Source organism: Eschrichtius robustus, chromosome 4 (genome assembly GCF_028021215.1).
Source record: "Eschrichtius robustus isolate mEscRob2 chromosome 4, mEscRob2.pri, whole genome shotgun sequence".
Classification (NCBI taxonomy): domain Eukaryota; kingdom Metazoa; phylum Chordata; class Mammalia; order Artiodactyla; family Eschrichtiidae; genus Eschrichtius; species Eschrichtius robustus.
Window position 1 is genome coordinate 1,889,761 of NC_090827.1, and position 72,089 is coordinate 1,961,849.

Here is a 72,089-nt window from a genome sequence, read left to right on the forward strand (position 1 = left end):
ACCCATCTGCAGGCTGCCGGTCATTAATGTGCTGTCAGTTGCTCTACACTGGATTTTATTTTCTAGAATGTTATATAGTAAAAGTCATATTGTATGCCTTCTTTTTTAACTTAACATCTTTAGCTCAGTGTAATAATTCTGAGGCTCATTCATATTACTGTATATATCTGTAGTTCATTTCTGCTTATTTTTGAGTAATATTCCATTATGTGAATGTCACAATTTGTTTATCTTTTCCCATAAGATGGACAGTTGGGTTGTTTACAGTTTGTTGCTACTATCAATAAAGGTGCTAAGAACATTTATATACAAGGCTTTCTGGAGATACGCTTTCATTTGTCTTAGGTAAATACTTAGGAATTGAAGCGCTGAATCACTTGATTTATGTATGTTTCACTTTTTAAGAAAATTCCAAACTGCTTTTCCAGGTGATGTACCATTTTAAGTTCACTCCAGTGAATGTTTCAGTTGCAAAATAGTCTCGATAACACTTGATTTGACCACTCTTATTTTTAGTCCACCTATTCATTGTTTATTGCTGTCTCAGTCTGTGGTTTAAATTTGAAGTTCCATGATAACTAATTTTTGAAAGATTGAGTCACAAAACTATTCATATATTCTGGATACAAGTCTGTTGTCTGATATGTATACATATCATGAATATTATTTTCTAGCGGCTTGCCTTTTATTTAAATATGGTATCTTTTAAAGAGCAATCTATTTTAATTTAAATAAAGTCAAATATCAATTTTCCTTTCATGTTTTGTGTTTTTTAAGTTCTACATAAGAAACTTTCCCACCTCAAGATCATGGTGACTTTCTAGTTTCATTTAGACTTTCTATAAATTAAAGTATGACATTTAGGTCTATGGTTCATTTGAAGTTAAGTTTTCTTTATAGTGTTAAATAAAGGATGATGCTCTTTATTTTTTTCCCCAAATGGAAATCCAGTTGACCCAGCGTCATCTGTTGAAAAGGCTCTCCTTACCCTGGTGATCTGTCTTGGCATCTTTGCTTAAAACCAATTAACCACATATGGGTGGGTCTATTTCCAGACTCTCTATACCTGTCATTGATTTATATATTTATCGTCTTCACAAAATCAAACTGTCTTGATTCCTGTAAATTTATAGAAAGTCTTGAAATTAGGTCAGGTAAGTCCAACAATTCTGTTCATTTTTAAATACATACACTTTTATTATATGTATTATATATATTTATTACATATAGAACATATATAATTGCTTTGGTTATTTGGTTTTATATATTTGGTTATATATAAGTCCTTTGCATTTCCATAGAAATTTTATTTTTTATTTTTTTAAAATTTTATTTATTTATTTATTTATTTATTTATTTATTTATTTATTTATGGCTGTGTTGGGTCTTCGTTTCTGTGCGAGGGCTTTTCTCTAGTTGTGGCAAGCGGGGGCCACTCTTCATCGCGGTGCGCGGGCCTCTCATTATCGCGGCCTCTCTTGTTGCGGAGCACAGGCTCCAGACGCGCAGGTTCAGTAATTGTGGCTCATGGACCCAGTTGTTCCGTGGCATGTGGGATCTTCCCAGACCAGGGCTTGAACCCGTGTCCCCTGCATTGGCAGGCAGATTCTCAACCACTGCGCCACCAGGGAAGCCCCTCCATATAAATTTTAGAATCAGCTTTCAACTTCTTCAAAAAAACTGCTGGAATTTCTTGCTCCATTTTAGCATAATTGCCTTCTTAATAGTATTAATTCTTTTAATCTATGAATTTAATCTCCCCATTTATTTAGGTCTTCTTGGCTACCTCTTACCAATTATTTTTAGTTCTGTTTAGAAGCATTAGACATTTTTTTTAAGAAATATTCCTAAGTATTTGGGGTTCTTTTGGTACTACTGTAAATTGATTTTTTCTAAATTTTATTTTCCAATTTTTTTGCCAAAATATAATAATATAATTTTTCCAGTACCATGCTGAATAGAATGGTAAAAGGGGCATCCTTACTTTCTCCCACTCCTTGGGGAAAACAGTTTAATTCAATTTTTCAAATTTTTCATTCTTTCTAAAGTGTTGAATGTGTGGACATTTAGATGTTAAAAGTATTATCTTATTGTTTTGATATTGAGCTGCATGAGCTGTTTGTATATTTTGAGATTAATCCTTTGGCCATTGCTTCATCTGCAAACATTTTCTCCCATTCTGAGAGTTGTCTTTTTGTCTTGTTTATGGTTTCCTTTGCTATGCAAAAGAAACCGTAAGTTTAATTAGGTCTCATTTGTTTACTTTTGTTTTTATATTCATTACTCTAGGAGGTGGGTCAAAAAAGATCTTGCTGTGATTTATGTCAAAGCATGTTTTTCCTATGCTTTCCTCTAAGAGTTTTATAGTGTCCACTCTTACATTTAGGTCTTTAATCCATTTTGAGTTTATTTTTGTGTATGGTGTTAGGGAGTGTTCTAATTTCATTCTTTTACATGTAGCTGTCCTGTTTTCCCAGCACCACTTATTGAAGAGACTGTCTTTTCTCCATTGTGTATTCTTGCCACTTTTGTCATAGTTTAGGTGACCATAGGTGCCTGGGTTTACCTCTAAGGCTTTCTATCCTGTTCCATTGATCTATATTTCTGTTTTTGTACCAGTACCATACTGTCTTGATTACTGTAGCTTTGTAGTATTGGCTGAAGTCAGGGAGCCTGATTCCTCCAGCTCCGTTTTTCTTTCTCAAAATTGCTTTGGCTATTCAGGGTCTTTTGTGTTTCCATACAAATTGTAAAATTTTTTGTTATAATTCTGTGAAAAATACCATTGGTAATTTGATAGGGATTACATTGAATCTGTAGATTGCTTTGGGTAGTATAGTGATTTTCACAATATTGATTCTTCCAATCCAAGAACATGGTATATCTCTCCATCTTTTTGTGTCATCTCTGATTTCTTTCATCAGTGTTTTATAGTTTTCTGAGTACAGGTCTTTTGCCTTCTTAGGTAGGTTTATTCCTAGGTATTTTATATGGGCAAAAGACCTAAATAAACATTTCTCCAAAGAAGACACACAGATGGCCAAGAGGAACATGAAAAGATGCTCAACATTACTAATTAGTAGAGAAATGAAAATCAAAACTACAATGAGGTATCATCTCACACTGGTCAGAATGGCCATCATAAAAAATCTGCAAGCAATAAATGCTGGAGAAGGTGTAGAGAAAAGGGAACCCTCCTGCACTGCACTGCTGGTGGGAATGTAAATTGATACAGCCACTATTGAGAACAGTATGGAGGTTCCTTAAAAAACTAAAAATAGAACTACCATATGATGCAGCAATCCCACTACTGGGCATATACCCTAAGAAAACCATAATTCAAAATGACACATGTACCCCAATGTTCATTGCAGCACTATTTCCAATAGCCAGGACATGGAAACTACCTAAATGTCCACTGATAGATGAATGGATAAAGAAGATGTGGTACATTTATACAATGGAATATTACTCAGCCATAAAAAGGAATGAAATTAGGTCATTTGTAGACGTGGATGGACCTAGAGTCTGTCATTCAGAGTGAAGTAAGTCAGAAAGAGAAAAACAAGTATTGTGTATTAATGCATATATATATGGAATCTAAAAAAATGATACAGATGAACCTATTTGTAGGGCAGGAATAGAGACATAGATGTAGAGAATGGGCATGTGGACACAGAGGCGGAAGGGGAGTGTGGGATGAATTGGGAGATTAGGATTGGCATAAATACACTACCATGTGAAAAATAGATAGCTAGTGGGAACCTGCTGTATAGCACAGGGAGCTCAGCTTGGTGCTCTGTGATGACCTAGATGGGTGGGATGGGGGGTGGGAGGGAGGTCCAAGAGGGAGGGGATATACGTATACGTATAACTGATTCACTTCATTGTACAGCAGACACTAATACAACATTGTAAAGTAATTATACTCCAGTAAAAGGAAACAAAAAGAAAAAAATTATCTTATCTGTTTAACTGTAATTATCTTATCTGTTTAATAACTGTATAATATGTCATAATAATTTCCTTTCCATTCCTGATATTGATGATTTATTATAAAATAGCTAGGGGTTTGTCAATTTTGGTAATCTTTTAAAGGAATCAACTAATCTTCTTTATTAATTTTCTCCACTGCTGCTTACTAATTTCTGGATTTCTCCTTTTTTTAAAATAATTTCCTTCCCTCTACTTACTTTGGCTTTGCATTGTTCATTTTTATCTGGTTCTTAAAGTAAAACCTAGGTTATGTTGTTGATTTTTTTATTCCTTCCTATTTCTAATATAAGCATTTAACAATATAAGCTCCCTGTTAAGCACTGCTATAGCTACATCCCACAAATTTTGATATGTTGTATTTGAATTATGACTGCAATTTTTCTTGTGATTTCATATTTGACCTCTGAATTACTTAGCAGTATGTTGTTTATATCACAGATATTTTGTGTTTTCCTCTAAATATTTTCTAATTTTTTATTCTTATTTTTGCTTTCATTTTTATTAATTCCTAATGTAACTTTATTGCAGGAAGAGAATCCTTAAATTAAAAAAACTTGTTTTGTTTCTTAGCATATGGTTTGCCTTAGTGAAGGCACACGTGCCCTTGAGAAGAATAGACATTGTGAAGTTGTTGGCTATAGATCAAGGTGGTTAATGTGCTGATCAGATCTTTTATGATTTTACAGATGTTTTTGGCAAGTTGTTCTATCAATTACTGAGAGAGAATCATTAAAACCTACTGTGATTGTGCAATTGTCTGTTTTTCCCTTTAATTCTATTTTTGCTAAACATAGAGGAGAGCTTTGGTCTCAAAAATCTATGGTATTAGATAATAAAGCAGGTGCTCTGGCCTCCTGGGGCTTCCTCTTGGAGTTGTACATCTATTTCTGTCCAATGATTTTCAACTCTTATAGACATCTTATAGTAAGCTCTTCATTTCTCAAAAAGACATTTGTCATGGTTTGCCTTTTATTGAGGTGTTTAGGTCCTTACCATTTAATAGAGGGTTTGCTATATTTGGATTTGTGTCTAACACATTTATCTATGTTGCTTCTCTTCTCTGTTTTTATTTCTCTACTCCCAACTTTCTGCCTTCTTTTGTACTGTATAAATATATTTTAATGCTTCATTTTAACCTGTTGGCTTTTATGCTATATTCCACCAAACTTTTTTTCGTAGTTGCTCTATGAATTACTAAATGAATACCTAAAATTTCACAGTCTAATAGATGTAAAATACAGAAACTTGCAAACATATAGGTCAACACTTTGCTGGCTTTTTGGTTTTTTGATACTAAATTACTTTGTTCTTATTAGGAATGACTGAAGTTTTATGAAATACTTTTTTGTCATTCAAGATTATAATCATATGGTTTATCTTTCACTCTGTTGATGTAATTGATGGGATACATTTCCTTTTTTTCTTAAGAATATATATATTTTTTTGGCTGTGCCGCACAGCTTACAGGATCTCAGTTCCCCAACCAGGGATAAACCCAGGCCACAGCAATGAAAGCCCTGGATCTTAACCACTAGACCACCAAGGAGCTCCCACTTTACTGGCTTTTACGTTATAATTGTTATGTGTTGAGTCTGTACATAATGGTAACCACATGAGGCCATTTCGCTTTAATAGTCAACATATTTTTAATTTATAAGAAATAATGTCTTTTATTCTGATACTTAGATTTCTGTTGTTCATCCTTCATTTCTGAAGAACAAAGTTCCTTTTGGTATCGTTTCCCTTCAGACTGGAAAACGTCCTTTAGTATTTCTTGTAATAACAGATCTACTGGGGACAAATTCTCTATACTTTTTTTTTCATCTGGAAAAGTAGTTACTTTTCTTTTTTTCTGAAGGACATGCTTGCTGATTTTTCTTTTGAAAAAGAAGTTTTCTTTCACTGTTTTAAACATGCTCTTCCTCATTCTTCTGGCCTCCGTGGTTTCTGATGAGAAACACGTGGTCATTTGAATAAATGTTCCTCTGTATGTAACATGCAATTTTCTTTAGCTGCTTTCAAGACTTTTTGCATTTGTTTTTTAGCAGTTTGATTGTGAGGCATCTAAAAGCCATGGCTTTTCTTTAAGTTTATTCTGTTTCGATTTCCTGAGTTTTTTCAATCTGTAAATTTCTGTCTTCCTCCAGTTTGGGACATTTGTGGCCATTATATATTCACAAAACTTCTGTGCTTCAGTTTCTTAATCCTCTCTTCTGGGACTCTAATTAAACAGATGTTTGAGATTTATTTCTTTCCATTGTTATTTACATTCTGGTGTTAAGCCCGTTCATCGAGTTTTTATTTAAGGCATTGCCTTTTTCAGTTTTAAAATTTTCACTTGGTTCCTTTTTATAGTTTCAAACACCCGGCTGAAATTTCCTATATTTCATACATTTCAAGTGTGTTTTCCTTTACCCCATGAAGCATGGTTATAGAACTGATTTAAAGTCTCTGTCTGATTAGCTCCAACATCATGGTCATCTCCAGGTTAGCATCTATGGATCATATTTTTCCATGAGGATTTGTTTCATTTTCCTAGTTCTTTGTACCTTGAATAATTTTGAATTGTATCTGGATATTGTGAATGTTATTTGGTGTATTCTCTGTTGTGCTCTCCTGGAGAATGTTGGTGTTTTGTATTAAAAGAAAATCTAACTGGTTATGTTGAGATCATAGATTCTGACTTGCCTTCTATGTTTGGTTGTGTAAGTCTCAGGTCAGTTTTCTAAGCTTTTGCTATGTTGATTTGGGTCTGTCCTTGGTGTGAAGAGTTTGGGGTTAGGCTGAGATTTCTGTGGGTGCATACATAGAATTAGGGGATCCTCCTTCACTGGCTCTTTCCTCTAAAGGAATCCACCTGCATTCTGCACCCTGCAGGGGGCCTTTTATCTCCTTTTTCTGAAAAAGAGCATGGGTTTCTCTTGAAGTTTTTTTGCCCATGTATCCATGCTGCTCTGCAACTAGTCTCACAAACACACAGGCACGTGTGTGCAGGCACACGTTGCAGGCATGCATGTGCACACACACACACTCACGCACACACACACACATACACCATCTCCCACTGCACTTGGGGCAAAGTCCTGAAAGGTGAGAGAAAAGTGGAAAGCTCACCTGCGTGCAGGCTGTTTCTCAAGATTTTACAGCTTTGCATAATCTGCTTGCTTTTGTTTTCTTTTAGTGTCTCCAGGTAGCTGTTTTTGCATTTTTTTCAATGTTTTTAGGAATATTAGCCGAAGTAGTGGGTTTATGGATAGCATGTAGTGGAACCAAAACTCAGGAACTCATATTTAATAGATGTTAATTGTGTGATATTCCAGCAGATTAGGTATAGTGAATGTGTTAACCAATAAAGTGAGGAAGTGCTGTGAAGCACTTTAGAATAACTTAAAGGAGTCTTTTTATATTAACAGCTACTAGACGTAAATCATTATTTCCTGTTGTAGAGGTGGAAGACTTCCCTTCTTCCAATCTAGATTCTTTGGCTGTTCAAAGAATTAAATAGACATAATGCAGATTAACAGGAGAAAAACAAATTTTGTGTACAGTATTCCCATAAAAATATGAGATTGCTGTTACAGAAAGCTCACTTTGGCAGAAACCTAGAGAATGTTTTGGGGGAGAGTGAGAACTTTTCAGGGACCATGGGAATAATTATAGTGAGATACTGAGCACCCAAATCAGTTTAGTAGCAATAGATCTGTTTAGTTCATGCTCTCTCATAATATGAATAAATTCTAGACAAAGTATACCACTAAGAAAATGCATATAAAAGTTCCCAGGAGATTTTAAAGCCTTAAGTTTTAGGATATACACTACTATGTATAAAACAGATAAACAACAAGATCCTACTGCATAACACAGGGAGCTATATTCAATACCTTGTAATAACTTATAATAGAAAAGAATCCAAAAATGAATATATATATACATATATATGTATATATATAAAACTGAATCACTTTGATGTACACCTGAAACATTGTAAATCAACTACACTTCAATTTAATTTTTTTTAATTAAAAAAATCATAATACCTTGGGACAAAAGAAATATACTTTTATCTCTCTATATATGTAATGGTGAATTTTCCTGATATGTTCAGATAGGTTATGATGATCAGATAGGTTAAAATATATATATTTATAAAAAATTTTAATGAGGAAGAGAAGTCATGATGAAAGGCAGTAACTGGACTGTTGACTGATTTAATAATATTGAACATAGCTTCCCAAGCAAATGAGGTAGGAACTATTTTATAAACGGGGGAATCAATTGATTTTGTTTGCTCTAAAGTATCACCAGGTGTGTAGTTGTTTACATTAACTGCAGATCACAAGCAATTCTGAACAAATGTTAGATTCCTGCATTAAAAAGACCATGTAGATTGAAAAATAATATTGATGCAAGCACAAGGAAACAAAAAGAAATGGCAACTGGCAAGGGATTCAACTCAAAAATATACAAACAGCTTATGCAGCTCAATATCAAAAAACAAACAAACCAATCCAAAAATGGGCAGAAGACCTAAATAGACATTTCTCCAAAGAAGACATACAGATGGCCAAAAAACACATGAAAGGATACTCAACGTCACTAATTCTTAGAGAAACGCAAATCAAAACTGTAATGAGGTATCAGTTCACACCAGTCAGAATGGCCATCATCAAAATGTCTACAAACAATAAATTGCTGGAGAGGGTGTGGAGAAAAGGGAATCCTCTTGCACTCTTGGTGGGAATGTTAATTGATACAGCCACTATGGAGAACAGTATGGAGGTTCCTTAAAAAACTAAAAATAGAACTACCATATGACCCAGCAATCCCACTCCTGGGTATATACCTACAGAAAACCATAATTCAGAAAGATACATGCACCCCAGTGTTCATTGCAGCACTATTTACGATAGCCAGGACATGGAAGCAAACTAAATGTCCATCAACAGAGGAATGCATAAAGATGTGGTACATATATACAATAGGAATATTACTCGGCCATAAAGAGAAATGAAATTGGGTCATTTGCAGAGATGTGGATGGACCTAGAGACTGTCATACAGAGTGAAGTAAGTCAGAAAGAGAAAAACAAATGTCATATAATAACACATATATGTGGAATCTAGAAAAATGGTATAGATGATCTATTTGCAAAGCAGAAATAGAGACACAGATGTAAAGAACAAACGTCTGGATGCCAAGGGGATGGGGGGGCTGAATTTGGAGATGGGGATTGACATATATACACTACTATGTATAAAATAACTAATGAGAACCTACTGTATAGCACAGGGAACTCTACCCAGTGCTCTGTGGTGACCTAAAAGGGAAGGAAATCCAAAAAAGAGGGGATATATGTATACATAGAGCTGATTCACTTTGCTGTACAGCAGAAATGGACAAAGTAGTGTAAAGCAACTATACTCCAATAAAACAAACAAACAAAAAACCTGTGGACTATTATTGATACATCAGTGAAAATGAGAACTAAAAATGTGCCATGATACTAAGATATATTTAGCTTTACCTTGGCTATTATCCTGTCGAGTTATCCTGCAAAGTGGCCACACAGTGTAATTGTGTGTCTACATGAAATAAGCACACAGCGATGGCACTAAACTCAACATGTAATTAATAGGAGAACTCTCCTGATGGTCTCCCCTCGTTACCATACTACACACTCAGGAAGAAAGAAACTACGCTTAGGTACCAGGAAAGGGAACGTGTGGGATGCTTTCTATTTTAATTATAAAATAGCTTTCCTGTACAAAAAAGAAAGCCAGAAATGATAAAGCCAGTGTTGTCAAAACATTATGGTTACAGACTCTCCTCCAAGTAGTTCTCTAGTTTAAAAAATTTAGCTGCCAAAAGTTGGTAGAACTTTGTCTTTTTCAGGTTAATATTTTAGTTTCAATTGATAGTTGGAAGGCTCTGAAGTAATGTGCTGTAAAGATACTTGTAATTCTGCCAAGGCATACATTTTAATCAAGATCCCTGTACGGGTACTTTGTTGGAGCATCTGTTTAGCTGAAGAGCAAAGCTAGGAGGTCTTGCTGTCCTTCTGCCTTGGTATAGCTTTCCTGATTTCTACGCACATATGATATCCCTCAGGAAATTCTAGCAAATGTTTATCTTTGTGAATAATGACCATTAAGTGAAATATAAAAGTTTAGTAGAAATTGAAAATGCAATTAGCTTGCAGTGTAAGACTGTGCAGGTAAAAGAAACGGCTCTGGACTGAAATATGGTTAGAGGCTTATTCTAAGAATTCTGTGTTGATAAATTTAGCAGTTTGGGATGGGCTTTCAAAACATTCAGATATTTCAAGGTTGGATTGCATTCTCTGATGAAATTTAAGGGCATGCATATAGAATAATAGTGAAAATCTTTAAGATTGGCTATCACTTTCTCTGAGTGTATTTATGCAACTCTTTTTCATTTTGTTTCTTTCATGTCAGACCTGCCTCTTTCCTACAAGGAGCCCACATGCTAATAGATTGCTTTTATTTTGAGAGTGGAAGGAGATAATTAAGAGAGTGTAATGATCGATCATTGCAAAGCAGAGTGTACAAAGAGAAGACCTAATTTTGGCAAGCAGGTAGTCTGAAGGGCTGTTTCTCATAAAGACTGCTTATTAAAGCATGAATATCTCAGCTGTGATTATCATTTGGGTTTCTGCAGTCTAGATGCCTTGTGTATATCTGTGTACATGCACGTTTGAAAAGTAGCTTTTTTATTTTAGAATAACTTTATTTTTCAAATTAAAACAAAATTAATTTTTTTGGCCTCTCTGCACAGCTTTGTGGGATCTTAGTTCCCCGACCAGGGATCAAACCCGTGCCCCCTGCAGTAGAAGCATGGAGTCCCAACCACTGGACTGCCAGGGAAGCCCTAGAATAACTTTAGATTTATAGAAAAGTTGCAAAGATGGTGTAGAGCATTTCCCCAAATCCCACACTCAGTTTCTTCTCTTGTTAAATTTTTCATTACTGTAGTACATATCCCACAATTATGGAACTGGCATTGGTACATTACCATTAACTAAACACCACTGTTTATTTTTATTTCACTAGTTTTTCCCCAATGTGCTTTTTCTATTCCAGAATACCATCCAGGATGCAATATTTCATGTATTCAGGATGCGTCTTTGGCCTCCACTGGTCCATGACAGTTTCTCAGACTTTCCTTGTCTTTGAGGAGTATTGGTCAGGTAGTTTTGTGGTGCAGCCCTCAATATAGGTCTGTATACTGTTTGTCTCATGTTATGTGACTGGAGTTATGGGTTTTAAGGAGAATGACCAGAGAGGAAAATTGTTACTCTGAATACATCATATCAAGGGCACATTCTATCAGCATGACCTGTCAATCACGATGTTAGCATTGATCTCTGGTCTCGTTCACCTCCTTGATGGGGGAGAAGCTACATAAATTATTTGGAACTCTTTTATATGGGAGATGTGCTTCTTCTACCCCATGCACTAAATTATTCTACTATGTGATTCTATCATTATTGACTCAAAGGTATTTATTTTATACTCACCAGTACTACACCAGTGAGTATAAAAAACTGACATTACTTAATTCAATACTACTTTACTTTATCGGCTGTGCAAATTGTCCCAACGTTGCACACTGGGTGCCCTTACAGCTTAGCTTCTCTGTCTCTTTGACAGGACTCCATCCAGGTACATTTTTAAACAATTTACAAAGGGTCCTATGACTGAAGACTTCGAATGAAAGTAAAATAATTAACTGAAAATGACTAAACTCACAAGTTAATGATATTTGGTCTCAGAATAAGCATAAATTTGTGTCCATGTGAATATGTGGGTGTGTATGACAAAACCAGAAGCTTTTAGTGACAACGCAAAATGAACATCTTAATCCTGATTCATTTTTTCTTCTTTTACCATAGGCCTCCTGTTCATTGTTTGGATCCTTTTCAGTGATGTTGGGTAATACCCAGGTTTTTGTATGAACTGGTGGACATTCTTAGTCTGTCTCTGTAACTGCACAAAGCAGAAGCTTGAACATCAATTCTAGCTACTCCTGTTCCCACACCCAGGCTCTATGTAGCTGCTGGAGAGCGAATGCAATTGCCAATCAACACAGATGGTTTGTTTCTGCCATGTGTCAACTAGATCTTCTCATGCACAGATTTTTTTTTAGTCTTTCTCCTGACTCTGCTACCCAGGAAAGGAAGAGTTTTATAGGCCTTAGTATTTTACCCAAAAAGAGCTACTTTCAGAGTGAATCAGATGTGCAAGTTCTTTTTCTGTTGGCAGTGGTTAAGGACTCTCTGATATATTTTATTTCAGAATTTGAAGCACCCTTCACAGGCTGAGCAGCTGAGATTCTGCTGTATTGAATCAGGTGCATCTAGACAATAGCAGTGAAAAAAAAATGAAAGCAGAATCACATTTGCAAGGTTAAGCACAGAGGCAACGAGCTCATTTCTTAGGTGCCTTTGTGGGTTAGGACATAATCTCACAATCTGTAGGGACTCTGCAGATTCCAGATTGATTGGTGAGTTGCTGCTGTATGATTCACCTATTCCTTTGCTCTTTGAACATTGAAATGAACATTCAGAGATTACTAAAGTGAATGTTTTCCCATGGTATACCTTTTATACTGAGTAAAGAATCGCTAAACCTGAACCCAAAAACCAAATCCCAATTTATGCATTAAAATGTGATTATGAAGTCATAGCACAGTTTTTAACTCACAGTATTCAAACTACTAACGTGTTTCTCACAATTTTGTTTTAGCAATTGATGGTTGGCAAGGAAGGAGGTGAAACTATGGATCTGTGGGCTGTTTTTATCCCAAGTGCTGGGGAATGGCTCCTGGGGAATAAAAGAAGACAGGTAACCCAGTCTAATCTGCTTGTCAACATATTGGACCTCAGGGCAAAGAGAATGATATTTCCCATCAGGAAGGTCCTTATCTATGGAATGTTTTCAACAGCATGTACCTGGTTAAGGATTGCTCTAAGTAAATGACCCCGGAATCTATGGATTTTTAAGACATGACTTCCTGGAAAACATAAGTTTGGGTGTGAAAAAGAGACAGTTGAGAAACTAAATGCCCCTCTGTTGTGAGAGGGAAACCCACGAAAGCTCACGTGGGGATATCTACTATTTGGGGTCAGAGAACATCTCTCTAGTGAGGGAAGAAAGGAACTGCCACCTGGTTATTATAGACCTCTTCCTGCTTGAACAGAGCCTCTTGGTGCCATATTCTCTGGCTGGAAGATACTTCAAAATTACTCTAAACATTGAGGTTAGCCCCCCACGGTGGTTAGGGTTTTTGTTTCAGTTCATCAAAGTGCCTTTTTTTTTTTGACTTAACTATCTTACACTTAGTGATATAACTCTTCAAACTCCATGGTACACAGTGGTGCCATATTTTCACCGGACTTAGCTAGTCTTTTGATCTGCCTTGTACTATGTACATCTCCTTTGTTAATGTGCTTTTCTCTTTTTTTTGTTTCTTCCCTAAAATATTTATATTTTTCAACTTGCAAAGCAGACACAATTTATTTGCGTTTTAGAGGATTTTAAAACCAGGTTTTAAGAAACATATTGTTAAGACTAGAAAATACTTCTCAGCCAAATGTTTATTTAGGTACGTTTAATAAAATTACAGAATGATTGAAAAAAATCTGAAATTTTGTTTACTGTCCTCTTGGAATTTTTCATTAATACTGTTAACACATTATTTAACATTAGTATTTGCTTGTCCTCTCACTTTGACCAGCTATACTATGAGTCCCTGAGTAGCCACACACATTGAATTAGGACCTTAGCAATCTAGGGGTTTAGGAAGAAGAACACAGGAAGGGAAGAACTTAAGATAAGTTCTCTACAGCAGTAATGAGACCAAGAACACGAGAAAAATGTGCTGGAAAGGTGAATATGGCACTATTTGAAGAACTTCATTTCTAGAGCCAATGGGTTTTTAAGGAAGAGAGTTATATCGCCCTTTGTATCCTAGGGGTCCACATCTCTGGATTCAACCTGCTGCAGACTGAAAATATATTAAAAAAATTCCAGAAAGTTCCAAAAAGCAAACTCGAATTTGCCTCACGCCAGCAACTACCTACATAGCATTTACATTGCTTTTCCCACTATTTACATAACATTTACACTGTATTAGGTATTATAAGGAATCTAGAAATGATTTCAAGTATACGGGAGGATGTGCCTCCGTTATACGCAAATACTATGTCGTTGTATAAAGAGACTAGAGAATCTGCAGATTTTGACATCCAGGGAGGGTCCTGGAGCCAATCCCCCATGGATGCTGAAGGATGCCTGTATTTGATTACCTCTAAGCTAAAGAAAGGGCGCTCAGTGGAGAGTGTGGATTTGGCATGAGTGCTCCATTGGCAGGGAAGTCAGGGTAGAGGCAGTTCGTCATAGATCATCCAGTGATGACAAATACTTCAACTGCAAAAATAGCATCAAGAATCCAGAGGAGGTAATATTTTGAGGCAAATTTAAGAATAAAACCAAGCAGGCTTTAGATGGTAGTATGAGAAAAAGGGAAAATTCAAAGATTATGCTGAGGGTTTTAGATCTTGTGTGTTTATTTTTAATGCATACGACTTTCTCAAGTAGACTGACTTTTTATAAAAAAAAAAAAAATCCCTCACTGTTGGACACATAAAGTTTCAGTTATGCAGGCTGAGTAAGTTCTAGAGATCCTTTGTGCAACATGGAACCCATTGTTAACAATCTGGCTTTGTGCACTTTAAATGTTTTTAGGAGGATATATCTCATATTAAGCACCCTTACCATCACAGCAAAAGTTTCCAAATGTGTTTCTAGTTCAAAGCGATCACTCTGGGAGGCTCTGCTTGTGACACATGATTGACAGCCCCTCTTTGCACATGCCTTCAATGTCGATTTATGGGTCTCTGTTATCATAACAAATATCTTACTTGCAGTAGGAGATTAATTTATTACTTTGTTGATTTGCCAGTTGATTGATTGATGACTGCTTATAATTAACAGAGAACTTGATTACTATTAACATCCTGTAGCTTATTAAACATGGTTTCTGATAAACTGCAGGAAGGCAAGCCAGACAGGAGCTGGTAGATCTGCACCAATGTGACAAACCATAATGCACCTACTCTATTTTTCTACTTTTCATGTATCCCTTCTTTATCTTTCCTGCCCTGCTCAAGCCCAGTCTCAGTTCCCCCCTCTCATGACAACCTTCTGCCTTTGATAATAGTAAAACCCTTGTTCTTATTCTGTCTCTTACAGAGAAGCACATTCTTTTTGGTTTTAAATGATATAGGAGCTCTTTGTTTTACTGGCAACTCATTACAGCTTACTATAAAAGGCTACATTACTTGACAGCTCTGAAAAATATAATACTTGTTAGCTCTAAAAATATAATCCTTTCAGTTCAGGTATTTTATTCTTTCAATAATAATGGAACTTTTTAAATAAAATGAAGAGTACATCAATTTAAAATGCAATATGTTCATAATTCTAAGGGAAATTACAGCATAAATAAAAGTGGTGACCTTGAACCTTTTTTCCTGAATAGACATTTTGCTGACTTCTATTTTTATCGTATTTCAACTTTGAGCCATCTATTGGGTCTGTAATGAAATACACTAAAATCACATATTTCAGATTAAATATATTATACATTCACTTTTAAAAGTGACAAATAATGGTTTAAACTAGTACAGAGGGGATTACTGAATAAACTTAAAGCTCAAATACTAGCATAAATATCGAATAATAAGCTAGCCACAAATTCCAATTGCAAATGTCTGGACTCCTACTAGGCATTTCCTGCACATTCAGAGCTCATCACAAAAATCCTCAATTAGCACCAGAGGACATTGTAAGAGGAAAGAAAAGAGTGCCAGTGTGCACTTGGTTGCAGATGCTGCTATCGAAAAAAGGCGCCATCACACACCAGCCTACACAGACAGCAACCTTTTTTCATGGGAGAGATTTACATATTAAGAAAAGACTTGCGGTATTTGCAGCACACTTTTCAGTATTCATTAAATGGAAAAAAATCCACTTATTCTTCCAGCCATCATTTCTTGTGAACCTTACATTCTGCATGTTTGCATCATATTAAGTTCTAAAGGTCAGGAGATTACTTATTTCATTCAAATCTAATGAAATATTGAATCTTCATAACTGACTCATGCTACAAATAATTTATGATGATAAAATTTCAAGCATTTGTGAATTTTTTTTCAATGCATGCACAAATGAGACATTAATTATTACATAAGGCCAGTCACTATTATTTTTTTTACATCTTTATTGGAGTATAATTGCTTTACAATGGTGTGTTAGTTTCTGCTGTATAACACAGTGAATCAGCTATACATATACCTATAGCCCCATATCTCCTCCCCCTTGCGTATCCCTCCCACCCTCCCTATCCCACCCCTCTAGGTGGTCACAAAGCACCGAGCTGATCTCCCTGTGCTATGCGGCTGCTTCCCACTAGCTAACTATTTTACATTTTGTAGTGTATGTATGTACATGCCACTCTCTCACTTCGTCCCAGCTTACCCTTCCCCCACCCTGTATCCTCAAGTCCATTCTCTACGTCTGTGTCTTTACTCCTGTCTTGCCACTAGGTTCATCAGAACCATTTTGTTCTTTAGATTCCATATATATGTGTTAGCATATGGTATTTGTTTTTCTCTTTCTGACTTACTTCACTCTGTATGACAGACTCTAGGTCCATCCACCTCAATGCAAGTAACTCAGTTTTGTTCCTTTTTGTGGCTGAATAATATTCCATTTTATATATGTGCCACATCATCTTTATCCATTCATCTGTCAGTGGACACTTAGGTTGCTTCCATGACCTGGCTATTGTAAATAGTACTGCAGTGAACATTGTGGTACATGACTTTTTTGAATTATGGTTTTCTCAGGGCATATGCCCAGTAGTGGGATTGCTGGGTCATATGGTAGTTCTAGTTTTAGTTTTTTAAGGAAACCACATACTGTTCTCCATAGTGGCTGTATCAATTTACATTCCCACCAACAGTGCAAGAAAGTTCCCTTTTCTCCACACCCTCTCCAGCATTTATGGTTTGTAGATTTTTTGATGATAGCCATTCTTACTGGTGTGAGGTGATACCTCATTGTGCTTTTGATTTGCATTTCTCTAATGATTAATGATGTTGAGCATCTTTGATTTTTTTCTGGCAATCTGTATATCTACTTTGGAGAAATGTCTATCTAGGTCTTCTGCTCATTTTTTCGATTGTTTTTTTTTTTTTTTATATTGAGCTGCATGAGCTGCTTGTATATTTTGGAGATTAATCCTTTTTCAGTTGCTTCATTTGAAAATATTTTCTCCCATTCTGAGGGTTGTCTTTTCATCTGGTTTATGGTTTCTTTTGCTGTGCAAAAGCTTTTATGTTTCATTAGGTCCCATTTGTTTCTTTTTGTTTTTATTTCCATTATTCTAGGAGGTGGGTCAAAAAGGATGTTGCTGTGATTTATGTCATAGAGTGTTCTGCCTATGTTTTCCTCTAAGAGTTTTATAGTGTCTGGCTTTACATTTAGGTCTTTAATCCATTTTGAGTTTATTTTTGTGTATGGTGTTAGGGAGTGTTCTAATTTCATTCTTTTACATGTAGCTGTCCAGTTTTCCCACCACCACTTATTGAAGAGACTGTCTTTTCTCCATTGTGTATTCTTGCCTCCTTTATCAAAGATAAGGTGACCATAGGTGCATGGGTTTATCTCTGGGCTTTCAGTTCCATTGATCTATATTTCTGTTTTTGTGCCAGTACCATACTGTCTTGATGACTGTAGCTTTGTAGTATTGTCTGAAGTCAGGGAGCCTGATTCCTCCAGCTCCATTTTTCTTTATCAAGATTGCTTTGGCTATTTGGGGTCTTTTGTGTTTCCATACAAATTGTGAAATTTTTTGTTGTAGTTCTGTGAAAAATGCCATTGGTAGTTTGATAGGTTTTGCATTGACTCTGTAAACTGTTTTGGGTAGTATAGTCATTTTCACAATGTTGATTCTTCCAATCCAAGAACATGGTATCTCTCTCCATCTGTTTGTATCATCTTTGATTTTTTTCATCAGTGTCTTATAGTTTTCTGCATACAGGTCATTTGTCTCCTTAGGTAGGTTTATTCCTAGGTATTTTTTTCTTTTTGTTGCAATGGTAAATGGGAGTGTTTCCATAATTTCGCTTTCAGATTTTTCACCATTAGTGTATATGAATGCAAGAGATTTCTGTGCATTAATTTTGTATCCTGCTACTTTACCAGATTCATTGATTACCTCTAGTAGTTTTCTGGTAGCATCTTTAGGATTCTCTATGTATAGTATCATGTCATCTGCAAACAGTGACAGCTTTATATCTTCTTTTCCGATTTGGATTCCTTTTATTTCTTTTTCTTCCCTGATTGCCGAAGCTAAAACTTCCAAAACTATGTTGAATAATAGTGGTGAGAGTGGACAACCTTGTTTTGTTCCTGATCGTAGGGGAAAAGGTTTCAGCTCTTCACCACTGGCAATGATGTTGACTGAGGGTGTGTCATATATGGCTTTTATTATGTTGAGGTAGGTTCCCTCTATGCCCACTTTCTGGAGAGTTTTTGTCATAAATGGGTGTTGAATTTTGTCAGAAGATTTTTCTGCATCTATTGAGATGATCATATGGTATTTATCCTTCAATTTGTTTAATATGGTGTATCACATTGATTGACTTGCGTATATTGAAGAACCTTGCATTCCTGGGATTAACCCTGCTTGATCATGGTGTATGATCCTTTTAATTTGCTGTTGGATTCTGTTTGCTAGTATTTTGTTGAGGATTTTTACATCTATGCTCATCAGTGATATTGGCCAGCAGTTTTCTTTTTCTGTACATCTTTGTCTGGTTTTGGTATTGATGATGGTGGCCTTGTAGAATGAGTTTGGGAGTGCTCCTCCCTCTGCTATATTTTGGAAGAGTTTGAGAAGGATAGGTGTAGCTCTGCTCTAAATGTTTTGTAGAATTCACTTGTGAAGTCATCTGGCCCTGGGCCTTTATTTGTTGGAAGATTTTAAATCACAGTTTCAATGTTAGTGCTTGTGATTGGTCTGTTCATATTTTCTATTTCTTCCTGGTTCAGTCTTGTATGGTTGTACCTTTCTAAGAATTTGTCCATTTCTTCCAGGTTGTCCATTTTATTGACATATAATTGTTTGTAGTAGTCTCTCATGATCCTTTGTATTTCTGCAGTGTCAGTTGTTACTTCTTTTTCATTTCTAATACTGTTGATTAGAGTGTTCTCCGTTTTTTTCTTGATGAGTCTGGCTAATGGTTTATCAATTATGTTTGTCTTCTCAAAGAACCAGCTTTTAGCTTTATTGATCTTTGCTATTGTTTCCTTCTTTTCTTTTTCATTTATTTCTGATCTGATCTTTATGATTTATTTCCTCTGCTAACTTTGGGTATTTTTTTTTTCTTCTTCTTTCTCTAATTGCTTTAGGGGTAAGGTTGGGTTTTTTATTTGAGATTTTTCTTGTTCTTGAGGTAGGATTGTATTGCTATAAACTCCCCTCTTAGAACTGCTTTCACTGATCCCATACATTTTGGGTTGTCGTGTTTTCATTGTCATTTGTTGCTAGGTATGTTTTGATTTCCTCTTTGATTTCTTCAGTGATCTCTTGGTTATTTAGTAATGTATTGTTTAGCCTCCATGTGTTTGTATTTTTTACAGTTTTTTTCCTGTAATTGATATCTAGTCTCATAGCGTTGTGGTCAGAAAAGATACTTGATACGATTTCAATTTTCTTAAATTACTGAGGCTTGATTTGTGCCCCAAGGTATCTATCCTGGAGAATGTTCCATGTGCACTTGAGAAGAAAGTGTATTCTGTTGTTTTTGGATGGAATGTCCGATAAATATCAATTAAGTCCATCTGGTCTAATGTATCATTTAAAGCTTGTATTTCCTTATTTACTTTAATTTTGGATCATCTGTCCATTGGTGAAAGTGGGATGTTAAAGTCCTCTACTATGATTGTGTTACTGTCGATTTCCCCTTTTATGGCTGTTAGTATTTGCCTTATGTATTGAAGTGCTGTTATGTTGGGTGCATAAATATTTACAATTGTTATATCTTCTTCTTGGATTGATCCCTTTATCATTATGTAGTGTCCTTCTTTGTCTCTTGTAATAGTCTTTATTTTAAAGTCTATTTTGTCTGGTATGAGTATTGCTACTCCAGTTTTCTTTTGATTTCCATTTGCATGGACTATCTTTTTCCATCCCTTCAATTTCAGTCTGAATGTGTCCCTAGGTCTCAAGTGGGTCTCTTGTAGTGTCCCTAGGTCTGAAGTGGGTCTGTTGTAGACAGCCTATATTTGGGTCTTGTTTTTTTTCTATTCAGCCAGTCTATGTCTTTTAGTGGGAACATTAAATCCATTTACATTTAAGGTAATTATCACCACGTATGTTCCTATTACCATTTTCTTAATTGTTTTGGGTTTGTTTTTGTAGGTCTTTTCCTTCTCTTGTGTTTCCCACTTAGAGAAGTTCCTTTAGCTTTGTTGTAAGGCTGGTTTGGTGGTGCTGAATTCTCTTAATTTTTGCTTGTTTGTAAAGGTTTTAATTTCTCTTTCGAAGCTGAATGAGATCCTTGCTGGGTAGAGTGATCTTGGTTGTAGTTTTTTCTGTTTCATCACTCTAAATATATCCTGCCGCTCCCTTCTGGTTTGCAGAGTTTCTGCTGAAAGATCAGCTGTTTAACCTTATGGGGATTCCCTTGTATGTTATTCATTGCTTTTCCCTTGCTGCTTTTTAATGTTTTTTCTTTGTATTTAATTTTTGATAGTTGATTAATATGTGTCTTGGCTTGTTTCTTCTTGGATTTATTCTGTATGGGACTCTGTGCTTCCTGGACTTGATTCACTATTTCCTTTCCCATGTTAGGGAAGTTTTCAACTATAATCTCTTCAAATATTTTCTCAGACCACTTCTTTTTCTCTTCTTCTGGGACCCTTACAATTCTAATGTTGGTGCGTTTAATGTTGTCCCAGAGGTCTCTGAAACTGTCCTCAATTTTTTTCACTCTTTTTTCTTTATTCTGCTCTGTGGCAGTTATTTCCACTCTTTTAGCTTCCAGGTCACTTATCTTTTCTTCTGCCTCAGTTATTCTGCTATTGTTTCCTTCTAGAGAATTTTTAATTTCATTTAATGTGTTGTTCATCATTGTTTGTTTGCTCTTTAGTGCTCTAGGTCCTTGTTAAATATTTCTTGTATTTTCTCCATTCTATTTCCGAGATATTGGATCATCTTTACTATCATTACTCTGAGTTCTTTTTCAGGTAGACTGCATATTTCCTCTTCATTTGTTTGGTCTGGTGGGTTTTTACCTTGCTCCTTCATTGGTTGCATATTTCTCTGTCTTCTCATTTTGTTTAACTTACTGTGTTTGGGGTCTCCTTTCTGCAGGCTGCAGGTTCGTAGTTTCTCTTATTTTTGGTGTCTGCTCCCAGTGGGTGAGGTTGGTTCAGTGGCTTGTGTAGGCTTCCTGGTGGAGGGTACTGGTGCCTGTGTTCTGGTGGGTGGGGGTGGATCTGTCCCTCCGGTGACCAGGGCCTCATCCGGTGGTGTGTTTTGGGGTGTCTGTGAACTTAGTATGATTTTAGGCTAATGGGTGGCGTTGTGTTCCTGTCTTGCTAGTTGTTTGGCATGGGGCATCCAGCACTGGAACTTTCTGACCATCGGGTGGAGCTGGGTCTTAGTGTTGAGATGGAATCTCTAGGAGAGCTCTCTCTGGTTAATATTATATGGGGCTGGGAGGTCTCTGGTGGTCTAATGTTCTGGGCCCAGCTCTCCCACCTCAGAGGCTCAGGCCTGACACCTGGCTGGAGCACCAGGACCTTGCCAGGTGCACTGCACAGAAGAAAAGGAAGAAAAAAAAGAAAAAATGAACTGACAGAACCCAAAACAAAAGCAAAAGTGAGACAAAATCAGACAAAGAAACATACAAGCATACATTCAAAAAATAGAAAAAAAAAAAAAAAAAGGGAACAACCAAAGCAATAAACAAACCCACCAATGAAAACAAGCACTAAAAACTAAACTAAGATAAACATAAAACCAAAAACAAATCAGATGCAGAAAGCAAACCCCAAGTCTACAGTTGCTTCCAAAATCCACCCCCTCAATTTTGGGAACATTCGCTGTCTATTCAGTTATTCCATAGATGCAGGGTTTATCAAGCTGATTGCAGGGATTTAATCAGCTGCTCCTGAGGCTGCTGGGAGAGATTTCCCTTTCTCTTCTATGTTCGCACAGCTCCTGGGGTTTAGCTTTGGTTTTGGCATGGCCTCTGCATGTAGGCCGCCCTCAGGCATCTGTTCCCCACCCAGACTGGACAGGAGTTAGAGCAGTGGCTGATTAGGGCTCTCTTGTTCACTCAGGCCAGGGAGAGGGAGGGATATGGTAGTTATAATTGGAATGCTGGGTGAGCCTGTGGCAGCAGAGGCTGACGTGATGTTGCAGCAGCCTGAGGTGCACTGTGTGTTCTTCTGGGGAAGTTGTCCCTGGATCATGGGACCCTGGCAGTTGTAGGCTGCACAGGCTCCCAGGAAGGGAGGTGTGGATAGTGACCTGTGCTTGCACACAGGATTCTTGGTGGCAAAGTTGGCAGTAGTAGCAGTCCCTGCCCCCCTCTGGGGTCCGAGATGATAGCTACGGCTCACACCCATCTCTGGAGCTCGTGTAGATGGTGTTCTGGGTCCCCTCTCCTCATGCACCCTGAAACAATGGTGTCTTGCCTCTTCGGCAGCTGCAGACTTTTTCCCGGACTCCCTCCCGGCTCGCCGTGGTGCACTAGCCCCTTCAGGCTGTGTTCACGCCACCAACACCAGTCCTCTCCCTGCGATCCGACCGAAGCCCGAGCCTCAGCTCCCAGCCCCGCCCGCCCCGGCGGGGGAGCAGACAAGCCTCTCGGGCTGGTGAGAGCTGCTCGGCGCCGAGCCTCCATGCGGGAATCTCTCCGCTTTGCCCTCTGCACCCCTGTGGCTGCGCTCTCCTCCGTGGCCCTGAAGCTTCCCCCTCCGCCACACGCAGTCTCCGCCCGCGAAGGGGCTCCTAGTGTGTGGACACCTTTCCTCCTTCACGGCTCCCTCCCACTGGTGCAGGTCCCGTCCCTATTCTTTTGTCTCTGTTATTTCTTTTTTCTTTTGCCCTCCCCAGGTACGCGGGGAGTTTCTTGCCTTTTGGGAGGTCTGAGGTCTTCTGCCAGCGTTCAGTAGGTGTTCTGTAGGAGTTGTTCCACATGTAGATGTATTTCTGATGTATTTGTGGGGAGGAAGGTGATCTCTGCGTCTTACTCTTCCGCCACCTTGAAGGTCTCTGATTCGCTGTTATTGAGAATCACTTCTTCTTAACTTATACAAAAGGTTATTACATTTAATTACTGCCAACAAGGTAAAAGTAAATATTTACAAATTTATAATGTTAGCTACCACTAATATGTTCTTCATTATATACAGTTTGAAATATGTTATGATGTTTTCCACTTGAATTCGTAGCAATTTGAAGTTTACTAAAACATATTTTATCTTTTTAAAGATCAATATCTGGACCAATCTAACATACAATTTACTCTAAAAAATAACTCATTATGCATTACAGGCTTGCTGTATTACACTGTATTTATTAGCTTCCTTTCACAAATAAAATACTGCCATTGACAAGTGAACCAAATCTAAATTAATCAAGTAGTAAAATAACAAATGGATTTCGCATTCATATACTGCATTTTTTATAGAAACGTTTTTAAAAAGAAATCTGAGACAGTGTGCTTTCAGCCTAGAATTCCAATTTTTCCTAAGTAATAATTGGAAAGATAAGTTGGACTACTTCACACAGGTCTGTGATTCATGCTGAAACTTATTCAAAATACTGTGTTGAAAAACCTAGTCTCCTTAAATTACAAAGCTTAGGGGCCTTTTTGTTTGTTTGTTTATTTTGGTCTGGCAAATTGAATTTGTGAAATTGATTAATGTTATCCCACCCTATGTGGGACTACTGGCTCATCAGAAAATTTTAATTCTGAACTGATTTATTTTTCTGTGAAGGCTATACACCAAGATCTTGAAATGTCCTTGTATAGTTCTGCAAACACTCAAAGGAACCTACAAAGAATAACCCAGCATAAGAAGGCAGATTTAGATTAGAGCAAAATGTTTGTTAATTTGAAGGAAGAGCAAGTAGCGTCAGTGAACCCTTCTCTGCTGGAGGAGAGTGGTCCCATCAGGGCTGGTGGCTCATGGCAGACGTGCTCGTACAGCATCACCACCTCTTTCTTAACTCTCAGCTACAGACACTGCAGAAGTTCCTTGTGACCAGTTGTCCAGGATGCGAGGCAACTTCACCGCACCCATCCTACAAGTGGGCGGAGCAACGTTACATTCTCCCTCGGGGAGTAACTCTGGAGGGCAGTCAAGCATATTATTCTTCCCAGTGGGTAGAACTCTGGTACATGATGGTGCCCACTTTTCCTGTGGGAATACCTGACCAGAGATATGGTACCCACTGGTTCCTGTGTAGTATCCAGCAGTTTCATGGATTATTTGGACCTTGTTAAGAACACAGAGATCAACACAGGAATGAAGTTTGTGGTGGGTTGAAGTGTTTGGGTGCAATGGAACATAGAATGGGGTAGTGGAGAAAAGGAGATATTAACATAAATACAGTTAAAGTCTCATCAACAATTATGGAAGTAACCTTCCATAATAGTTATATATCTCTTCTTTGCTCTGATTATCTGTCTATATCTCTTTTTCTCTTTATCTATCTATCTATCATCTATCTACCTGCCTATCATCTATCTATATCTATCTAATCTATCATTTCCAATTTCCATTTTCCCAGATGCCTTTTTCCTAATATTTTATATAAGACATAATTTTGAACTGAATGATTGGTAGAAAAAAATGTGATTGGGTTTGATCTAGTAGATAAATAATTATCATTGGACATGAATGTAGTGACCATTGGGACCATAGGTTTCCCATTTTAGGAAGAAGATTAATATGTTTTCCATGATACTAGAGTAGTTGCATCATTTTCGATGGGGGCATGTTACTTTTATTGATTAGAACTTTAAGTATGCCTAGAATGAGTGGCATTGGCTGATATGATGGATTGGCCTAAAGCATGACTTTCACCCTTCGTGGCCCTATCACTTTTAGCCCACTAGAAAATGGTAGGCCAAAACTACACTTTTTAGACCTTTTTGCATATAGGGTCATGGATAGGATGTAGGTTAAAATAATTAGAAACATTTGCATGGTATTTGGAAGGCAGAAGTGAGGTAACACCATGTATTTGTTACTTTTGCCTTTTGCCTGTTTTTTTTTTTTTTTTTCTGAAGGATGTTTGTAATCTCACTGGAATATTACTCATGAAAGTTTTCCTGATTTCACTGGCTCCCCGGAATGTGGTAGCTTCTTGATTGTGGATATTCCCTTATTTTTGCTGGTGAGGTTTTGAAGGTGACAGCTGTGGGAACAATTTCCCAATGTGGTAGGTTTCTTTCTAATCATAATAGTGTCATTTGCTTCCTATCAGCCTAGGAAAATGTTAAGCTGAAAAAAAAGGAGTAAGTATATAGATGTCTCCCCAAAACATAATTCATAAGAAGGAGCGAATTGAAATGTAGTCCTTTCCTTCCCACTGCTATGTATCACTGGCAAAATAAAGTTGTACATATATTAATATATAGACATTATAACATGTGAAAGCAGCTCATATAATATGCTCTGATCACAACTTAATAAACCTGTAGTAACAAGATGAGAAAATAAAAATAAACCCTTCCACTTTGAAATACAAAATTTCAAAAATATATTTAACAAAAATCAAATAGTCCTTAGAATATGGACTATTGAATATTGCATATATTAAAATCTACAGGATACAAGTAAACTAGTACTGAGAGGAAAATTCATAGCCTTAAGTACTTATTTTCCTTACATTAAGGAAAAAGGATATTAATAAGGAAATTCTACATTCTACTCACGAAGTTAGAAAGTATTATTAAAATATCCATAAGGAAATAATGAGGATCTTTTGGTGGAATTCATATGCACAAGAGATCTTTGTTTAAAATAATTATCTAGCTAATTAAAGAAAAAAGGAGAATATACCAAAACTCTTTTTTTCAAAAAAACAAAACTCCTAAGTGTGAAATAACTACAGACATAGAGGTAATCCAACTGTCTCTCCCTCTTTTTCCCTCTCACTCTCTCCGTGTTTTAGCTAAGTTTATTCCATTTACATGTATTGAATTACAATTGTTTTTGGTTTCAGTTCTGATTAAATTTTTTGTTTTCTGTCATGTCTTTTCTGTATTTTATGTGGTCTTTTTTTGGTTATTTTGCTGATATCTACCACTTTATAGTCTGATTTTACTTTCTGTGTGTGCATGTGTGTGCAGGTGCCTCTGTGTGCCTGTCCTGTAATGAAATAAAAAACAGCTACAATAAATTTAGTTGAACAGTTACAATGTAATTTATGTTGCATTATTTAGACTACTTGTTGAATTCTCTCCAGGCACAAAGACAATTTAGTATATTTCTACTTGCTTTAAATTAATTTCCCCCTCTTCCCTTCACCACATAATGTAAATTCAGCTGTTACTATTTGTTCTTTGTTCTTTCAGTGTTTACTCTGTGTGTTAGCGCAGATCCTCTGAGACACAGATGCTACAATGAGGTGTGACGTGAATGAGATTTATGGAGAAAATCCTCATTAAGAATGAATGGGAGACAGACAGAGAAACGGGTGGATGGAGTCTTCAGCTCACAGCAGGGCTGACTCCTACGGAGGGAGAGGGGTGTGACTGGACAAGAAACGTCCTAGACTTCAGAGCAGTTCTAATAAATTTTGGCCAGGCAGATGGGGAAATTTTGAGACAGGTATCCCTTAAGGAAGACTCACATTTTGCAGGAAAGAGCCTGCATTATTGCCTTGCTTGCTCAGTTATGCTGGAAACATCCCGCAGGAAGATGCGCTTGGAGTGAATGCAGGATATGGAAGAGTTTCAGCGGGGGCATCAGCTGCTCCCCACAGCGGGAGACCCAAGGGACATGTTTTCTCAAATACACTTAACACCTCTGTCTTAATTTCTCTATCGTAACATCCCAACTTTAAATTGTGTTTCTTGACCACTTGATTATAAGAGAAATTGATGCTACCTCCTCCTTCTTTCTAACATTTTGATTATATTACTTCTGAATTTTCATTTTTCATTTTTTATTGTACATTAACAGATTGTAAGCACTTGGCCTATGGTTAAATAAATTGAGTGGAGATGTGTATCTATATCTATATCTATCTGTTTACCTATCTTCTGTCTATCTATCTATAGTAATTTCATCTTTCAGCTCTTATTGCCTGAAGTTCAGCCTCTTTCTTCCAAATGATCTATGGGATGCTTCCTCTCTGTGAGTAAAAATGTTATATATAATAAAACCAAAATGTGCCTGCATATAAAATTATTTTGTCATAAATTATTTTCCAGGCAACACTGTATCCAGTTGATTTTTTTTTTTTTTTTGCATAGAATGTTATTGTGGAGAATTTAGGCCAAATTTCTTTGTATTCTTCCCATTAGCAATTGGTGGGTCGGAATGTCTGAAATTTCATCTTTGAAGTCCAGTAACTTTGCTGGGACTCGTGTTGCGTTGGTCATCGACATCATTTTTTTTTTCCCCAAGAAAATATCTCTCCTTTATATTTTTAGTTTCAAGGCTAATAACATTTTTGAGAACGTGTTCTTTATATCTTTGAACATTTCTTCTATTTTCTTTATTTAGATTTTGTCTTCAGTGACACTGATTCTCTGTATGATGTTTCCATTCTATATCTGTTAACTTTATTTCTACTTCTATTTTAAAAATTTTCTCATATTTGTCCTTTATGGTCCCACTTGTATTTTTAGTATTATTTTCTCCTTTTTGCACTTTAGCGTATGGTTTTAATTTCTGTGAAGGTGGCATTTTCCTCTCATTTCTTGAGCTGTACCAGCTCAACTTTCATTCCCTCTGTTGTTTCACTGATCTTTCCTGATGACTAATCTGGGCTCTTTTTAATAAAAAAACTGGGAGTGAACCATTGCATTTTGTCTTAATTCAGGACATTAAAAATTTTTTTCATCTGCTTCATGACAATATTTTCAATATACTTTGCCTGCCGTGTATTTTTCCTTTTACTGTTATGCTCTTTTTATAAATGCAGATCCTCTGTTAGGTCCTTTTTTATATGTTTATTTATTTATTTATTTATTTATTTATTTATTTATTTATGGCTGTGTTGGGTCTTCATTGCTGTGCATGGGCTTTCTCTAGTTGTGATGAGTAGGGGCTACTCTTCGTTGTGGTGCGTGGGCTTCTCATTGCATGGGCTTCTCATTGCAGTGGCTTCTCTTGTTGTGGAGCATGGGCTCTAGGCATGTGGGCTTCAGTAGTTGTGGCTCACAGGCTCTAGAGCGCAGGCTCAGTAGTTGTGGCACACGTGCTTAGTTGCTATGCAGCATGTGGGATCTTCCCAAACCAGGACTCGAACCCGTGTCCCCTGCATTGGCAGGTGGATTCTTAACCACTGAAGTCCCTCTGTTAGCTCCTTTTAAATATACTCATCTTTAAATGAGAGAAGGTCTTTTGGAGACCACTGTTTATAAGAAATTCATTTGAAAGAATCTCAGAATCTGGGCTAAGTGTGACAGAGAATTCTTGAGTGTTCCCAGTGAACTGCAGAGAAAACCATTGCATATGGATGTGTCTTTCAGACTTTGCTTCTTCCAAGACACTAGAAGTCAGACTCTGCAGGGCTGTTTCTAGTTTACCCTTCCTTCTGCGCTCCACCTTGCTGATGGAAGCTGCTCTAAAATTTTACCACATCTGTTTCCCCATTTACCCTGGCTACCTCCTATTACCGAAAATACCCCAGAGTGATGCTTACCAACAGTGTTTTCAGCCTCTTCTGCTTCTAATTAAGTGTTCTCGTTTGGAGGGCTGCACATTGCCTGTTCGGACTGAACCATAGTCAAGGGTGTCCTCTCTTGGTGTCTTTTGACACTCCTGTTAAAGCTTGTACATTTGGCAGCTTTTCCTCATATTCTGTTTTGTGGTCGCAAATGCCTCCTATATTTTTGTGTTCTCTTTCTTCTTTTACTTATTAAGTTTGGATTAATTTTGAGTGGGGAAGAATAGAGAAACATATGTACTCTGCCACTTTAAAACCATCATTTTATTGATATTCTAGGTGTCTTTTCTCTTGATGACCTAGCTGTAGCCTTCTCAGAGTTATCTATAATGTGAGAGCTGAGTGTGTACACTACATGTGAAAGCTCTTTTCTCTTGTGGTTTATGTTAACGTTCAGACACATTTTGTGTTCCATCCCAAAACATATGCATGTGTTTACATACACTGGATCAAATTACTCACCAGATGTTGAAATTGTTGTTCCTCAACAAAAACTGTTGTTCAGTTTACAACATCACTTTTTCCTTTGCAAAATTTTCACTTATCCCAAGATACCTGAGCTTGAAGGAACTGTACTGAAGCATCCTTATCTCATATATTAGTTTTTCCAAACAACAGTTAATCCTGTGTTGCTTCTGAAATTTTACTGAAAATAGCTAATCTTCTGAGAAGAACTCAAGAGTGGAGGAATTGAATGATGAGTGTCACCAACATGGCCATGGGGTGATATGGTTACCAAGTTATCAGAAATCAAACCTCTTTAGTAAGATGCAATTATTATGCATTTTGTGAAGAAGAAAATTGAGTCTTACGAAAAACAAAACAAAACACCTTGTACGTAGCTCCAGAGCTAAAAAGAGCAAGATTTCCAATCTGGGTGTCTTGACTTTCTGTGTTCCTTTTTGCTATGCTGAACTTCTTTCAACTTCTACTGCCCACACCCCCCATCTCCCCCATAGATTACAGGAGTACTTCTGCCAGCCATAGCACTGCTGATCTGCAGGGAAGCTTTATAAAACCTTTATCTTTCCTTAAATGAAATCTAATTAGGTCACAACTACCTTGATAGGTTTCATTTGGAGGGGGGGTAAATCATCTTTTCCTATAATTTGTATCTGTTTTAACAATAAAAGAAATTTTAGGGTATTTTTTTAATTGACATTATTCTTATTAAAATTATTTAATTATTGCTTTTTATTATTTGCAGGTGGAATAAAATTTGACAATTTTTTCCATTTTTTCCCTATTGAATATTGGTTCTGTAAAGTTCTTATTTGAAACTTCTTCTCAAATCAATTACAGATTTTTGTATTTCACTGATTTTCAATTTATTAACTTATAAAAGAGCATAATACGCTTGTATATTTTTTAATCTCCATGGAAGTCAGCTCTGAGCAGTATAAAAAGAAATGATAGGGGAAGGAAAGTATGGGGTGAACAGATTTTGTCACAGCTTCCCTACTTAAGCTAAAAAATTTAAAAAATGTTACAAATGAACTAATTTACAAAATAGAAACAGACTCACAGACTTAGAGAATGAATTTATGGTTATTGGGGGGAAGGGTGGGGAGGAGGGATAGATTGGGAGTTTGGGATTGACATGTACACGCTGCTATATTTAAAATGGATAACCAACAAGGACCTACTGTAGAGCACAGGGAACTCTGTTCAGTATTCTGTAATAACCTAAATGGGAAAAGCATTTGAAAAAGAATAAATACATGTTTATGTATAACTGAATCACTTTGCTGTACACCTGAAACTATCACAACATTGTAAATCAACTATACTCCAATATAAAATACAAAGGACTCAGCAAATATTTATTGGATGTCCATTTAAGGCACCAATCCAACGGACTACAGCCCATAAGTGTATATATGATAAATCTCTGTCATTAAGACACAATTGAAAATATGACATAAAATAAGTATTGTCAAGGCTAATTAGTAACATTATAGACACTGATATGGTTCAGATTTATCCATCAGAGTCGCTAGACTGGTTGACCAAGAGAAGATTCTTTAGAATTATTCCCAGTAGATTACTGTTTATAAAACAAGCGAACAAAACCCGTCTTCTTTTCATGATTTAACTATCTTTACCTATTTCTCTGAACCCAGGATGTAACATCTTTATATCGCAAGGTCATTTTTGGCACTCTAAAACCAACCCCATCCACGCTTGCCCTTGTACCACAAAGCGGTACTGCAGAGACCAGATTACAAGGAGAACCACTGACCTGAGATCTGGAAGAATGAATAAAAACAGTAGCCAATCTTTGGGCAAAACTGAACAAATTGGCTGTTCTTAGGCAAACAAGAAAATCAGCCAAGACCTTTTAGCCTTTCTCTGGAAATCATGCACCTGGATACAGGAGGCAGGGGAGATGGTTTCTAGTAACATTGTTAGTAGTTTCTGCTCCTTTCTGAGTCTCTGAAGTTCAGCAGTGGACCTGAGAGCTAGAAGCAGCCATCACTGACCTGCAAGCCTAACTTGTATCATGGTCTGTAAACATCTAATTGTCTGTATTAAATCCTTTATTTATTGAAGAGTCTTAAAGTCTTCTCTTTTCTTGAGTAAACTGACTGATAGACTGCCCAGAGTGCTTTTATGCTTATCTATTTATTTCCTGCCCAATGGAAGACTGAATTAAATACTGCGACACAGTATCTGGACTTAGTGATGACCTGACCATTGCTATTTCCATTTGTTTAAAATTAAGAATTGCAAATAGCTGATATTTTACTGAGATGAGTTTCTAAAATAACTCATTTTCTATAGAATTTCTATGAATTGGAGCAAGATTGTATTTGAATCTTCATGCAGCTAGTCAAAAACCGAATAATGACAATACGCAGAACAATATGAAATTAAATGACCTAACTCTGATAAACTTGATTGCCTTTTTTGTTTGCAAAATATGAATAATTGCTCAGCAAACCCCTCCACAGCCAATGCTGTTTACCTCCACTTCCACAAGAATCACAAAGGATAAGCCAGCAGGAAATACCACAAAGACACTTTACTCTTCTAGCTGAGTTATAAGCAAGTGTATTTCTCTATTATCAGAAAAATAATTCACTATGAAAATTGTTACCCGCTTTTAATCTATTCATTTCTACAGTCTTAAATTCTCCCCTGTCCTTTCTTGGATCTTACACAACATGTGACAGTAAACAGAAGATAGATCTGGCCACATCCTATTTCCATCGGCACAGTTCAGGAACTCCCTGAACAATAGAGAATTTCTGACACAACTAGCACCACCCGCTCTCATTTCTGTGAACTCCACCAGTGCTTATAGCTGTTAGCAGTGGTCCTTTATTGAATAGCTGATATGGATCAATATATAAACTCTATTTTTGCAACAAGTGCATTTACTGTTACCCACAGTACCTGTCAGAAAAAGATTTTTATCTGAACATAGACACTTTTTTTTTTCTTTTCTTGCAATAAGTGAAATAATCTATGTGATTTAAAAATAATTTCCTATTTTATTTCTCTCATCATTGAGTCTGTGGAACGTATTGGAGCCACAACAGTGACAAAGACTTTCTCCTTAACTAAATTTTAGTCAGGCTCTTCTGAGCCCTTTTCTTCACTGGGCCTTGACCTTGGTCCCGATCCGTGCAGGTCTGCCTAGTCTAGTTTTAGGAAGAATTCTGCTAGGTCAGTTTAGGGAAAATCTCCACCCTGATATCTGACCTCCTCACTCTGTTCATAGGTTAGGAGGCCCCAGTTTTAATTACGGTATTTGCAGTCAAGCCTGATCTCTCCCCCATTACTGTGACAGTCATGACACCTATAATAGTTCCAAATCAAGTCTTCCTTACTCTTTAACAAATAGAATAGTTTTTTTCTTCAACAATAGCTTGCTATAGAAAATGTCAAGTAATTAATATGTCAATCAGCAAGTGAAATATCCACCCCAAAATTTGATGGAGGGTCCAACAATATCTTTTTCAAGATATTAATAACAATATGGTAGTAGATATCATTAAGAACAGATCTCAAGCTATCCCTTTTGTACTGACATTGATGATGACTCAGTACTCATTGAGGGGGGTAAATCTTATTAATTGTACTGCTACTCAGCTCATATTACTTCATTTTGTTGATATATACATGAGAGATTTTGTTACAATTAGCCCGTTTAAAATATAAGTAAGGCTAATATGATGTGACTTGCTTATTATGAGTAAATACTGAAAAACTGAGTGGGTTAAAAATTGAGTAGGTGAGAAAAGTGTGCTTTTATGACAACAAAGGGTCTATTTCAGGAAAATATAATAATTCATCATAATAATAAAGTTTCAAAATATTGGAAACAGCCTAAGTACCCATACATAAGAAAATGATTGAATAAACTATAGTTCATCTACACAATGGAGTAGTATGCAGCCGTACAAAATAATGAAGATCACTATGAAATGACATGGTATGACTTTAAGAGTATATTTTAAAGTGATAAAAGTAAAGTACAAAAGAGGATCATTCTGGTATGCTATCTTCAAAAGAAGGGAATAGAATATGATAAAATACATGTATCTCCTCATATGTATATAAAAAAAGATATATGTGAGATTGGTTACATATAGAGGGATGGCTGGATGGGAAGTGAGTTGAAAGAAGTAGGAAATGTGAATGGGGTAGTAGGGATAAACAGTACAAAACCTCTTTTAGCATAACTCTTTTTCTATTGTTTAACTCCTTTGAGACATCATAATGTTTCACATACCCCCTTACATCGACCCCCCCCCCAAATAATTGAACTAATCAAGATGTGGAAAGAAATGAAAGCAGAATATAAGCAGTAAAATGTGAGCGTAACTGCGTTACAAATGAGTAACATAACCACACTGAAAGAGATGGGAAACAAAAGAGCTAACTTAAATAACTTTGGGAAACAGTATCTTGATTTCATCTTGTAAGTCTAAAGACAAAAAAAATAATAAATTAAAAATAATAAATAATAATAATAATAAATAAAAAATAAATTTTGTATTCTAGACAGTAAGTTTGTTTTTCATGGGAGTACGCAAGAACAATTTTGAAACTACTAATACGTGTTAAGTAAATATATTGTGGATGGTGAAAGCCAGGTTTCTCACTATCAGGGAAAGGAATTAAGTAAAGGAGGGTGGACATCAGAGGTATCAGTGTGAACTCATGATCACATACACACACGCACAGATTGATAGACACAGAAACATACACATGTGTGTGGAATGCCTGTGTTAGTGTTCAGAAGTGTATTTCCTAGGTCTGTCCACTGAGAGGTCCAGGAAGCCATGAGAAAATCTGGCGTCCAGCTCTCGATTCCTAAATTCAATTCCTCTCTAAATGGAATCAGCGTTGATGGGTGGAATGGTTGATTCCATGGCTAGAGTTAGGAAAATACGAGACGAGCCTGGGGATATCATTTTGGCTATTCTGAAGAGCACAGCTAAGCATGTTCCTGCGATTTAGTTTTCCTTCAGTGCATGTGTACACGCACTTTTCCTGGTGATACACCTAACAGTGGAATCGTTTTTAATTCAGGGTGTGCTTCAGTGGAGACCACAGTATGGTGGTGTTTGAGGGGCTGTATTTCTGTACCTTCCTACTAGCAGTGTAAAAAGGTCCACATCCCTGCCATCCCATGGCATCCTCTGCTTTTCTCTGCATCTCTTCTGTGTGTACGGAGTATCGTGTCATGCTTTTAATTGTGTTTTCCTATTAATGGGTGATTTAAACACCTTTTCATAGGCTTTTGGATCAATTGGATAACATTTTTAAAAGTAACTGTTTAACACTTTTGTTTATTTTTCTATTGAGTTGCCACTCTCTTATTGGTTTCTTCATGTATACGAGATGCAAGTCCTTTCCAGGGAGTGCCTATCACACCACCTTCCAGTCTGGGGTTTGCTTATTCACTCACTTCATGGTGTTTTCTGATGAGCAGAAGTTCTTTACTTAAATTTGTTTTAATTTCTCATTTAGCCATCCTGTATTTTCTTTTATAGTTTATACCTGTATTTATACCTTCAATTTGCTAATATTATGTTCTATGTTTTTGTTACGTGTTATGAGAGAGTTTGGTCCTTTTTTTTTTTTTTTTCCTTGTAATTGTCTTTGTCAGGTTTTTGGATCAAAGTTATACTGGCCTAAATGGTGTTGGAGAATAATGTCTTTTCTTCCCTGAGTTGGAAGACTTAGTGTAATATTTGTGTTATTTATTCATGAAATATTTGGAATTATTCATCCTTGATGCTTGCTGGGTCTGTATTTTCTGTGTGGGAATATTGTTAGTATGGACTCAATTCCTTTATGAGAAATAGACTATTCAGCATTTCTGTTTTCTTGTATCAGTGTTTCTGAATTGTATTCTTAAAGAAATGAGTCTGCAGTCAAATTCAGTGGTGTAAAATTTGTTAATCCATAGAAGTAGTAGTGACATAACACCATCCCACGCTCCCACTTCATTTCTGATACTGGTCATCTGTGGGTTTTTTCCTTTAAAAATCATTCTTAGGGCAGGATATATCAGTTTTATTAATCGTCTCAAAAAAACCAACTTACAGTTCTGTTGATTTTCCTCTACTACCCTATACTACCCTATACTATACAACACAATACTATGCTATAGCAATCCAAAGAGATACAGTATGAGTGTTTCCCTTGCCTCACGCTATGTTTATTAGATTTATCATTTTCTGTTTTTAGGTTTGATTTTCTGTTGTTTCAATAGCATCTTGAAATGTCTAGACAATTGATTTTTAACCTTTCTTCTTTTCTAATATATAGGGTCAAGCTGTACATTTCAAAGTGTTGCTTCAGCTGGATCCAGTAGGTTTTGATATGTTACATCTTTAGTTGATTTACTTCAAAATACTTTCTGTTTTACATTGTGATATCTCCTTTATTATATTAGTTATTTAGACATACAGACTTAAATTTTGAACACGATATTCTAGTTTTGTTGTTGATTTGTAAATTAATTTTACTGTGGTCAGAGAGTATAACCTGATTGATTTAAATCCTAGCTTTATGACCCTTTTTAAATTAACAGTGGCAAATATCCCCATCCATTTAAAAATCCTGTGCACTCTGTCACGTCATTTGGGAGCAATGCTCTGTAGGTGCAGGATGGGGTCTAGAGTAAGGCAAGAGAAGTGTTTAGGGCACACAAGTTAATCAGGCACTTTCAGAATCCTGAAAGAGAAGCGTCAGCTCTAACGAGGCATGCCTGTATAAACTTAATGCCCTAGGTGCTTCTTTCGCTTCACCCTAATCTGGCTCCTGTGTATATATCAGTAAGCTAAAGCATATTTGTTGGTTGTTCAGATCTTGTATATCATCATTTTTCCCTGTTTTTTCTCAGTATTTCCTGTTTGAGTTATGACTTTTGCTTTTTATAATTTTTAAGTGTTTTATGGTATGCATAGAGATTTAGAGTTGTGTTACCTTCCTAATGGATTGACTCTTTTTCTTATCAAATCTCTCTTTATAGGTCTAGTAATCTTTTTTGTTTTAAAGAACACTTTGCATTTTAATATTATAACATTTGCACATATTAAATTTTTACATTCCTGCAATTTTAATCTTTCTATATTATTATATTCAAGGTGTGTCTTCTGTAAGCAGCGTATCAATTTAATCTGTCAATTATAATCTTTAAATTTGTATATTTAATTGTATCTTTAATGTGATTACATAAAGGATTTATTCTAAGATCTTACTATCTGCTTTCTATCAATATTTAAATACCAGCATTTTTTTTCTTTTTTCTCTCTTTCTTTCTTATCCCCATTTTTCATCTATCAGCTTGTTGGTCATACATTCATTTACTTTTATGTTAAGTGTTACCTTGGTGATTAGAACTTACATCCTTGACTCAGTGTAGTCTAATAGAAACAACATTTACCATTTTCTCAGTGTGGGTACCAGACTCCTAGACAGCCTCTTGGTTTTACATCCTTGGGTGGTATACTTCCATGTTCTCCAGTTGACTTAATATAACCAATAGGATATTATGAAATGATAGTACGACTTCCAAAGCAAGGTCATAGCTTCTGCCTTGCTCTCTCCTGGGTCACTTGTTCTGGGGCAAGCCAGCCACCATGCCACAAGGACACTCAAGCACCCCTATAGTGAGGTCTGCAGTGAGAAATAAAGATCTTCTGTGGATGTCTGGTGCCACTTGCCAGCTGTGTGATATTTCAGAACCAGTCGAGCCCTCAGACGACTATGACCCTGGACATCATTTGGACAACAATCTTATGAAAGTCCCTGAGTGTGGATCAGCCACTTCAGCTGTTACCAAACTCCTGACCCACAGAAACTTTGTGAGATAATAAATATTTCTTATTGTTTTAAGCAGTACATTCTGGGGTAGTGAGTCATGCAGCAATAAAAAATAAAGACACCCACCAACATTCGGACTGTGGATCCTTTTCATTATATGCGTCCCTTTATTTGCCTTTTGAAGCTTAGTTGTCATGCCTTTCAATGTTGCATATCTTGAAAACCCTAAGAGAGCATTTTACAGGCATCTTCATTTATATTTACCCATGTACTGACCATCTCCATTGCTTTTCTTTCCTTCTTGCATTTGCATGATCCCTTCTGGGATAATTTTTCTCCCATCTGACAAGTATCCATTAGTGTATCTTTTGTTGCAGGGCTTCCAGGGAAAAATTTCATCCATTTTCTTTGCCTATAAATGTTGTTATCTTCACTTCCCCTTTATCTTCGTGAAGATATCTTAGAGTATGGAAGTCCAAGTTTCAGAGACTTTCTGTCAGCTTTAAAGATGCCATTCCATTATTTCCTGGCTTCTCTTCTTTGTTTTTTCCTGCTGAAATGTTAGCTATTAGTCATGGTTTTTATTTTTTTATAGTAATGGGTTTGTGATGCTGCTTTTAAGGTTGCTTTTTAGTTAAGAATAATCAGCGGTTTTACTATGATGTATCAACATTGTGCTTATCCCACATGTTTTTTACAAAGCTTACTGAACCTCAGGTTAAAGTTTTTGGTTAGTTTCGGTAAATCAATGGATATTATCTTTTCAAATCTTGCTTTCCTTCTTTCCTTTCTTTCTAGAACTCCCATTACATGTATATTAGACGCTTTAAGGTGTCTCACCTGTCTTTTATGTACTGCCAGGTGTTTTATAATATTTTCTGTTTCTCTGCTTCAATTTGGATATTTTCAATTTGGGTAGATATTTTCATCTACCAATTCATTAATCCTGTCTTCTGTTTTTCTTTTTTTGTGCAAAAAATCAAGCAATCTCTCTCTCTTTCTCTCTTCTATATGTATTTTTCATATATATTCTCTCTACATATATTCATATATTTTCATATATGTCCTCTTATAAAATGATGGAATGTCTGTGTTATCTAAGTTGCATCTATTTCTTGAGCTTATTCATTTTTGTTATGTTAGAGATCTTGTCTATTCTCTCCAGGATTTGTATCACTTTTGCATCTGTCTCTTGTCTGTTTTACCTGTAGGAACTTGGCCTTGTGGCCCTTTTCTTGTCGTGCTTTTATGTAAAGCTACCAATGACGGGCAGCCACGTGTGTGCAGCTTCGTTGAGGCTGCAGATGGCATTTTCCTCTGCAGTGCTCGATATCTTCTCTGCTACACGGATAGAGTAGGGGCTATGGCTGAACTGAGGTCAGGTTGTAATTTTAGTGAAGAGTAAAAGTCAGATTTTCTTTGGTTAGCCTTTGGGCCTTGGAGCTTTGAATGGCGAACTTTGTGTTTCACCGGGTCCTTTCTCTCGGTAGGTCCTAAATGCTAATCCCTGACACCCAAGCACAGGGAGGGTTGCTGAAACATCTGCTCTATTTGTCTAAGATTCTCTCCTTAGATTTTTAGCCACTGATTTTGTGCAACTTTAGAATTAACCAAATGTCTTGAGGGGAAAACAGGTACATAAATCTCCAATTTTGCCTCTCCAATTTTTAAAAAATTATCTGAAACTGTTTCTTTGTCTATAGAAGGTTTATTCATAAATCCCAAAATTGAAAAAAACCCACAAAATATACATCAGGAGGTGGTATATCCAAACTTTGACATACTCTTCAGCAATAAAATGAACTATTGTAACATGTAAAAGCATGTATGAATCTCAAAAACTTTATGCTGGATGAAATATGTGAGACAAAAAGCATCGGTACTATATGATTTCATTTATATGGTGTCTTGGAATTATCTGCTTTAGAAAAAAGATCAGATACTGCCTGGAGCTGGGAGGGAGAATTGATTGCACTGGAACAGGAGTTAGCTTTTTGGGATGATGAGACATTTTATATTTTGACTGTGGTACTGGATACACACGTATAAACAACAAATAAATGTGTGTATTTCATTTTTTCTTTTTTCTTAAAAATGTAGTACATATATATAACATAAAATTTACTATTTAAGCATTCAAAATGTACAGTATAGTGGCGTTAAGCACATTCTCATTATACAATCAGTACCACCATCCATCTCCAGAACTCTTTTCATCTTGCAAAACTGAAGATCTGTCCCCATTAAACAATAATTCTCCTTCCTCCTTCCCCCAGCCCCTCTGTGAATTTGACTGTTCTACATACTCATATAATTGAAACCATAGAATATTTTTGTGTGTGTGTGACTGGAGGTGTATTTTTTTAATGCAAATTAAATCTCAGTAAAGTTGACAAATTTTAAAAAGCAACATAAGCAAAACCATTATTGTTTATGTATTCATTAAATCAAAGTATTATCTAAGTTGTCTCTCTACTATATTCTCAGTATTGCTCTGAAGATTCTTTTCCCAAAATAGTGTACTCAGTGTTTTATATTGTGTGATTTTTTTTTAAAGTTCCATGTTCAGGTTAGTAAATTGTCATATTCAATTAATTATTTTCTGTAGACCATAATATTCTCCATTGAGAAAATATCCTCCCCCCATGTGCTAAACTACCCAGAAGCCTCAGAGCACATCTGCTAAATGAAGTATATTATTAATTTTATATTTTTCATAGAAAACACATAAGTCAGTTTTGATAATTTTATAAGTCCCTCTCTCTTTTCTTTCATTCAGAGTTTAAATCTTCAACAAATATTTTTACTAAACAAAACTCTCAAATATGTTGTCTATTTATGATTTGTTTGAATAGTTTGCAAACTTTGGTGATAAAAATGGTAAGCCTTCTAATTCTCATTTCATCCCAACAAATAGTATACATTTATTCCATCAAAAATAAGAGCTCCACCAAAGTTTTAGCACTATCTGAAATTTCCCAAAAAGCAATTACAGATATTAAAACATGCTAAAAGCCTTTTATTACAAAATGTGTATTGAATGGAGCACATATGGACAGACCAATAGAAAGGAACTGAAATTCCCAAATAGACCCAAGTATTTATGTAATGTAGTATATGATAAGGATGACATAGAGAATCAATAGGTAAAAAAATGGATTTTTAAACTTTAAAACAGATGTTACTAGGAACATTGGATAGAGTATTAATTAGCTTTTATCTGCTTAACAAACCAACCCCAAAAGCTTATATTAATTCAAAATTTAATAGTTTAATCAACATTTATTACTGCTTCCAAATCCAATCAAGTAGAAGTTTCTACTGATGGACTAACCTCTGCTGCGACCGCTTATGGGTCTGAAGGGATTGGCGGACCAGATGGAAAGCTTGGTGGGAGATGGCCTCAGTCTCATGTCCGGCTGGAAAACACACATACTCATGACTCAGATCCAGAAACAATAAGAAAAGACGGTACGCTAGACTGCATTGTAGAAACACAATAATAAAATGTTTGCTTGTCCAAATTACCATAAACAACATCAAAAGCTAAATGATAAGGTGGGAAAATATTGGCATTTATTTCATAGAAAAAGACTATTACTTGAATATATGAAAAGCTACTAAAAATCGAGAAGAGATAATGAGCTGAACAGAAAAACTGACAAAAGATAGGAATAATTTATCCACTGGAAAAAAGTTACAAAGTGTCCATCGACAGAAGAATGGATAAAGAAAATGTGGCACATATATACAATGGAATATTACCAGCCATAAAAAGAAACAAAATTGAGTTATTTGTAGTGAGGTGGATAGACCTAGAGTCTGTCATACAGAGTGAAGTAAGTCAGAAAAATAAAAAGAAGTACTGTATGCTAACACATATATACGGAATCTAAAAAAAAAAAAAAAAAGGTTCTGAAGAACCTAGGGGCAGGACAGGAATAAAGATGCAGACGTAGAGAATAGACTTGAGGACACGGTGAGGGAGAAGGGTAAACTGGGACGAAGTGAGAGAGTGGCATGGACATATATACACTACCAAATGTAAAATAGATAGCTAGTGGGAAGCAGTCGCATAGCACAGGGAGATCAGCTCGGTGCTTTGTGACCACCTAGAGGGGTGGGATAGGGAGGGTGGGAGGGAGACACAGAGGGAGGAGATATGGGGATATATGTATATGTATAGCTGATTCCCTTTTTATACAGCAGAAACTAACACACCATTACTTTATTGGAGTAAAGCAATTATACTCCAATAAAGATGTTAAAAAACCAAAAAAGGCCATTTGGCCAATAAATAGCTGAACATCTCATTATAACAGCTTGTCACCTAGCCAAAAAAAAAAAAAAAAAAAAAGAAATTCGCCTATTTTAAGGCTATATTATTCAATGAATAAAAATGTAGAATTATTTTATCTTAAAAAGAGCCATTGCACTTATAAATTCTGCTCATTTTAACTCCTAAAGAAAATGCAAATTACAACTGTACAGCTCTGCTATTCATCCATTAGATGGGCAAAAATCTGAAAGTTTGAAACCATGCTTCATGCGCAAAGTTCTAGGGAAAAGAACTTTGTACCTTACTTTATTTAACCTTCTCTCTATTGACTTTAATCCGGTGTTTTCAATCTTTATCTCTGATAAATAATTTCACAACAAGCAAGTTTATTCGCAAATGATTAGTTATTTTTGCAGTGCATCTTTGGGATGGATTCTCCTAAGTGATATTGCTAGAGCAAAGGATAAATGACTTGTTAATATTGCCAATTCTTTTTTTGTAGGGTTTATGTCATCTTCTCATTCCTACCAGCAATATATTTACAATGTAAATAGTTTACATATTCAAAATTTAAATTAAAGAGGGAGAAGCACATTGCAAAATTAAAAATAAATTGTAGCAAAGGGACCTAACTGTATATCAAATGGGTACCATAGCACACAGGAAAGTGAAATAGTTCCAAATGATTCTGAACACAGAACTCCTAAAAGGAACGTCTTACAAAGTGACAAGAAGATGTAAAAAACCTTACACTTCTCATTTATTTAATTTTTAGTAATCTTAGTATTATGCTTTTGGCATTATGCTACTTATATAGCTTGAGAAAGCTGAGAAAAAAGCAAATAAGTGAATCTGTTAATCATGGTAGGAATAAAGATTTTCAGCACAGATATAAATTTAAAATAAGAGGCATTAGTGGTAAAAAAAAAAAAAAAAACCAAAAACTTGAACTGTTCATTTGGATTGAGATTGCCACTAAATCTCAAAGATCATAAAGTTATTGATTTCTCAGTTTAAAGGAAGCCAAATGTCCAAGTTATATTTCATGGTTAAGTCTCTTCTAAAAATTCCTCAGCAATTGATTTGAGTCTTTTTGAATTACATCAGTGCCAGGGATATCTTTCTGTTGTAGATATAATATTAGTTCTGTGACCAAGTTCTTACTCCACCTCTAGGAGATGTTACTTGGAGAATTAACTTAATCTCTCTAATTCCCTGATGTATAACTGGAGATAATGAAACTCTCCCTGACAGAATTGATTCCTGAAGGGTCTGGTCAAGCTGTGGGAACTGGGATTTCTCACCAGCAAGTCCTTCAGGGCCTCATCCAGCCACAGACCCTTTCCTAAGAGTCATTTTCATGAGTAATATTGAGATTTGAGGGTCTTGAAAACTTTGACATTCTCTGAAGTAAAAGGACTGAGTTCTAACTTTGTACAGTGAGAATAATGCCTGCAACCGAAGTGGTTCCAGATACAGTGCAGGACGTGTGAAAATGGCTCGGAAACTGCAAAACATCATTAAAAAGCTGACGGTCACTGTCACTGAAATAAGCCACTTCGCTCTCTCGCCGCTTCCCTTCCAAGATGACCAAGAAGAGAAGGAATAACGGTCCTGCCAAGAAGGGCCGCAGCCACGTGAACGGTGCCCGATGCGCGCCCAAGGACGAGGCCAGTAGGAAGTCCGGCGTGCTGAGCATCGTCGAGGCCGCAGCCGTCGGGACATTTCCGAGGCGAGCGTTTTCGACGCCTATGTGCCACCCAGGCTGAATGTGAAACTGCATTACTGCGTGACTGGTGTTGGATACTAGAAGTAAATTTATTCTTCTTCAATATGCAATAGAATTTTCAGGGAAGAACATAGTCACATAACAAAGAAAGCAAGATTCCCTCCCTCCCCTCACCTGCTACTAAATGGATCTGTCAGGATTTCTTTGTTGTTATTGTTACAAACCTGTGCTGTGGGTTTTAACAGCTCTGAGAGTATTGTAGAGTTGGGAGGCCACCAAGAATAATCTCACCCAACATTCTCTCTCCAAAAGTGTATGTTATGCATCACTTTTAGACGGTACAGGCTAGTAGTGAAAACTTTATAATCATCATTATTATTTTTTGTTGTTATTTGTTTGCCATTTAGCTGCTAATTTCTTTGTACAAATAAATGTTTATATTTAGGAAATTTTGAAGAAGATATGCCAAGCATCTTGTCCTCAGCTTCCTCTAAAAAAACTGACTCCTGTAATATTGCTGGTGCTTGATGGATCCCCCATTTTATTAAAAAATTCTAGGTTACACAACTCTACATTTTAAGCTTGCCAATCAGAAAGAGTCCTTTTGGAGTTTATTGATTGTTTAATTAATAAACAGATATCTTGAATTAACTCTATATTGGATAATAAGTAAACTGATTTGCTACAATTTAGAATCTTCTTACCCAATAAAAATAGATGGAATGTATTTAGAAATACAGTTTTCTTAGTCAAATCAATTAAATTGGCCCCAAATGTTTGTTTTTTTTTTTTTAAGAGAAGAACCTATCTCAAATGGTGGAGCATACTTTCAGGCAGGAAGTCTCGAAATTCCTGTTGAGGAGCTTCATATTCCGCGTCCTGCTTTCAGGACTGTGAAGGATTAATATTTTAGATTACCTTGGCCTGTATTCTCTTTTCCCTTGTTCACCTGACAAGTGTCTTTATTTCCTACTATTCTGTACTCACTGTGACATCCTTTGCATATTCTGCAGTAGGATATTTAAGAACTCTTCATATTGAAATTTTGTTAGGTACAATTGGAATGAATTACCTTCTCCCTATGGGCCAGGTAGGCTCTATGAGTATTAGGAAGAGAGATAAAAAGGAAGACCCACGTCATTTTAGCAGATTTTTCAGGTCCTGTTCATCACAATATGTTAAAATAACATGAGGAAAAACAGTCTCTAGATGAGAATGTGGGAATGAGGTTTCCCAAAATGGAAGCAACAAGTTTATTGGTAGATTTTCACTGTGGTGGAGAAATACATAAATCAGAGGCAATTGTGAAAAACTTTACATTGTGGACAGGTGTGAAGGCTTTTGTATATTTGGAAACATTTATTCATTTTTTTCGTCGAGTTAGAGGTAGCAAATAGCCTACCGCCATGATGCAAGATCATCCTTAATACACATTCTTGTACAAGCACTGTCTTCCCTCAGTATCTGCAGGGCATTGGTTCCAGGACAGACTGCGAACACCACAATCCATGGATACTCAAGTCCTTTAGTCAGCCCTCTGTATCTGTGGAATCCGTATCCACGGATTCAAACAACCATGGATCATAAACATAGTAGTGTAAGTAATGAAATAAAAATCACCTGTAAGTGGACCCATGCAGTTGAAACCTGTGTTGTTCAAGGGTCAACTGTAATATGCTTTCTAATGGTCAGGACACTACCTGGTTATAAAATAAAATGTGGTGCCTTATTCTTGAATGCTATAAAGAAAATCTGAGATCAGTGATTCTTATAACCTTTTTGGTCTCAGGAACCCTTTACACTCCTAAAAATTATTGAGGGTCCCCCAAAGCTTTTGTTTGTGTGAATTATATCTACCAATAGTTACTGATTAAAAAGTAAAACTGAGAAACTTTTTAAAAGCACAAGTTCACAAGCTCATATTCCATTAGTCATTAGAGCAATGATGTCTTCACGTTTTGTGTTGTTTCTGGCAGAAGCATTGGGGCCATCGTGGGAGAATGAGAGCAAACCCATCACATGGTGGCTATTACGTACCTAATCCTTCACTAAACAGTTTGAAAAAGAGAGTATGAGAGTAGCAATGACAATAAGAGTCTTACTATTATCATAAGAATAGGGTTTTTTCCCCATGCTTTGCTCTTTATTTATATAGTATGATAAATGCATTCAGAACCAAAAGACACCTATTTCTTCACCCCAGACTTGGATTAACCATACATTAGCCACTTTCTTCTGTTCATAGAAACAGTTTTGAATCCACAAATCCCCTGGAGAGATCACGAAGATCCCTGAAGCATCCCTAGACCACACTTTGCAAACAGTTGTTCCAGATTAGTATATAAAAAGCTCTCCATCCAGAATTGAAACATATTTTGGCAATGAAATTAAATGACAGGAGATTATGGATTAAGATGTGCATGTATATATATGATGTAGATATATTTTACACTTATAATACATATATATATATATATGAAATGATGTGTGTATATATTTTTATGCAATGTAGTGATTGGGTCTCTGGGCACGGCAGTCAAGAAATCATCCCAAAGGTGTCATTTTGCCAATAGGAAAAAGCTGTCATTTTGCCAGCTTTCATATGGACAAAACATTCTCTGCATTAAATAGAAATCAATTTCTCTAAAATAATTTGACTTGAGGTATAATTGACATATAACATGTGAATTTCAGGGGTACAACACAGAGATTCAATGTTTATATATATTGCAAAATAATCATGACAGTGAGTCTAATTAACATTTCTCACCAGACACAGTTACAGTTTTTTTCCTTGTGATGAGAACTTTTAAGACCTACTCTCTCAGCAACTCTCACGTATGCAATACAATACTGTTAACTATAGTCACCATGGTCTGCATTACATCCTCATGACATTTATAACTGGAAGTTTATACCTTTTGACCACCTTCACCATTTCACCCACCTCCCTACCCCCGGCCTCTGGCCAACACCAATCTGTTCTATCTGTGAGCCTGTGGTCTTTTTTGTTTGTTTGTTTGTTTAAGATTCCACAAATAAATGAGATCACACAGTATAAAAACCTAAACTTCCCAGTAGTGTTTTAAACAATCTGGATCAATTTGCTTACCACATCTTTTTGGGTTTCCAAAAAGCAGTAGGTTTTGATGGATTTCCCAAATGCCCCAGTACAATAATATCCAGATCTCCCTGCAATCTTAAATGTCCTTTTTTTTTTTTAAAAAGCAAAAAAAAAAAAAAAAAAAAAGCAAGACAAGTGAACAAAGAACCTTATGGATTTACATAAAGTCCTTGTGTGGTTGTCAATGTATATTATATCAGGGATGAAGTTTCTCACCCCCTCACTCCTTTATAGGGATGAAATTATCAGCTGGTACTGAAAACAGAAACGATAGTTACAAATCCCTCTCTTGGTAGAAAGACTGGTAATTTATGGAAGAATGAAAATTCAGATGTATTTTATTAAGGAAGATATTTCGTGAGTAAATAATTTGATTTAATCAAAATTCCAATTTTTAGAACCAGCCTTTAGCTTTGGGATATTGGGTTCCATTTGGTGGTGTGAAAATAATAGCATGTATACATGTGAAGTTCATTAAACTCACCAGCAAACTTAAGAAACATTTACTTTTAATTAACAATGTCCATCAATGACCAGTCTTCTGGTTATAAAATGCATTTTTAATTCAATTTTCCTCATAAAATGTTTATATCATTTATTTTAATATATTCAAATTAACAACTTGAAATTTCAGTATTCTGAAAATATTAAAATATTTCTTACACATTTAATAATCAATATTAAGAAGAAAAACATTTGTTGTTCCTGTACGATAAAGTGAAATTATTCACCATTAGACTGGATGAAATGTCAAATCAAAAGTGACTTCTTTCTCTCTCTGTCTCTCTCCATCTCTGTCTCTGTCTCTCTGTCTCTGTCCCTCTTCCTCCCTCCCTGCCTTCATTTTAAAATAATTGAAGAGCTCAGCTAATCTGAGAACCAAGAAGCACTTGTCAATAACCCTCTAAACTGTGCAGATGTGTCAATGTTTTAAGTGGTCCCTCAGTACCTGCGAGGGGCTGGTTCCAGGACCCACCAATACCAAAATCCACAGATGCTCAAGTCACTTTTATAAAGTGGTGCATTGCAGGGGCCTCTTCGTATCGGTGGATACAGAACTTGTCAATACGGAGGGCTGAATGTACTTGATTCTGCTGAAAAAAAAAAACCCAAACCTATCTTGTTTTAATCTCCTCTTCTATATTCCCATTTTTACCCATTTAATCCTGAAATTTTTTACTAACTTCAAAATTTCTGCAGAGACATCCTTTAGTCTGGAAGTCTGTATTCCCTCCATGTCATTGATTCAGTATAGTGCTTAGAGACAACTTTCAGAAAGGTTGGTATTTGCTAATAGGTGTGAAAGGCCTCAGAAATGAGAAATGGAACATGGAGCTTTCTGGAAATCCATATTTAAAAACTCAGCTTTTGACCTATCAATGTCACTTCTAAGTGTCTACCCTGAAGGTACACCTCCAAAAATAAAAGAGTACATGTGCACAGGCTATTCATTGCAACACTCTATGCAATTGCAAAATATTAGAAAAAACCCAAGTGCCCATACATGGGAGAATGGTTGAATCGCCTATGTTACATCTAAGCCATGAAGTGATATGCAGCTGTATAAAATAATGAAGAGGCTGTCTAACAGGGAGTGAACTCCAGGATACATTGTTAGGTGAAAAAAAAAAAGCCAAAATATATTACTAGTATGCTACCTTTACATAAGAAAGGGATTAAAGAAGATCGATATGTGTCTGCCCGTTTGCAGAAAGATAAATCAAACACTACAGAGATTACATATGGGAACAGAAGTGAATGGAGTGCAGTAAACAGAAATGAGAATGATTGCAGGGATGGATGGTGAGTATACTTCTCCGGATGTACCTCTTTGTAGAGTCCTGACACTTAAACCCACGGTTATGTTTCATCTATTCAAAAAGTGAAGAAATAATTGAAATCAACTGACTATGGGGGAAATCCAAAATAGAATACAAATGTAACAAACAACTGTCCTGAATTACGAATGTATAACTACCCTGCAATCTCTTTCCTCCGTCTCTCCCTCCCTCCCTCTGTTCCTCCCTTCCTTCCTTCCTTCCTTCCTTTCTTCCTTCCTTCCTTCCTTCCTTCCTTTCTTTTCTTTCCTTCCTTCCTTCCTTCCTTCCTTCCTTCCTTCCTTCCTTCTTCCTTCCTTCCTTCTTCCTTCCTTCTTCCTTCCTTCTTCCTTCCTCCTTCCTTCCTTCCTTCCTTCCTTCCTTCCTTCCTTCCTTTCTTTCTTTCTTTCTTTCTTTCTTTCTTTCTTTCTTTCTTTCTTTCTTTCTTTCTTTCTTTCTTTCTTTCTTTCTTTCTTTCTCTTTCTCTCTCTCTCTTTCTCTTTCTCTCTTTCTTTTACCAGGAGCTGCTGAGAAAAAGAACTAACCTAAGTATATTTGAAGGACAGTTTTTTGACTATGGGCTACAGTGCTGAAGACAAGAAAAACAGCACATAAGAACTGTGTTCTAATCAGTAAATGTGTTTCCCACGTTTGGTATGGTTAATGAGTCTGAAATACTGTCCTTGTTTACTAAGATTGAAAAAACATGTAAATATACTGTGGATAAGATCCAGGTTTATCATAGTCAGAGAAAATTCACAAATAAAGAAAGAGAAGGCTAGAATGAACCCTGTGATGTTGGATTGGAATTGGAAGTGTCAGTATGAGTTCATGGTTTTAATTATACAGAGAGACTGACAGTCACAGAAATAAATATAGAGGTAGGGGTAGGCTGGTGTTTGTATACAGAGCCTTATTTCCTAGCTCAGTCTGCTGCAGCTGGAGCAATGAGCACTGTTAACCTGAGACATTGGCAGTAATTATTAATTCTAGGGCTGGAGCAGAGAAAGTACAAGATTGGTCTGGATTATTCTGACGTCACAAAGTAAGGGAGTGTTCAAAAGATGATGGGAAGTTATTGAAAGAACACAAAAGTTGCTTGAAGAAAACCCCCAAAGGGATAATTTTAGGAACAAGATAAGTAATAAGTATATAATGATGAGATTACAACCAGAGGAATAAAATAAATATCCATGAGTCCATAACTGATATAAGTAAATAATTGAATGAATAAGTGGGAGAGAGGGAAAACTATTCCTTATAGTAGAATTCCAACTGATAAATGTAAAAGGAATGATGAAAATACCAAATTTTACCATTAGACAAACATCTCAATAATACTTCTGCAGACAAGAAGAATCACTAGATGCTAAAATTAGTGGCTGAAAGTATGATGAGAAACAGCATTTATGAACAGTGTCTAACATGTCAACACAAGACACTTATTAGTGACAAAGGGAAAATAGTACCTTTATGGTGGAGAAATGTAGCATCCACTATTTCAACCAACTCGTCAAAGTAACATTACCAGAAATAAAACATGGTGATATGCCTCTCTGATATGTCCTGAAACTGTGCTATTCTTGTCCAAAATGCAGAAACGCAGTGTAATAATGAGAAAACATAAGAATAATTCAAATGGTGAAATTTGAATAAGGATAGTAAGTTAGTTAATACATCAGTGTCAGTTTTCTGGTTTTGATATTACTGTATGGTTATTTAAGGTTTAAGATCAGGGAAGCTGGGTGAAGGGCATATGGGAAAACTGAACTACTCACTTTTTGATAGATCTAAAATTATTTCAAAATAAAAATTGAATAAAGAAAAAATAATCAGCTTTAATATCCATGGAGTCTATGAAGAATCTACAAGAAGGTTTACTGAAATAATATTTAGAATAATAAGATGTTGGAATAACATTTGTGTATAAAACGGAATTGATATAACTGTGTAGTGGCATATAAGTACAACAATTAAATTTCATTTTAACAGGAATATTTTTTGACAAGGGAAAAATATACCTGATTTATTAAGTGAAAGATACCACCAAGGAGTCACACAGGGTCATTTAAATGACATATAAAATGCACATTTATGCATAAACCAAGTAGGGTTTTTCAATAAAATGTGTATGTGACTGTCTATGTTTGACTTGTAATTAATGATTTCTTCTTTCTTTTTTCTTTTGTTTTATGATTTTTCCAGGTTGGGCATGCATTATTTCTACAACAATTTTAATACTTAAACTAATTCCCTAAGCTTTGCTGAAGAAGAACAATTAACTCTAAGAAGTTAATGTAAAAAAAATTACCTCTGATCATATTTAGATTAAGGCAGACTAAATGTTATAATACGTTGTAGGAAGAGCACAGAGCTCCATGTTTAAAAGAACATCCTTTTACACAATAGTTTATACCAGACTCTAAAGTTTCCTGAGGAACAGCTAAAGTCCCAGAAAGATGGTTATGTTTAGCAGATAAAATTTGCTATGTGTTTAGAAGCTTATTTTTTTAGAAGCTCATTTTTGATATTGACTTTTCATCTTAGTCAAAGACAGACATTTGCACTCTCAATAGATCACTGACTCTGTGATAGAATCCCCCAATAGTGTCCTCCCTAACAAAGTTTTAACCAGGAATTCAATTTTTTTGGTGTGGTATTATCTAATGTGGCAGTGGTTTCCTCATTTTTTTCTTGGGGTCTCCAAATAACACCTTACATACTTTATTTAAAAATTAAAGTTCTTTTCACATTGAAAATCTAGACCTAGAAATTACATTCACACAAATCACTTGGCACCATGAGCTCTTTGTAGTGGAATCTCTCCAACAATAAACTTTTAAGTGCTTCAAAATGTTATTTACTTTTATTTAATAGAATATGTGCATATGCAGCAGTCCTTTGCAATGAGAGTACTGATACATGAATTCAAGCCTATCCACGTTTTAAAGGTTTTCTAATTCCATCTCAGAAATGCCTTAGCAATTTTATTACAGATTATCACTTTTATAAAAATTAAAGCTAGTCAAAAGTTTAATATGGCATAGTGTATCTCACTTTTAAATTTTGATGTCAGTAGCTAAGAAAATAGATGGTCGTTTGTTTTTTTGTCACCATCATTCAAAGTTAAAAAAAAAAAAAAAAAGTGTTGTAGTAGATGCAGTTTTGAGGACCTAAATAGCAGGTTTGGACAAATGTCTCTAACTTCATATGGTTTTCTGAGCAATCTTTCTCCTACCTTCAAGAGTAAAGGAGAGTTTTTCAGAATACACGCCCACACAGGATGTTAAACTTGTAATAATGCTGGGAATAATGTGCAAATAGCCTTACACAGACTCTTTTTTGACATCCTCTCCAGCTGTGAGACACAATAGAAAAATGTCATATTTTCTTCACAACTGACTGGATTTGACTCGAATGTTTTGGTCAATTCCAATCTAAAATAAAATTTTTACTTTTTCTAACTGAGAAATATAAAAATAACAGGCAATCTGATGCTTGAGAGAAGTTAGGAAAGACTGAATAACTGAGAGGGGAAAAAAGCATTTTAGACATGGACTGCTAACCTTTCAAAGATATTGCAATATGAAAAATTAATTCTGAATTTCATTCAGGGTTAACTGATCTGAAATAAAACTTCAGCATCCTAGGTTATTGCTCAGCAATGACTAAGTTTGCTCTGGTTCATAATTTTAGGCTTTTGTAACTAATTTCTTGTTAATAGAATTCCGTATTGGTCCATAGGAACCACATAACATTTGTTAGGGGCGGGGGTTGGAGAGGACACAAAATAAAACAGTGAAGCTTAAAATTGCATAATTACTCTAAGCATAAGCCGGTCGGAGGAAGGTTGCATTTGCTATACATGAGTGACCACTGAGGAAATTCAATTTACGTAAGGAATGAAAGTCATTTTAGGAAATTAATATTTAATGCATTAATACATATTTTAAATTAATAGTACCTATTGGAATGAAATGGGGGTAGTATTCTTATAACATTCTTTTCCAGGAACCTTGTTCCTCTCCTCCCTGTAAGAATTCACTTTTTTCCCAAGGCAGGTGACACGGTCTTGCTTTCAATTACACAGCACGCGATCGTGGAGCCCTGTTAACAGAATGGCTCTTCCCACTCAAGATCTTTTCATTCCGTGAGTGAAGTTCAGCTCAGGTAGACACAGGCTTGTGTTACACCTCTTCACATCGCTGGTTTACCGTGCTGGACCCAGTGCCCTGTTTCCTGAGACGGAGTGCGTGCGCCCGTCTAATTCAGGAGTTTGGCATGAGCAGGTCCGACGACCTGCGTAATTAAGCTCCCCACAATGGGAACTTTGTTGGTAATAAACGTAATATTTTGGCCTTAGCCTTTATCTCAGTTTCATCCTTCAACCTCTTCCGAATTGGGTAGTGGAGAGGAAGGCTGTTTTAGAGATTCCACTTGAAGAATGTGATAAATATCGACTGTCTAACAGCTATTGTGCTAAATATTGAGGATATAAACCTGAGTTACAGGCAAGGTGACAACAGAGCCGGGAAGCCGATAGAAACAGAAACACACACAGAACTGTGTACTGAATGCGACCTGGCGAAAGGGTATCCAAGATGTGGGATGGAGAGTTGGTGAGAAGGCTCTAACTCATATCCACAAAGTGGGCACCTGTGCTCATCTTACAGCTCGCAAGTCAACAACACAGGTAAAGGCGGGTGTTAGGAAGAGCACTGTCAGCAAGGAAAAAAACATGGCACCCAGATAAGAAGCAACATGGTGTATTCCAGGAAACAGCAATTAATTTCTCTGAAGCATAGAGTGAAGCTGGTAGAGATGAGATAGACATAGTAGAAAAGAGCAAGAAGGACCTGGCAGGTCACACAGACAAGGTTCGATACTCTACTTTGGTTTTAATTTGCTATCATTTGTCCTTTTAAAATGCTTCATGAAATTCTTCATTTAAAAAAAAAATGGCAAGCACAATCGTTAACAATGAGTCTCACGGACTTTAGTTAACCTATGTTGCCACAATTCTCCTACAAACATAAATAAAACCTAGAATAGCTAGCCTTTCATTCAAATAGTTTCAAAATTGTTTTTGCCATCAAGATACTCCATAGAGAGTAGAACCTTAAGGCACCTCAAATTCACCACTAAAGGATATTTATAATCTCCTCACCCAAACTCATCCTCTTCCAGAGCCCCAGATCTCAAGAAATGCCATCACGACCCAAGCTGCTCCCCAAGCAAGAAACCTGCGGGTTCCCTCTGACTACCCACCCCCCCTCCCCCCCCCATCAAGGCTGTGTCTCATCCCTCAACAAGACCCACTGATTCTACTTCCTAAACTGATGCATGCCTGGCCTCTTCTCCACCCTGGAGCAAGGGATACAGTGTTTCTCTCCTGAAGTGCAGCAATTACACTGTGTAACGTTTCTCTCTCTGGCAACCTTGAAATCCACTTTCTACATGGCAGTCATGAGGCTCTTCTTAAAACATGAGTCTGATAAAGTCATCCCCTCTATTTAAAGTACTACAGTGACTTCAGATTGAATCTGAGATGAACCTTCTCTGGACCATGGTCTGGCTCTGACCTCATTCTCCTTGTTCATTTCCTTTCAACCTCCTCATGGCAGCTGTTTTGGTCCTTCCCACTGGCCTTGAGAATACACATGGCAGGACTTCTTTCCCTCTGCTTGGAAGACTCAGTTTTCCCCTTTCAACATAGTTATATTCTAGTTTTGAAACCTCAGCACAAATGTGTCTTGATTTTTTGATCTCCTGGACTCAACTTATAGCTCCTTCCACGGATTTTCAAAGACAGCATGCACTTGGGCATAACACTGTGCCACAGTGGCAATTTAGTTCATTTATGTTAATATTTCATACAAATGTGTCCTGTCAAGTGAACTGTAAGCTCCAGAGAGCAGATACCAGACCTGTTTTGTTTATTATTGTTTATTATAATTTACTGCTACTACAGTTTTGATCATTATCATTTATTTTGTGCAGTTTTGTTTATCTGGATATAGGTCACAATTTTTTAACAGCTTTGCTTTACATAGCGTAGAATTCATCTATTCTAAACATACAATTCAGTGATTTTTAGTATACTTACAGAGTTGTGTAACTATCACCACAATCTAATTTAGAACATTTCCATTGCCTCGAAAAGAAACTTCTGCCTTTTTTAGAGTCTCTCTCCATTCTAAACACCAGCCCCAGGCAACCACTAATCTACTTTCTGTCTGTGTATATTTTCCTCTTCTGGACATTCTATATAAATGGAACCATAGAATATCTAATCTTTTTTCATCAAACTTTTTCACTTAACATAATACTTTTGAGGTTTGTCTGTATTGTCACATACATCAGTACTTCAGTATTTTCTATTGCTGAATAATATTTCATTGGCTGTATATCCCACATCGGTTTATTCATTCATTCTTTGATGGAGATTTGGCTTGCTTGGACCTTTCGGCCACCCTGAACACTGTTGCTCTGAACATGCTATATAAGAGGCCATATAACCTGAATGAATGAATGATGTATACTATTTGATTAGAGTATTTATTATAGTATTACAATATTATTTTATTATAGTATTATAGTATAGTAATTACGATAATAACTATATAGTATAGTTATTACTATATAGTAATTAAAGGAGCCCTTCACTGTCTTGGGCGTATTTATCCGAACAATCTGTCCTTTTTCCTCTTGCCATAATATCAAACCTTTCATCTGTGAGATGCTATATTGATAAAAATGCTGAGTGTTTTTCTTTTCAGAATTTCTGGTAAAGCTATTCTTATGGAGTAAAACCGAACCATAACACCTTTACTTTCCATTTTTTTCTACAAACAGAACCAAGTTTGCCTAGGATGGAGTTTATTCAATAATCAAGGTTTATTTATTCTTACTGCACTTGAGAATTGCTTGGGATTTTCCCAAAAAATATACATATATATAATTGAGACCTGGAATGAACCTTTAAAAATCTGTTGATTGAAGGGGAATGCAAACATTGGAATATTTTTAAAAATGTCCTCTTCTCCCCCTTCCTGCTGTGGGTGATTCTAAACAGTGGTTAAGAACCCACCTGCCAATGCAGGGGACACGGGTTTGATCCCTGGTCCGGGAAGATCCCACATGCTGCGGAGCAACTAAGCCCATGCACCACAGCTACTGAGCCTGCACTCTAGAGCCCACAAGCCACAACTACTGAGACCGCATGCCACAACTACTGAAGCCCGTGCGCCTAGAGCCCGTGCTCCACAACAAGAGAAGCCACTGCAATGAGAATCCTGCTCACCGCAACCAGGGAGATGGCTTTCCTGAAGGTGCATCTGACAGACTGGGCCTTGAAATTATATGGAAAATAGTCTTAATTTCTGATGCAAATTATACTCCATTTCCTGTACTCCCACTGAATTACTAACATCGAATTATATTAATAATAAACAATTAGCAGGGCTGATGTACATTAAAAATCAAACCTTCCAGGTTGTTAAATCTGATACAGCCCTCACATGGACTGCAATAGAGCTATTACATACAATCAGTATAATTTCTTGTGTTGCAACTACTATTCAGCTTTTTATACCTGAAAACAAAATAAAACAAAACACATCACCCCATCTCCTCTTACACTTTAACGGCCTCTTCTTTCTGTTGAAGCAGTAAATGTATAAGAAAAAGTTGGGAGGCGGAGCTTCAAGATGGCGGAAGAGTAAGACACTGAGATCACCTTCCTCCCCACAAACACATCAGAAATACATCTACATGTGGAACAACTCCTACAGAACACCCACTGAACGCTGGCAGAAGACCTCAGACCTCCCAAAAGGCAAGAAACTCCCCACGTACCTGGGGAGGGCAAAAGAAAAAAGAAACAACAGACACAAAAGAATAGGGATGGGACCTGCACCAGTGGGAGGGAGCCATGAAGGAGGAAAGGTGTCCACACACTAGGAGCCCCTTCGTGGGCGGAGAATGCGGGTGGCAGAGGGGGTAGCTTCGGAGCCACGGAGGAGAGCGCAGCCACAGGGGTGCGGAGGGCAAAGTGGAGAGATTCCTGCACGGAGGCTCGGCGCCGAGCAGCACTCACCAGCCCGAGAGGCTTGTCTGCTCCCCCGCCGGAGCGGGCGTGGCTGGGAGCTGAGGCCCAGGCTGCGGTCGGATCGCAGGGAGAGGAGTGGGGTTGGCGGCGTGAACACAGCCTGAAGGGGCTAGTGCGCCACGGCGAGCCGGGAGGGAGTCCGGGAAAAAGTCTGCAGCTGCCGAAGAGGCAAGAGACTTTTTCTTACCTCTTTGTTTCCTGGTGCGTGAGGAGAGGGGAGTCAGAGCGCCGCCTAAACGAGCTCCAGAGACGGGCGCGAGCCGCAGCCTGAGCGCGGACCCCAGAGATGGGCCTGAGACGCTAAGGCTGCTCCTGCCGCCACCAAGAAGCCTGTGTGCGAGCCCAAGTCACTCTCCACACCGCCCCTCCCAGGAGCCTGTGCAGCCCGCCACGGCCAGGCTCCCGTGATCCAGGGACAACTTCCCCGGGAGAACGCACGGCACGCCTCGGGCTGCTGCAACGTCACGACGCCTCTGACGCCGCATGCTCGCCCCGCCTCCTCCGTACCGCTCCCTCCCCCCCGCCTGAGTGAGCCAGAGACCCCGAAGCAGCTGCTCCTTTAACCCCGTCCTGTCTGGGCAGGGAACAGACACCCTCAGGCGACCTACACGCAGAGGCGGGGCCACATCCAAAGCTGAGCCCCGGGAGCTGTGCGAACACAGAAGGGAAAGGGAAATCTCTCCCAGCAGCCTCAGAAGCAGCGGAGTAAAGCTCCACAAACAACTTGATGTGCCTGCACCTGTGTAATACCTGAATAGACAACGAATCATCCCAAATTCAGGAGGTGGACTTTGGGAGCAACGATGTATATCTATTTTTCCCTTTTTCTCTTTTTGTGAGTGTGTAGGCGTATGCTTCTGGGGGTGATTTTGTCTCTATAGCTTTGCTTTTACCATTTGTCCTAGGGTTCTGTCTGTCCGTTTTTTGGTTTTTTTTTATAGACAGCTTTTAGCACTTGTTATCATTGGTGGATTTGTTTTTTGGTTCGGTTTCTCTCCTCTTTCTTGCTTGCTTTTATTTTTTATTACTTTAAAAGAATTTTTTTAATAATTATTTTTTATTTTTTATTTTAATAACTTTTATTTTATTTTATTTCATTTTATTTTATTTTATTTTATCTTTTTCTTTCTTTCTTTCTTTCTTTTTTTCTCTCTTTTATTCTGAGCTGTGTGTATGACAGGCTCTTGGTGCTCCAGCCAGGCATCAGGGCTGTGCGTCTGAGGTGGGAGAGCCAAGTTCAGGACACTGGTCCACCAGAGACCTCCCAGCTCCATGTAATATGAAACGGCGAAAACCTCCCGGAGATCTCCATCTCAATGCCAAGACCCAGCTTCACTCAACGACCAGCAAGCTACAGTGCTGGATGCCCTGTCATGCCAACTAGCAAGACAGGAACACAGCCCCATCCATTAGCACAGAGGCTGCCTAAAATCATAATAAGGCCACAGACACCCCAAAACACACCACCAAACGTAGACCTGCCCACCAGAAAGACAAGATCCAGCCACATCCACCAGAACACAGGCACTTGTCCCCTCCACCAGGAAGCCTACACAACCCACTGAACCAAACTTAGCCACTGAGAGCAGACACCAAAAACAACGGGAACTATGAACCTGCAGCCTGAGAAAAGGAGACCCCAAACACAGTAAGTTAAGCAAAATGAGAAGACAGAGAAACACACAGCAGATGAAGGAGCAAGGTAAAAACCCACCAGACCAAACAAATGAAGAGGAAATAGGCAGTCTATCTGGAAAAGAATTCAGAATAATGATAGTAAAGATGATCCAAAATCTTGGAAATAGAATGGAGAAAATACAAGAAACGTTTAACAAGGACCTAGAAGAACTAAAGAGCAAAGAAACAATGATGAACAACACAATAAATGAAATTAAAAATTCTCTAGAACGGATCAATAGCAGAATAACTGAGGCAGAAGAACGGATAAGTGACCTGGAAGATAAAATAGTGGAAATAACTACCACAGAGCAGAATAAAGATAAAAGAATGAAAAGAATTGAGGACAGTCTCAAAGACCTCTGGGACAATATTAAACGCACCAACATTCGAATTATAGGGGTCCCAGAAGAAGAAGAGAAAAAGAAAGGGACTGAGAAAATATTTGAACAGATTATAGTTGAAAACTTCCCTAATATGGGAAAGGAAGTAGTCATTCAAGTTCAGGAAACGCAGAGAGTCCCATACAGGATAAATCCAAGGAGAAATATGCCAAGACACATATTAATCAAATGATCAAAAATTAAATACAAAGAAAAAACACTAAAAGCAGCAAGGGAAAAGCAACAAATAACACACAAGGGAATCCCCATAAGGTTAACAGCTGATCTTTCAGCAGAAACTCTGCAAGCCAGAAGAGAGTGGCAGGACATATTTAAAGTGATGAAAAGGAAAAACCTACAGCCAATATTACTCTACCCAGCAACGATCTCATTCAGATTAGATGGAAAAATTAAAACCTTTACAGACAAGCAAAAGCTAAGAGAATTCACCACCAGCAAACAAGCTTTACAACAAATGCTAAAGGAACTTCGCTAGGCAGGAAACACAAGAGAAGAAAAAGACCTACAAGAACAAACCTAAAACAATTAAGAAAATGGTAATAGGAACATGCATATCAGTATTTATCTTACATGTAAATGGATTAAATGCTCCAACCAAAAGACGTAGACTGGCTGAACGGATACAAAAACAACACCTGTATATATGCTGTCTACAGGAGACCCACTTCAGACCTAGGGACACATACAGACTGAAAGTGAGGGGATGGAAAAAGATATTCCATGCAAATGGAAATCAAAAGAAAGCTGGAGTAGCAATTCTCATATCAGACAAAATAGACTTTAAAACGAAGAGTATTACAAGAGACAAAGAAGGACACTACATAACGATCAAGGGATCAATCCAAGAAGAAGATATAACAATTGTAAATATTTATGCACCCAACATAGGAGCACCTCAATACATAAGGCAAATACTAACAGCCATAAAAGGGGAAATCAACAGTAACACAATCATAGTAGGGGACTTTAACACCCCACTTTCACCAATGGACAGATCATCCATAAAGAAAATAAATAAGGAAACACAAGCCTTAAATGATACATTAAACAAGATGGACTTAATTGATATTTATAGGACATTCCATCCAAAAACAATAGAATACACTTTCTTCTCAAGTGCTCATGGAACATTCTCCAGGATAGATCATATCTTGGGTCACAAATCAAGCCTTGGTAAATTTAAGAAAATTGAAATCGTATCAAGCATCTTTTCGGAGCACAATGCTATGGGACTAAATATCAATTACAGGAAAAAATCTGTAAAAAATACAAACACATGGAAGCTAAACAATACACTACATAATAATCAAGAGATCACTGAAGAAATCAAAGAGGAAATCAAAAACTACCTAGAAACAAATGACAATGAAAACACGATGACCCAAAACCTGTGGGATGTAGCAAAAGCAGTTCTAAGAGGGAAGTTTATAGCAATATAATCCTACATTAAGAAACAAGAAACATCTCAAATAAGCAACCTAACCTTACACCTAAAGCAATTAGAGAAACAAGAACCAAAAAACCCCGAAGTTAGCAGAAGGAAAGAAATCATAAAGATCAGATCAGAAATAAATGAAAAAGAAATGAAGGAAACAATAGCAAAGATCAATAAAACTAAAAGGTGGTTCTTTGAGAAGATAAACAAAATTGATAAACCATTAACCGGACAAATGAAGGAAAAAACGGAGAAGATTCAAATCAATAGAATTAGAAATGAAAAAGGAGAAGTAACCACTGACACTGCAGAAATACAAAGGATCATGAGAGATTACTACAAGCAACAATATGCCAATAAAATGGGCATCCTGGAAGAAATGGACAAATTCTTAGAAAAGCACAACATTCCGAGACTGAACCAGGAAGAAATAGAAAATATGAACAGACCAATCACAAGCTCTGAAATTGAAACTGTGATTAAAAATCTTCCAACAAACAAAAGCCCAGAACAGATGGCTTCACAGGCAAATTCTATAAAACATTTAGAGAACAGCTAACACCTATCCTTCTCAAACTCTTCCAAAATATAGCAGAGGGTTGGACACTCCCAAACTCATTCTATGAGGCCACCATCAGCCTGATACCAAAACCAGACAAAGATTTCACAAAGAAAGAAAACTACAGGCCAATATCGCTGATGAACATAGATGCAAACATCCTCAACAAAATACTAGCAAGCAGAATCCAACAGCACATTAAAAGGACCATACACCATGATCAAGTGGGGTTTATCCCAGGAATGCAAGGATTCTTCAATATTCGCAAATCAATCAATGTGATACACCAAATTAACAAATTGAAGGAGAAAAACCATAAAATCATCTCAAGAGATGCAGAGAAAGCTTTCGACAAAATTCAACACCTATTTATGATAAAAACCCTCCAGAAAGTAGGCATAGAGGAAACTTACCTCAACATAATAAAGGCCATATATGACAAACCCACAGCCAACATCGTCCTCAATGGTGAAAAACTGAAACCATTTCCACTAAGATCAGGAACAAGACAAGGTTGCCCACTCTCACCACTATTATTCAACATAGTTTTGGAAGTGTTAGCCACAGCAATCAGAGAATAAAAAGAAAGAAAAGGAATCCAAATCGGAAAAGAAGAAGTAAAGCTGTCACTGTTTGCAGATGATATGATACTATACATAGAGAATCCTAAAGATGCTACCAGAAAACTACTAGAGCTAATCAATGAATTTGGTCTACTAGAGCTAATCAATGAATTTGGTAAAGTAGCAGGATACAAAATTAATGCACAGAAATTGCTTGCATTCCTATACACTAATGATGAAAAATCTGAAAGTGAAATTAAGAAAACACTCTCATTTACCATTGCAACAAAAGAATAAAATACCTAGGAATAAACCTATCTAAGGAGACAAAAGACCTGTATGCAGAAAATTATAAGACACTGATGAAGGAAATTGAAGATGATACAAACAGATGGAGAGATATACCATTTTCTTGGATTGGAAGAATCAACATTGTGAAAATGACAATACCACCCAAAGCAATCTACAGATTCAATGAAATCCCTATCAAACTACCACTGACATTGTTCACAGAACTAGAACAAAAAAATTCACAATTTGTATGGAAACACAAAAGACCCCGAATAGCCAAAGCAATCTTGAGAAAGAAAAACGGAGCTGAGGAATCAGGCTCCCTGACTTCAGACTATACTACAAAGCTACAGTAATCAAGACAGTATGGTACTGGCACAAAAACAGAAATATAGATCAGTGGTACAGGATAGAAAGCCCAGAGATAAACCCACGCACATATGGTCACCTTATCTTTGATAAAGGAGGCAAGAATACACAGTGGAGAAAAGACAGCCTCTTCAATAAGTGTTGCTGGGAAAAGTGGACAGCTACATGTAAAAGAATGAAATTAGAACACTCCTTAACACCATACACAAAAATAAACTCAAAATGGATTTAAGACCTAAATGTAAGGCCAGACACGATAAAACTCTTAGAGGAAAACATAGGCAGAACTCTCTATGACGTAAATCACAGCAAGATCCTTTTTGACCCAGCTCCTAGAGAAATGGAAATAAAAACACAAATAAACAAATGGGACCTAATGAAACTTAAAAGCTTTTGCACAGCAAAGGAAACCATAAACAAGATGAAAAGACAACCATCAGAATGGGAGAAAATATTTCCAAATTAAGCAACTGACAAGGGATTAATCTCCAAAATTTAGAAGCAGCTCATGCAGCTGAATATCAAAAAAACAAACAACCCATTCCTAAAATAGGCAGAATACCTAAATAGACATTTCTCCCAAGAAGATATACAGATTTCCAACAAACACATGAAAGAATGCTCAACATCATTAATCATTAGAGAAATGCAAATCACAACTACAATGAGGTAACACCTCACACCGGTCAGAATGGCCATCATCAAAAAATCTACAAACAATAAATGCTGGAGAGGGTGTGGAGAAAAGGGAACCCTCTTGCACTGTTGGTGGGAATGTAAATTGATACAGCCACTATGGAGAATAGTATGGAGGTTCCTTAAAAAACTAAAAATAGAACTACCATATGAGCCAGCAATCCCTCTACTGGGCATATACCTTGAGAAAACCATAATTCAAAAAGAGACATGTACCAAAATGTTCATTGCAGCTCTATTTACAATAGCCAGGACATGGAAGCAACCTAAGTGTCCACTGACAGATTAATGGATAAAGAAGATGTGACACATATATACAATGGAATATTACTCAGCAATAAAAAGAAACAAAACTGAGTTATTTGCATTGAGGTGGATGGACCTGTAGTCTGTCATACAGAGTGAAGTAAGTCAGAAAGAGACAACAAATACCGTACGCTAACACATATATATAGAATGTAAAAAAAAAAAAAAAAAAAAAAAAGGTCTTGAAGAACCTGAGGGCAAGACGGGAATAGGACTCAGACCTACTAGAGAATGGAATTGAGGACACGGGCAGGGCTAAGGGTAAGCTGGGACAAAATGAGAGAGTGGCATGTATGTATATACACTACCAAATGTAAAATAGATAGCTAGTGGGAAGCAGCCGCATAGCACAGGGAGATCAGCTCGGTGCTTTGTGACCAGCTAGAGGGGTGGGATAGGGAGGGTGGGAGGGAGGGAGATGCAAGAGGGAAGAGATATGGGAACATATGTATATGTATAACTGATTCACTTTGTTATAAAGCAGAAACTAACACACCATTGTAAAGCAATTATACTCCAATAAAGATGTTAAAAAAAATAATATACATGCTTTTCAGAGTATCACATTACTAGAGCTTCACACTTCTTAAATATGGGCAAGATTTGTTTGCAGGTCATTGGAGATACAGAGATCCACAGAGCTACCTTGAGTGACCCAGTTTTTATACACAAATCTGGATTTCACGTAGGTAGATCAAAACCTAAGGGCCCAATGAATGGCTTATCTCTTAGTTCAGAATCTGACTCTAGGGTGAGAAGACTATAGTTAAAATAAATTATTTTTATTTTTTTGACATTTGTCAGAGTGTTATTTTCTTATAGTGATTTCCTTTGTGCATGTACTTGTACCTAGAGATTTCAAAGGCAAGACATACTGAACCCAGTTTCTGGCTCTATGGCTAGAAATGGGACTTGCAGGAACAAGTATGACATTCTCTGTCAGCAATGTAGGTGACGTTTGCAAACAGCAGAGGCAAAACTGGAAATTCTGTTTTCCTCTTTTCTGGCAGCTGACACTTGTTCATGTCAATGTTGCCCCTGTTGTCACTCCTCAGGGCCCTTCTTCAGCACTAGTACTAGGTCGTTAGTGGTTTAGTGGTTAGGCAGCATGTCTGACAAGGAAAACAACACCAGGAACCCATAATTGCCGGCAACTCTCATTCATTTGTTTTTGCTTGTTGAGGACACATTTGTGCAATGGATTCTCCAAGTCTCTCTGTTCACCAGGCATGTTCCCTGAACCTCTGCTTCTCAGCATATTGGATTGAAGCAAAAACTGTGCTAGTCTTTGATTTTCTAGGGCTGAATTTCCGTGGTAGTGGGGCCTATGGCGGAGGGGCCAGGTAAGAAAAAAGGCTCCTTCCAAAGATGATGTAACCTGGCAACCCTAAGCTCATGACATGGGAGTAGGAGGAAAGATGAAATAAGAATTTGGGAAGTCAGAATCTCCAAAATATACAAACAGCTCATACAACTCAATGACAAAAAACAAACAACCCAATCAAAAAATGGGCAGAAGACCTTAATAGACTTTTCTCCAAAGAAGACATACAGATGGCCAGTAGGCACATGAAAAAGATGCTCAACATCAGTAATAATTAGAGAAATGCAAATCAAAACAACAGTGAGGCACCACCTCACACTGGTCAGAATGACCATCTTTAAAAAAATCTACAAATAACAAATGCTGGAGAGGGTGTGGAGAAAGATACGTGCACCCCCTATGTTCATAGCAGCACTATTCACAATAGGCAAAACATGGAAAGAACCTAAGTGTCCATCAACAGATGAATGAATAAAGAAGATGTGGTACATATATACAATGGAATACTACTCAGCCATAAAAAAGAACAAAATAATGTCATTTGCAGCAACATGGATGCAACTAGAGATTATCTTACTAAGTGAAGTAAGTCAGAAAGAGAAAGACAAATACCATACAATATCACTTATATGTGGAATCTAAAGTATGGCACAACTGAACCTAGCTACAAAACAGAAACAGACATACAGACACAGAGAACAGACTTGTGGTTGCCAAGGGGGAAGGCGGGAGGGAGAGGGATGGACTGGGAATTTGGGGTTGGTAGATGCAAACTATTACATTTAGAACAGATAAACAACAAGGTCCTTCTGTATAGCACAGGGAACTATATCTAATCTCCTAGGATAAACCATAATGGAAAAGAATATTTTAAAAAGAATGTGTATGTATGTAAAACTGAGTCACTTTGCTGTACAGCAGAGATTGGCACAGCATTGTAAATCAACTATACTTCAATTAAAACAAAAGAATTTGGGAAAAAAAAGAAAAGAAAGAAAAAGTGGGATACACCATATGCGTTTATGACATCCTATAAGGCTAAATGGCTCCACTCCCCAAAAAGTGAGAAGGCTGTGCCCTTCTGTTTTTATTCAAAGTGTTAAAATCATCAGTGCATTACCAGTACACTGTGAACTCTAGACAATTTTATTGCATTCTTTTATTATTAAATCTTAATAGACAGTAATTCCAATGATGAATTGAAGACACTACATCTCAGAAGGAAATATAACTGCTGGTATTTGAAATCTAGTGAGGCTGTGGGATTTGCCCACTCATAGCTGCAGTATATGGGGTAGTTATGAGTTTCATTTATGCAGATCTTAACCCAGTTATTATATCATTCTTCAAAGCATCCCAGTAAAAACTCTGCCAGCAGTATTAAATGGATTTCTAAAAATACTTTATAGAGAAGAACTTTACGTCTTTGGGGCATTAGCTAGAAAATGTTGCTTTAGCATTTCAAAATTTGCAATTCTATTTTAATAATTTTAATACACCAGGATCACACGAATGCCCAGTGTCTTTTCCTGCAAATATGGTTTATTTCTAATAATGAGATAGTTTTTATGATGCTAAAACAATAGACCAGGTTAGTAAAAAAATTGATTATTTTCAGAAAAACATGTTAAAATATTTACTTATGTATATTTTGTACTTTATTAATGGCTCTTTGGGCAAATTTACAGTTGACAGTATTTTAGTGAGTTCCCTATATCTAGTATTTTGAATTTACTAATGAATATTTCTGATAAAACAAGCATCTAAAATTATTTGATAGAAGAAGTTAACTTCATTCCTATTCTTTTAAAGCAAAACATTACATATATCTATCTATATATCTGTATGTATGTAGTATAACAAATAATATCAGAATTATTGATAAACAAACTATAATAGACACATTCACTGAACTTTTCTTTATTCTCTAGAATATGTCCATAGGAGAGAAAAAAACTCAGGTATAGGTGTTTTACTCAAAAGATCTTTTCACTTGAAAAAGAGTCCTCAATGTACATAAAGAAAATGTTAACTGGATTGTTTTGAGTGATAATATTGCTATTATTATAAATAAAAGAAGATGCACTTCTTCAACATTCCTTAAAATCATGTGATAATTTTTCAATTAGCATAAAATTCTTTCATAGTGGTTTTTTGAAACTATGGCACTTTTTTTCGACATGGTCAGAATCACAGTCTTTAGTTGAAATTGGAGACAGGATTTGCACATGTATTTAACAGTGTAAGTTATATTTTGAGATCAGCAAGCCACTCTTCCCAGACTTATCTGATTTCTAATTTCTGAAATAGAGTTCTTGTGGCCCTGTGGAGTTTATGAGCAATACTTTTAAATTGAATTGATACAATTTGCCAAGTACAAGTGCTAAATGTTAAGTGAAAGCCTTGTGAAGGTGCCCTGATATGAAAACCTATATTTTTAAAATGAAAGGTAAGGATAAAATTTCAATATATTGATGGTAGGGGACTATTTGCTCCTCAAAAGAATATATGTATTTTTAATATATATATAGTTATTTATATATTTACATATGATAATTTCATACATATATATATTCATGTATATGTTCTTGTTTATTTGCATTTAATTTTAGAAAAAAACATTATTGTAATTAGCCACTAAAACACAGGACTCCATTGATAAAAGTAGAAATGATTAGCATTTATTACCATCACTATGGAAATGAACAGTTGCTTTTATATATTTTTCCAATCAAAAATATGAGTTACCTATTTAGTTACAAGGAAACAGTGAATTAGAGAAAATAAGCAAATTCTCCAAGATTAGAGAAAGAACATTTTTGAGCTGACAATCAGAAATTTCTGTCCAAAGTCTGCGTTCTAATGACTGGTGTTCCTAAAACAAGTGGAACTCACTGCCCTGTGTTGCTGAATATAAACTGGTATTAAAACATTTGTTGAAAGTCTATAACGCTTGAGATTTTACTCTCTGCTTCCAGGAAAAGAACAAGCATTCCTTTGGACTTGCATGTAAGAGAAAGACTGTGTCTTTACCAAAGATAGATGTTTTCTAAGATTAGTTTTAAGAAGCATTAAAAATGTAAATTTTGCATGAATTTACCCACTATGTAAATCCTGGTATATAAAAGCCATGTAAGATAAACTTTTATGTCAAGTATGCCTTAACATCAATATATTTTGTGTATTGGCGCTTTATAAGGGAGAGACTCTTTTGCTTCAATCAGTATTTTGTAAAAAGAAAACAAAATTTTGAAAAAGATGCAGCACTTAAAACATTTTGCTCTCTGCCAGGACCTTTTTATTTCTACAATTTTTCTTTTTTGTCATTTCATGCACACATCCTCATCATAAATGGTATTGCATGGCCCTTCGACGCAGACCATCTGTTTCTTTCACAATATAAAGATGTATTTGAAGTTAGAAAGTCATTAACTGAAATCTGTGAGTCATAAGATATCTACTCCTCTTGAAAAGAAGAAAGACTCTTCACATAAATTTCTTGCCCACTAATAGGCTGCCCAAAATGGTATGTAGGATTTGAGATCTGAGAGTAAAACATTTGGTGAGAGTCTGAAACTATCTTCCCTGACCACCCTGGAGGGCCTAGTAACTCTGCCTGCTCACTTGCTTATACTAACAGCGGGAGAGCTGCTTGCGTGCGCGTGTGTGTGTGCGTGCGCGTGTGTGCATGCGTGTGAGCGTGGGTGCATGTGCACGTGTGCACATGCGTGCGTGCACGTGCATGCGTGTTGGAGGGAAGATACGCTGATTCATCAGATGATGCTTATTTTGTCCGGATTCAACAGCCTAGAAAGCAAGCTGAAACCCTTCTGTGGCCACACTTACCTCCCCACTCATATGTACACGCAGCTCTCGTGGGCGTGAAATGTGGACTGAACGTTCTAGGACCGCCCTAAGCAAAGCTGCCCCATTTGGTGGTCACCACCTTCCGGTGTTGCTAGCTCTTTAAGGCCCTTCTGTGGGGTTTCCTTTCCTTGTGTGTCACATGCTCCTGCAACCACCCAGAGAACCATTATTCTCTATGAGCAATTCCCCAAGTACCAAAACGGTTCCTTTCTTCACCTCATCAGAGTCGGCATGGCGCTGGGCATGTCTTAAGAATTGTTCCAGTCTTAAGAACTGGACTGAATTGTCCCTTCCACCAGGAAAGGCCATGTTACCCTTCCTAAATTTGAGACTTCAGGGCTGCCCAGCGTGTGGGACTCCTCTGTGGTCAGAATGCCTTTGTGTAACAAGCACGTCTCTTTCCAGTGCAATGAGAGGCAGGGGAGGAAGGGTCCCCGGGGTCCTCAGACCTGTTCCTCCGTTTACCAGACACACCCGGAAATAGAGGCAAATCTCCTTCTGAGCATGCACTGCAAACCTCGTGTGAACCCTAATGATATCTAGTAAAAGGGGTAACGCAGGTAATGCAGAAGTCATCTGGAAAAAGTTTCTGTAGGATATACGTAGTAAGTAAACTTCAAATTTAGGTATTTATGGGCATAGGTCAATAGAAAATCTTACATAAGCTACGTAATACTTGAAGTAGCAAAAAAGAGATCTTCTATTTTTGATATGACTCTCTTCAGATCTGTGTTAGAGTTCTCTGGAGAAACAGAACCAACAGAATGGATGAAGATATCTATCTATCTATCAATCTATCTGTGGATAGATATAAAATTTATCAATTTACATTTTAAATTTATAAATGACATTATTACATAGAATAAATTTATTTAAATTCAATAGATTTGTTTTATTTTCTCTTTCCTCTCATTTTGGTTACAAAAGAAAAAAAAATCTCTCTTAGGAAGAGAGTGAACAGAGAAAAAAGTATGTGTATGTTTATATAAGCGTGACCATATATTTATTATGGGAAATAGGCTCATGCAATTATGGAGGCTGAGAATCCCAAGGTCTCCAGTTGGTGGAGACCTAGAGCTGATGGGGTAGTTCCAGACCAAAGGCCTGAGAACCAAGAAAGCCGAAGGTGTAGTTGCCGTCCAAGTCAGGAAGAAAGCGATGTCCCGGATCAAAGGTAGTCAGGCAAGAGGAGTTCCCTCTTACTTGTAAGAAAGTCCACTGTTGTTCTAGTCAAGCCTTCACTGATTAGACAAGGCCCAGCCACATTAGGAAGAACAATCTTCTTTACTCAGTCTGTGGACTCCCATGTTAATCTCATCCATAAACACCCTCACAGACACATCGAGAGTAATGTCTGACCAAACATCTGGGTACCCCTGTGGTCCAGTCAAGTTGACACATAAAACTAACCATCACAATACCCTCCAAGTACCGTTCACTCCCACATGCTCACTTGCAAGCTTACAGGTTAAACGTGAAGCAGAGCACGTCCTACTGCAGGGAGAGAGGAACGCGGAGCCTAGCTGATGATCTCGGACGACTCCATCTTGTGCCTGTGCCTTGTGACTGCCAATATCCTTTGCATTATTAATAGAATTTAGGGCTGGTAGAGAATCTCTGCTTTCTGTGAGTTTGATCTGGCAACCTGACACTTTGTGTTATCTGGAAGAATTACAACTACCCCACCTAAAACTATTCAATGTGTCTATAGTTTAGTAAAATACATTTTAGAAGAAGCATAGCAGAGACTTGATAATAGAAAAGTAAAACTAAAATGTCATTCTGACCCCTCCCTGCTCTAATTGTGCACATAAGGCTCTAAAGCAATTCTGCCCATTTTTTTGGATCCCAAGAGCTTTGAAATCTCCGCATTATTTTGCAACTGTAGGCTCTCGGCACCTGGGCTTTTAGTACTTTTCTCTTTTTACTATTTTATTGGGAGAGAAAAGTGTTTTTTCTTTTATTTCTAGAATGAGAAACAAGAGAAAATAAATCAAATATATTTAAATGGATCCATCAAGAGAGCAGGACATCCTGTGTGGTAGCAGATTGGCATCAGATGTGTCAAGAAACTTAAAAGCCATGGGTGACCCCAGTGGAGACCAGATGGCAGGAAAGGACACAAAGTAAAGAAGAGAAATTTCTCCCAAAAGCAGCAGGCAAATCGTAGCAGGTTGAGAGGAGTGAGCTGGACGCAGTACCAAGAAATAGATGGTTGAAAACGTGCAGGGGGAAATGTGTGCATGATTCTAGAAGCCATCTCAACTCAACTGTTAGAGTGCATGTGGTTGTTTTGGGGAACAGACTGTGCTCCTGTGAAAAGCTGCACAGCTTCGAGGCTATTAGCACAAGTTCTGGAGACAGGTGTCTTGGTTAAAGACGTGGGTTTAGCCACCTATAAACTGTATACCTTGGACCAGTTATTGTACAGCTGTGTGCTTCAATTCCCCCACTTGCTTAATGGAAGTAGGAATACTGTCTGTCTCATACTGCTGTGACAAATATTAAATACGTTCATATTAAGTCAGAGAATTACCTACCACATTAGCATTTGTCCACCAAGTAAATAAACCCAAATGACAGAAGCATTGTAGCATCAATGCCGCTTTGCTCTCGGCCTTCTCAATCTCCCTGCCTTTTGGCCAAGCCTTACTTGGAATGAGCCAGGCTTCTCTCTGTTACTCCAAAGTGATTTCTGAGCAGTGCTGTCGGCGGGAAGAGGAGGGACACACAGGGCATCTGAGCGCCTCCTCCACAGATGGGGAGGTACCCACCTCCCATGCAGCGAGGAAGACCCCCAAACAGAATTCCCTGCACAGCACATTTCTGCCAAGGTGACACCAACTGGGTCCAAACAGGACTGAATCACAGGTCTGTGCCAACACCTAGGAATTTTCAAGATTACTTGGGAAAAACTAATTCCATGAGAAAAACAGGCCATCAAGGAAAGAGCCAAAACGACGGTTCACTTTGTCGGTATTCAAGTCACTGCATCCTCATTTTATGCTGGAAAAACCTGGGAGATGCAATGTAGACAAAAAAAAAAAAAAAGCAGGTGTTATTTGAAAGTGATTCCAGCTATATCAGAATGGAAAACAGGAATGTTTCCTGTTGAAGCAGAAACATAAAGATACGGTTAAAATTAAAAAGGGTTTGGGGCTTTGGGGTAGACAGTTCAGCAATCAGAACTGCCTTCACTATGGAAAATTAAAATAATGATAATAATAGCATCAATTAAAAGTTGGCCTTTTATCATCGCAATGCACTGGCAAATTTAGACAATATCAGTGGTAAAAGAGTCCTCCCCCCACCAAAAGAAAGCCTTTACTTGGTCTAAATTTAAATAATGTAGCTACACATAAAACAGGCCACACACATTAACTCTGAGTAAGCTCCTAACACTTTTGAAATAATTGAACTATTTTTGGCTGGAGCTTATGTCTCCAATCCCTGTGCACTTGAACGTCCCTGCATTTAAATAGTAGATTAGAAATCAACAATAGTGCCCTGATCCTAAAAAAGAAGAGGTAGAACTTTTCTTCAATCCTTGTGGTCTTTGTGTAAAAAGTTCTTAGAACCCTGTGGAATTCTCTGTTTTTAGAAACATTTCTTCACGGATGTCTCCCTTCTGTCTTTCAAAATGCACATTAATGTAGTAAAAAGTATTAATTCACTGGTTTTCAAAAAATTTTATTTTATTTACTGGTACACACACAAATATACACACAGATTTCAGAAGAATGGAAATTTTCTCTCTGCACTTTTTTAATAATAGTAATAGATAATTATTTACTTTATTTCATGAGCAGCTTGCTAAGGCTGCCATAAGAGCATGCTGCAGACCAGGTGGCTTAAACAACAGGCTTTTTTTTTCTTGAGATCTGGAAGCTAGAAGTCCAAGTTCAGTCTGTTGGCAGATTAAATTTCTTGTAAGGGCCCTTCTCTCTTTGGCTTACAGATGGCTACCTTCTCACTGTGTCCTCACATGGTTGCCCCGGGGTCTGTGTGTCTGTGTCCTAATCTCCTCTTCTGCGAAGGATGCCAGCCATATCGGAACGGAGCCCACCGGCATGACCTCATTTGACTTTAATCACCTCTTTAAAGGCCTTATCTCCATGTCCAGTCACATTCTGAGGAGCTGGGGTTGGGAGTTGAACATATGCTTTGGTGGGTACAGATCAGTGCATAACAGAGGGGGTGTTAAAAATGATCCAATCCACTTGGGACATTCCTAGGC